Source organism: Lactuca sativa, chromosome 2, assembly GCF_002870075.4.
Source record: "Lactuca sativa cultivar Salinas chromosome 2, Lsat_Salinas_v11, whole genome shotgun sequence".
NCBI classification, from domain to species: domain Eukaryota; kingdom Viridiplantae; phylum Streptophyta; class Magnoliopsida; order Asterales; family Asteraceae; genus Lactuca; species Lactuca sativa.
Genome location: NC_056624.2, coordinates 72,485,484 through 72,557,572, shown reverse-complemented (window position 1 = coordinate 72,557,572; position 72,089 = coordinate 72,485,484). Strand labels below are relative to the sequence as shown.

The 72,089-nt window shown below is 39.2% G+C and overlaps 1 protein-coding gene, 1 long non-coding RNA gene and 1 other non-coding gene across 3 annotated transcripts; 1 reads left to right on the top strand and 2 right to left on the bottom strand.

Annotated features, from left to right (window-relative positions):
- Positions 1-32,407: 32,407 nt before the first annotated feature.
- Positions 32,408-32,526, bottom strand: LOC111887148 (5S ribosomal RNA). Its single transcript, XR_002848687.1, has one exon. It is a non-coding gene; the product is annotated as a 5S ribosomal RNA (ribosomal RNA).
- Positions 32,527-59,886: 27,360 nt separating this feature from the next.
- Positions 59,887-61,101, top strand: LOC111887140 (uncharacterized). Its single transcript, XR_006188728.2, has 2 exons — positions 59,887-60,093; positions 60,942-61,101. It is a non-coding gene; the product is annotated as an uncharacterized LOC111887140 (long non-coding RNA).
- Positions 61,102-63,387: 2,286 nt separating this feature from the next.
- LOC111887144 (putative UPF0481 protein At3g02645) lies at positions 63,388-65,918 on the bottom strand. The gene is made up of 2 exons (XM_023883306.3): positions 65,815-65,918; positions 63,388-64,803 (listed from the first exon to the last, which is right to left on the bottom strand). The coding sequence occupies exon 2, from the start codon at positions 64,778-64,780 to the stop codon at positions 63,440-63,442; it is 1,341 nt and encodes a 446-aa protein (XP_023739074.1). The 5' UTR covers positions 64,781-64,803; positions 65,815-65,918; the 3' UTR covers positions 63,388-63,439.
- Between the last annotated feature and the right edge of the window lie 6,171 nt (positions 65,919-72,089).

Genomic DNA, 72,089 nt, shown 5'->3' with positions numbered 1-72,089 from the left:
TTTGGTTAATGAGTCTAGTTTGTTCATAAATTTTTCCATGATTTTTAGTGACCTCCAACTTAAGTGAAAACATCCATAAACACAGACTGGTCCGGTTTGGTTCTTGAAATGATAGGCAGTTTTTCAAAAATCACCATAAATTGTAGAAAAATCGTATGGAGATGTGCAAGTAGTCATTTTAAAGCTAAGAACTTGAAATACTTTCACCTTGTACAGTTTTGAAAACAAAAATGTTTTAGTTGACCAAAACAGTCCGTGAATGGAGTCCAACTTTTCTGATGTAAGTTGTTAGAAATATTTAGTTGTGTTCTTGATGATTTGACATGTATTCTCCCCCTTAAAACATAAGAAAATATGAAAATGTAGGGGTATGAACTCACCTTATGTGATTTCAGTAGATGGTTGTTGAAAAATGGAAGTGATCAACCTAAGAACACTTAAAGATGCCTTGAAGATTTTTGAGAATCTAACATCGAAGTGATGGAGTTTGTGTAAGCAGTCAATGATTTGAGTAGAATGAAGTACAATAATCACAAGGAGGATGATTTATACTTACCAAGAGTGTGATAAAGCTTGATAATCAGCCTTGAATCTCGAATTTGAGGGAGGAAGTTTGAGAGGAAAAGTGGAGTTGGATCCTTAGTGAAATGAGAGCAAATGAGAGAAGTGATGAGAGAAGATGGGTTGTTCCAGCTCTAAGAACGTGGGGAGGGCTGTTAAATGAGTGGAAAGGACATTGAAGTGACCTAGGTAAGGTGGGAAGGTGTGGCTGGTCATAGAGTGGGTATGGGGGTGGTTGCTTGTGTCATAAGGTAAAGCAAAGTCAACACTCCACCTCAATTATTCACCCACTAGATTTTATTATTTAAATAAGGATTTTCATGAAAATATGATTAAATTATGAATATTTAGGGTTTATTATGTTAAAATACGAGTTTGAGTGAAAATCCCACGTTAAAATCATGAAAAACGAAGCTAAAATGAAGTCGCAGTCGAAAACTGGAAAGAATTGGTCTTCCAGCAAGACCTCTCGGTCCTAGCCGGAGGTTCGGTCCTCCTGAGGCTGGCCGAGAGGCGAAACGAAGCGAAACATTAAGGAGCGAAACGCCAAGAAGCGAAACAGCCAGAAACGAAGCTAGGTTCGGTCCGAGCGCAGCCGAAGCGAAATGGGCCTAGAGAGCGAAATGAACCGAAATGAACAGTAACTTCGGGTAGGGTGTGTCCGAGGTTCGGTTCCGAGAGCATCCTTCGGGTTCGGCCAAGAGGGTTCGGTTCTTTGCTGCTTTCGGTCCAAGGAGTTCGGTTCTTTTCTGCTTTCGGTCCAAGGAGTTCGGCCCTATAAAGGGTTTTTCGGTTCTTTTAGGGTATTTTACTCGTTTTAACCCCGTTTTAAGTGGTTTTTGACCACGTTAAAGGTCGGAATGACCCGAATGACTTCAAAAAGTTACGAGAACCATTGAGAGAGATTTGGGAGAGATTTCAAATAGAAAGAGATATAGTGAAAACGATTGAGAGAGGTTTCGTTTGTGCCCTTTTTGAGTGTCCGGCTTCGCAACGCAAAGTCCGTAAACCTCATTAAGCCATGTTTTAGGGTCTTACACACTCCCGATGAGTGTGTATTTGTGGTTTATCGCTTTGGTTCATTGTTTACCACATTTAAGGCTTAGGAAGAATTCAATCACATGGATTTTTCAAATGATGCTTTCTCATTAAAATAGCGGATTGTTTAGTAAATACACCACGTAAACCCTAATATGCTAGAGCTAATTGAGTCGTTCGGTTTAACTTATTGACTTTTTTTGACTTTGACTTGACCCGAATTTGACTATTGTCACATGTATCCTTTGATTGTTCCATAGGAATTGTTTCCAAACTTCACAGACCCAGCAGCTTTCAGGGACCGCAACTCCCTTAGCTCCTCCTTCCTCCCTGTCATGTGACGCGAGCAGCCACTGTCTATATACCATTCGTCGTCAAACTGCTCGTCACTGATTACCTGCAAATTCAAGTAGATTTAGGAACCCAAAGTTTCTTGGGTCCTGGTGAGTTTTTCACATATAAGGAATAACTACAGAAGCATCAACTAAATAAGTTCGTTTAATAAGAGTTGTTGGGTTGAAGATTCGTTCAAGGATTGCGTCATTGGGCTCGGCTGTTAGTCTATATGTTTTGTGCTCCGGTTTTGGGCCTGTCCAACCGTGAGCTTGTTAGGTTTATTATATAAGTATATGCTTGCATGCATATTAGGTTAACTATCTAGAAAACGCTTTAGAGAATAATGATAGCTTTGCAGATTTCTTTATCGTTCTTGTAAACCTCCAACCCTCTACAGTTGATGTTCTTAATCGAGCTCTTCTGAGGGTTTATTTTATAATCATTCGACACGTTTGATTCATTCTTGACTTGTTCTTTATTTTCGTGTTCTTGCTGTTTAAGATTTATTTACCTGTTTAAGATCTAATCGATCTTCAAGATTAAGTTTTAATCTCATCAATTGGTATCAGAGCAGGAGGCTGTGTAATCGATACACATCTTTTCTGTGAAAAGGTTTCAATTAGGGTTTTTCCGCAATCACTGATATTTATTGAGCCGTCATCTCATTATTGACGTATCTTGATATTTATTGTTTTGCCCTAATCTGATTTATTACAAGTCTGATCTTTGAACAGGTTTTTCGATCATAATGGACGAGTCGCAATCAAATCCCATCAATATTTCCAACAGCATCGGTTCAACCACGAAGATTCCAATCCTATATACCCATGATTATGAAGTCTAGGCGCATCACTTCGAAGACTACGTTATAGGATCTGAGGATAATGGATACCTCATATGGGAAGCAATCATTAATGGACCTTTTTCTCATTCTGTGACATCAAGGATTATTAAAACTCAAAAGGAGTATAATAATCTGCTGAAGGATGTCAAAGATATTGCGCAAGATGAAAAGGATAAATTCCAGTGTAATATCAAGGCGTTAAGATTGATAAGATTCGCCCTTCAGTCTGACACCTTCAGGTTGGTCAGCTCATGCACGACGGCAAAGGAAGTTTGGGATAGACTTCGCGAACTGTACTCTACAGACGAGGATCTTGAACATTCTATCCAAACCTTGCTCTTATTTGAGTTTGGAGAACTCAGGCAAGGAGCCGAAGAAACTGTGACCCAGACGTTCGATCGCTTCAATCATCTTCTCAGCAGGATGATCAAACATGACATCGAAAGGAAGCTTATCGAGCAGAAGGTTACGTTCTTAAATGGTCTAAGGTCAGAATGGAGAGCAGTGGTGTCAACAGTTAAAGCCCATGAGCAGTTTAAATCATACTCTTTGGCGAAACTGGTGGGTATTCTCAAGTCCCAGGAGAAGATTGTGCTGCAGGAAAAGAACGTTGTTTCAAGCCTAGGTTGACTGGCCCTCCTGTCAAAAAGTAAAGCTGTGATGGAGGATGAAGACCTCAACTTGGAGGAGTATGACCTCACGTCTGAGGATTATGCTATGATGGTGTCTAACCCCAAGAGGTTCATTAAGAAGAGATTCCCCAGCAACAAAAACCGAAAATGAAAGCTAATATTCATCATCAACCGAAGCAGATGAGGAATAAGAAACGCGAAAGGAACCATAGATACAGGAAGAATCTCTCTGAAAGGAAACAATTCTGGCAATCCCAGAATGCATATTTCTCACATCAAGACAAGAATCTGAAGTTTGAGAACAATCCTGTTGGAAAGCATGAGAGCCACAACAACCGAAAGCCAAGGTTCGGTTCAGAAGAGAATACCAACCGAAAGCAAAGGCTCGGTTCTGAGAATGACTCCAACCGAAAGCATAGGTTCGGTTCAGAGAACTGCTCCAACCGAAAGCAAAGGTTCGTTTCTGAAGTCAAAAGAGATCAAAACTCTAAGGTCAGTCCCACCAATGATCAAAAGCAAAAGGGTCACCTAGAGTCTCCAGCTAAGAAGTCATCTCAATCTAAGCCTACTCCTTCTCATTCCTCTAATTCTTCTAATTCTTCCAATTCATCTCCATCTTGCTCTAAAGCTCATTCTGTTCGTTCTCAAAAATCTCATTCATCAGCTGAACAAAAAGGCAAACAGAAGGTTAATGCATCCAAATCAGAGTCTAAACCGAACGTACCTAATCCTAATAAAATCAAAGTTTTTACCATTAAAAAGAAAGATGAAACAACACTTATAAAACGAACATATCTTGTTGACATCTCTCTTACTGTTCCTGTTCCTATGAAAAGCTCACATGGACCCAAGAAACTTTGGGTTCCTAAATCTGCTTAATTTTTGCAGGTTATAAGTGACGAGCAGTTCGACGAAGAATGGTACATCGATAATGGCTGCTCGCGTCACATGACAGGAAGGAAAGAAGAGCTCAGGGAATACAGGTCTCTTTCAAATGGTGGCAACGTCAAGTTTGGAAACAATTCTTTCGGCACCATAAAGGGATACGGAATGATAACTAATGGTGATTTTACTATAAGGAAGGTGGTTTATGTGGAAGGACTACAACACAACCTCATCAGTGTATCTCAGCTTGTTGGAGGTATAGGTCTCAAAGTCTCATTCGACGATGAAGGTTCTGAAATTATTGAGAAGAAGACAAAGAAAGTTATTCTCAAGTCGGAGCGTAAGGGTGAAATGTTTCCTCTAAACCTTAAACCTATCAAAGGAAACCCAGCTATATGCTTGTTATCAAAAGCTCAATCTGACGAAAGCTGGTTGTGGCACTGAAGACTCTCTCATCTCAACTTTAAAGATATCAACAAACTTGTCACTGGAGGTCATGTTCGAGGTCTTCCATTGCTCAAGTTCGACAGAGATCATTTGTGTGCTGCATGTGAAATGGGGAAGCAGAGTCGTCAAAGTCATCCATCTGTAATTAACACAAAAGTTGTTGAACCACTCGAATTACTTCATATTGATTTGTGTGGTCCATCATCAATCGAAAGCATCGGTGGTAGCAAGTATATTCTTGTTATTGTAGATGACTTTTCACGATTTACATGGGTGTTCTTTCTAAAGCTCAAATCTGAAGTGACTCATAAGCTGAAAGTGTTCATCAAGCAGATTGAAGTAAAGCTCAAGAAGGTCGTTCGCAACATCAGAAGCGACAATGGTCTAGAATTCAAGAACAGGGAATTTGAAGAATTTCTAGCAGAAAAGGGAATAAGTCACAACTTCTCAGCTCCCTACACACCTCAACAGAACGGAATTGTCGAAAGACGAAACCGATCTTTGTGTGAACCTGCCCGAACTATGCTAAGTTTCGCTTCGTTACCTCTTTATTTTTGGGCTGATGCAATTTCTGCTGCTTGTTTTACACAGAACAGGTCTTATCTCAACAAACGATTCACGCTCACACCATACGAGATTCTCAACAACAGAAAGCCCAATGTGAAATTTTTCCATGTGTTCGGCTCACGGTGTTTCATCTTTAACTCTAAAGAACACCGCAACAAGTTCGATGTCAAAGCCGACGAGGGAATCTTTCTGGGTTACTCTCTCACTTCCAAAGCATACAGAGTCCTAAACAAGCGTTCGAGAAAAATCGAAGAGACCTATTACGTGACTTTTGACGATAGCTATGTCAAAAAGCTACAGGCCAAAGAAGACACAGTTGGGGAAATCTTTCCTCAAACTGGCCAAGTCACAGTCTCGATCGCTAATTTATACGAGAAGTTTCTGGAGCTATTTGACGAACCAGAGAAAGCTACTCTCTCAGAAGCAGGTGCAGCAGACAACAAGGTAGACCACATGAAGCAAATTGTTGAAGAAGCTGCCAGGAGAATGAATGAAGGAGGATCGAATTCTGATGAACCTCCATCCAACGATGCTTCAGTCGAGGGGGAGCCAAGCTCACATGTCAAGGGGGAGCCAAGCTCACATATCGAGGGGGAGTCAAGCTCTACAACTGCTACCAAAAGTCCAACTGCAACCGAAAGTGCATCTCCAACCGAAAGTGCTTCTCCAACCGAAGGTGCATCAACTCCTGAAAGTCCAGCACCACAAGAAACCTCTGAACCTCAAGTTTCTTATAGCTCATCAATCGAGGGGGAGCATGGTGATATGTCACTTGACTACGAAAGCCAATCCGAGCCAGAAGAAATGATCAATGCTGAACTAGACCCAACCTTTGATCCAAACTATCCTCCTCTTACCAAATGGACCAGAGATCATCCTATCTCTCAAGTGGTTGGTGATGTCTCCGAAAAGGTTCTGACCCGATCACAACTGAAGGCAAAACAGACATCCTTATTTTCAAAGGTTGAGTTTTGTATGTTTAACTCATTCGTATCAAAAGTTGAACCGAAGACAGTTAACACTGCTCTCGATCACTCCGATTGGGTTCAAGCAATGCAAAACGAACTGAACGAATTTGAAAGGAACAAAGTCTGGCGCCTCATTCCAACTCCTCCAGATGCCTCGGTTGTTGGTCTCAAATGGGTCTTTAGGAATAAAATGGACAAGGAAGGAAATGTTATAAGGAACAAAGCTCGTCTGGTAGTAAAGGGATATTGTCAGGAGGAAGAGATAGATTATGAAGAGACTTTCGCTCCCGTAGCTAGGCTGGAATCTGTCAGAATATTTCTTGCTTACGCTGCCCACAAAAACTTTGAAGTTTTCCAAATGGATGTCAAGTGTGCATTTCTTAATGGAGAACTCGAAGAAACCATGTATGTGGAGCAACCTCCTGGGTTCGTGAACGAAAAATATCCAAATCATTGCTATATTCTGGATAAAGCTGTGTATGGCCTCAAACAAGCTCCGAGAGCCTGGTATGAAACGCTAACTAAATTCTTAAAGATGTCTAAATTCAAAAAAGGTTCGGTTGACCCAACCTTCTTTCGCAAAAAGGAAGGTAACCACCTTATAATAGTTCAAATTTATGTCGATGACATCATCTTTGGCTCTACGAATCCCAGCCTAACAGCTGAATTCAGAAAGCTGATGGAGACTAAATTTGAAATGAGCTCAATGGGTCCTATTAACTTTTTCCTTGGTTTAAATATTAGACAGGGACCCGAAGGCATCTTTATCAATCAGGAAGCTTACACGAAGACTCTCCTAGCAAAGTTTGGTATGATGGGAGACTCCAAAGTCAAAGTCCCAATGGCATTCGGCACCAAGCTAACTCCATCTCTAGACAAACCGGCTGTTGATATCACGCTCTATCGTCAAATGATAGGCTCACTAATGTATCTTACTGCTAGCAGGCCTGACATCATGTTTTCTGTGTGTTATTGTGCTCGATTTCAGGCAAACCCACGCGAACCTCACATGCTTGCAGTGAAGAACATTTTATGCTATCTCAAGCGAACCACCTCCTTAGGTCTATGGTATCCTTCCAACTCAGGCTTCTTCGTTCAAGCCTATTCAGATGCTGACCTTGGAGGATGTGGACTCGACAGAAAAAGCACAACTGGTGGCTGTCAATTCCTTGACGGGAAGTTGGTTAGCTGGCAATCCAAGAAACAAACGTGCGTGTCGTTGTCTACTGCCGAAGCAGAATACATAGCCGCTGCATCCTGCACCTCTCAAGTGATTTGGATCCAGAGTCAACTTCGAGACTATGGACTCAATATGAAGAAGATCCCGTTATATTGTGACTCTGAAAGTGCAATTAGGATCTGTCATAACCCAGTGCAACATTCTAAAACCAAACACATAGCACTGAGGTATCACTTCATCAAAGATCACGTGGAAGATGGAAACGTCGAAGTACACTTCGTAAGAACCACTGATCAACTGGCTGACGTCTTTACCAAAGCTCTTCCTGAAGCATCGTTCAACAGAATACTGCAAGGGCTAGGTATGATGGAATCAGAGTCAGTACCTCACACTACCTCTCAACCTCAAACGTAAGAAGCGAAATTGACCGAACGTTCAGGTTCGGTTAAATCATCTGACTCGCTCATCACCACAAAGGTAGTTTTCTTGGTTGTATATTTCTTGTACAAAGTTGTTTATCTTAGTGTTAAAAGTATTTTCTGATTGCATGTCTAAATTCCTTGGTCTTCTAAAATTTTCCAAAACCGAAATCTACCGAAGGTTCGGGTTCGGTTTCTCAAAATTTTCCAAAACCGAAACCTACCGAAGGTTCGGGTTCGGTTTTTCAAAATTTTCTTGAACCGAAACCAACCGAACGCTCGGGTTCGGTTTTTCAAAATTTTCTTGAACCGAAACTAACCGAACGCTCGGGTTCGCTTTTTCAAAATTTTATTGAACCGAAACCAATTGAACGCTCGGGTTCGGTTTTTCAAAATTTTCTTCAACCGAAACCAACCGAACGCTCGGGTTCGGTTTTTCAAAATTTTCTTCAACCGAAACCAACCGAACGCTCGGGTTCGGTTTTTCAAAGTTTTTTTTTACTCTTTCCAAATCTTATTTTCTTTGCTTATTTTTTATCTTTTATTTTTTTTATTTTTTTTTATTATTTATTTCAAAAACTCCAAAAATATTTTTCTCTTTTAATTTTATCTGTGCTAGTTCGTTTATGGGGATATAATTGTTGGATTACTTAAGTGTCCCTAGAAGCATGCTGCTGTATGTGTCCCAAGCCTCATAAGATTTTGAATAATAGCCTTCATGAACTGGTATAAACAAACCTTGTCATCCCAATAAGGCTACCACATTTATTCTAATCATGAGCTACCTCACTCTCTTCTCACATGAGTTAAGAGTTTTCTGCTTGGTCCTTCTTTTTGCAGCTGAGGTACTTTATTTTCTTATACCATCTCCATTACATTTCTCCATTACATTCGTTTCATCAACGTAACCCTTGAGACTCTCAGAAATTACCACTGAGGTTTATGGTTACACAACAGCTGTGTTTATGATATTAGTTTCGTGCCACTACGAGCTGAGTGAAACCCAAAATTCAACACCAACTCTGAATTAACGGTGAACAATTAATTTGCTCAAGTTTTCACCAAAGAATTGACGGATGTACCTTCATAAAATCTCAAAATTTATTTTGTGTGATTCCTATGAAATTGTTAAACACCATAACATTTCTTCCCTTGGGATCCAGTTTTTATTTTTTTTGAGATTTTCTATTTTCCAAGCCAATTTAAAATTAATTCCTACCTACTTGTTCAACAGACTACACCGGTCTCACAAGTACTTTGATCACTTTCTTTCTTATTTCAAGATTAGAATTGTTGTATCAAACTGAAAGCCACCCTGAAGTAGCCTAATTAAAAGAAGCCTTTCAACATTTATTAATAAGTGTTTGATCGTAATTCAACGGGAATCCACATTAACACTTTAAGGTCTCTCTTGATCTTGAAGGAAGCGATTCATGCCCGGGATCATTTGTTTCGTGTCATTAATGACATCACACTCATTCCTAAAAAGAGTTGCTTTATTTCTTTTCCTTTTTACACTCTTCGCACGAAAATCTTTGATTTTCCAAAATTCCGTTACTAATTATTACAGGCTGTATTATTACTTTAGTGGTTCATTATCAAGCTGTGGTAAAAAATCATCCACGTGGGCAATTTATTCAAGAGATGCTATTCAAAAGATAAGACGAAGGGTTGCTGACTCAGGCGGGAAATAAAAGGATTGAATTTCAACCGGTGGTAAAAAGGGGCGCGTGTGAATTTGAAACGCCCACTCTTTTACTGACATAATGGACGCGTGTGCGAATTTCAAGTGATTCCTCTCTGGCACTTAAAGGCGCGTGAGGATTTGAAACGGTTTGTTCTGAAACGGCGCTTGTTGGGCGGTGTGATCCTAGGAATCTGACACTCTCTCTCCTACGTGATCATCACATGCCTTAACTGTCACACATCTGTCATTCCGGGAAAACCTTTTCGTATTTCCATAGAAGATTTGAACAGATTTTTCTCTCTCCTTACAATCACTATAAAAGGCAGTCTCCACTCCCATTTACCTCTTTACTGCATCCGGATTTCCAAGAGAGCAAAAATTTCCCTAAAGCTTTCCTGTTCATCTTCTTCTTCCTACCTTCAACAATGGCAGAATCATCCTCAGTCCATGCTACCTCACACATCCTTCCTATTCGTCCACAACAATGCTTGGTGATCGATCTAAACCCTCTGGCGTACGACTCTTATATGTCGCCGATCATCGAGTGCCTGAAGTACTCCCAAATCGCTCCTGCTCTCTCCAAGATTGAGTCTGTGCCTATGGAGATTCTCTCGCAGGTGTATGCGACTGCCTATTACGACAAAGCAGTTGAGCGTGTCTTCTTCGAGGTTGCTGATCACAAGACCTCCATTTCTTGACAACGATTTGGTACTTTGCTAGGTTTGGCTTCTGACCCATCGAGAATTAATCCGGAGACGATTCCGGTGGGCCATCTTTACAACATGTTTTACAATATGGGGTACACGGAGGCGCTCACCTCCGTCGCAAAGTTCAAGAAATCCTGCTTGCCGCCGCAGTTGAACGACATGTTCACAGTCCTCTTCAAGGGCTTATCTGAACGGAGCTCAGGATCCGATGGTTCAAGTCGAATGTTCCTGTCGATTATGTATGCAATTTACAATGGAGTCAACCTAGACTTTGGGTTGGTTCTCTGGCAACAGCTCATCCAGAGCCTTTCTTCTTCATCACGACATTCTGAGGTGTCGTTTGCCTGGTTCTGGATTCTTATCACCAAATGGGCGATGGATAAGTTGGATATTCCCACTGCTGATGGTGCATCGATGTCTTCGGTCGGTACTTTTCATACCACGAAGATCATCGTCTCTGATGCATCTAAGTTTTCCTTCATTGGCTCTATTCCGGAGACAATGTATGGCAATGTTCCCTCTGACAGCAGGCTCATCCGGACGATTAAGGAGTTCAAACCGACTGGACCTAGGCAACTTACACCGGAAATTCTAAAGTCCATCCATGATGCTGACAAACCGGTTAACAGGGGCAAAAAGGCGGAAAAAGGGAAGCAAGTGACCAAAGCTCCTAAAGGTCCTTCTCCCAGGAAGAGGAAACAAACAAAACCTGCCCAGTCACCGCAACCGAAGAGAAGGAAGACTCAACCGAAGCGAAAGCTTGTCATCCCTTCCTCTTCGAGTGACTCAGAAGGCGAGAGTTCGGATTCGGACGGCTCTCAACGAGGCGAAACCCCTCCAAGAGGCAACACCCCACCCCGATCTCCTACCCCAGACATGGAAATCCGTAATTCACCCATTCCTTCACCCACTCAAACAATCCCTACTTCCATTCCCACCATAAACCCCACTACTACTATCCCTCCAACATCTTTCCCTATACCACCACCCATTTTCACAACTGCAACCGAAACACCACCTGTAACCGAAACCCCACCCGTAACCGAACCACCTCAAGCCGAAACCCAGCATATAACCGAACCTACCCACACTCAACCACCACCCGAAACTACCACAACCCACACTCAACCTGAACCTACAAAAACCACCACACCCCCAGCTTCACCACCCCCACCATCTCCAAATCATGCCTCTGATGGAGATAATCCGTTTCTTGGCGGTGAAAACATGACCTTCGATTCGGTCTACTTTAGTCCGTTTCAGGTTCAAAGCGATGAAGAGGACAATGCTCCAGTGACAAAGAAGCATTTTAAGGAGCTAAACAAGAAGGTTGACTTACTTCTTGCGTCATCCACCAATTCTCAGTCCTCTCTATCTGAAGCCGCACTTCAGAAAATTGTTGATGCCTTCACCAGGGCTTAGCATGATTCGGTAGCTTCAGCCACAGCCGCCATAGACGCCTCTACAAAAGCCTGTGAGGCTGCGACCGCAAAAGTCGATAAACTATTCTCAGATGCCTCTTCCCTGTTGAAGTCCTTACAGGAGAGCGCTGATGCCACCAAGACAACTTTGGAACCAATAGTTCAGCAATTGGAAAAGTTCGTCTCAACGGAGTTACAGTCATTCGCTAACCTTTGCCAATCAATCAGCGATGACAACTCGGCCCTTCATGCCTCCATTGATGAGCGCCTCGCTAAGCTTCAAGAGGATCTCGCAGCTGAAAACTCATTAATGGACGTTCTGGCAAGCAAAACCACCACCCTCAAGGTCAAGAGCACTCAGCTTTCAAACTCACAGCAACAGCTTGAAGCTCTTCGATCCGAACGGGAGGTCATAAAAACATGTGTTTCGGATGTACACGCTGCCTTATCTAACATCCTAGAAGCACACGATCCGATTCTCAATCATTCGGTGAGGTGAACCCTTGCTGAAAAACTTTCTCCTGCCATGGACCTTCTCAGCAAAATCGAAGGCTTACCTAGTTTCATGTCCAATCCGAAACAAGGGGGAGAAGAGAAGAAGTCTGGATCGAAACCACCTCCTTCCTCCAAAGCTACTCACACAACCGAACCACCTCCGACTGGTCAAACTTCGGGTTCGGGTGTGAAGGATAAAAGGAAGAACATAGCTGAGGAAGAAGATGAAGATGAAGATAAAGAAACCATTGCGGACATGTTGAAACGTAAAAACAGTCGCAATGTTGATGATGATGTCAATCGTGTGGCGCGAGAGGCTGAAGAAGCCGAACGCAAGAAGATAGAAGCCCACGATCTCCTTGAGAACAGGAAGAGTCTCTTCCCTGCCTGGACTCGGGAGTGAATGATTAAGGAGGCCATAGATACTCCTAGCATCCTATGGCTCGAGCCGGTGATCTCCTTCGACTGCTATAATTCTGTCGATTCGCAGTTCGACATGCCGTTGACTCGAAAGGCGTTTATCTTCCACGCCTTCTCCGATATTTTTGAAGTCCCTCATCCGAACCCTGAGGTTGATAGGGAGCTGATCGATTTCTATCTGAAGGCTGCTCGTCCTCAGTATCAAACATGGAGCGCCCAGAAGATAGTGAACGTTCGGGTATTGAAGCCTTATACCGAAGGAAGATTCATCAATGTTCGGTTCAAGGTGATTCGAGGGTCTGCAAGAACTGAACATCTTATATCCCTGGCAGATCTACCGAACCTAAATCCTCATGATTGGATCGTCTTGCATAACATCCTCTTGACGAATGAAGCTGAATATAGTCCGATTATAGACCATCTCAAAAGGATGTTAGTCTGTTACATCATGGAGGTAGCCCTAATGGATCAGGAGGTAGCCACTGTCTTCAAGAAGAAACCGAAGATAGCTCTTGTGGGATCGGCCAGTGATCTCAATCAAATGAAAATGGGCAAGATCAACCCGAGACGCAATTCGGTCATGTTCACTAGAGCAGAAGGACAGAAATGTCTCTTTGCTTTAGCTGACAAACATCTTTACACCACTACTTGTCTCGAGCATGTGTTGTCGATCATTCGAAGGTGTAAAGAGAATGTAGCAGATGATGTCAAGTACTTCAACGATATGATCCAATGGTACATCAGGTTTAGACAGACGATACTGGCTCTTATCTCTCGTCTGTTTCAGACTGTGAAGAAGAAGGTACCTGCTGCTACTGGCCCAAGTAACAAGTGAAGATCTCGCTCCAATTGACGCAAAGGGGGAGATTGTTGGGTTGAAGATTCGTTCAAGGATTGCGTCATTGGGCTCGGCTGTTAGTCCATATGTTTTGTGCTCCGGTTTTGGGCCTGTCCAACCGTGAGCTTGTTAGGTTTATTATATAAGTATATGCTTGCATGCATATTAGGTTAACTATCTAGAAAACGCTTTAGAGAATAACGATAGCTTTGCAGATTTCTTTATCGTTCTTGTAAACCTCCAACCCTCTACAGTTGATGTTCTTAATCGAGCTCTTCTGAGGGTTTATTTTATAATCATTCGACACGTTTGATTCATTCTTGACTTGTTCTTTATTTTCGTGTTCTTGCTGTTTAAGATTTATTTACCTGTTTAAGATCTAATCGATCTTCAAGATTAAGTTTTAATCTCATCAAGAGTGGTTTGATCTTTTCTTTTAATGGTATACACCTTGATTTTTGTTTTATCTTCGTTTGATTGCTAGGTTTAGTGGAGGATTTCTTATTTTCCTTCTCAGAGTTTGATACCAGCTTTCCTTTTCCTTTGATGTCCTTTAAAGAATTTGTTTCATCTTGGGACTTGGAGGATCCATAACTAGGATTGGGACCGAATATGGGTTTAGGACTGAATCTGGATCGAGGACCGAATCTGGGTTTAGGACCGAAACTAGGTCTAGGACCGAAACTGGGTCGAGGACCGAAAGTGGGTTCAGGACCGAGACTTGACTTTCGGTTTTGGGATTTGGAATAATAGGAATTTGGACTGAAATTTTCCTTCAATTTTGTCCTTTCCCTTTTCATGGATTCTTTCCTGGGAGGCTCATAGTTGGGATTTTGAGAATTCCAATGCCTTTTCCGTTCATTCAGATTCGTGGCATATCTCTGATTTCTCAAGTGTTTCTGTTCAGCTAGCTCCTTTTGAGATTTGTGGACATTGAAACTGACCTTTGGTTTCTCTTTCTAAGTTACAGTTGTCTAACCTTCCATTTTAGATTCTGTACTCTTCTTAGTTTGAACTTTCGGTGCTTTCTCTCTCTTGAGTAGAACTTTCGGTTCTTCCCTCTTGATTGGAACATCAGGTTCAACCATTGGTTCCTCAGGAACATCTTTGGTTCTACTTGTGCTTGGAATGTCGAAACTGGAGGGTTTGTTGATGGGTTCTGGTATGTATCTACCTTTGACTCTCCATGTGGTTTTCTCAGATAGTCCTACAGTCTCGTCTGCATTGTCAATAGGAGCAAACCAGAAATAGTCTTCGCATCCCTCAGCATTATCTTCGTCAACTATGGTTCTTATCTGCCATTTGGCTTTGAGTGACTCCAGTCACAGCATAAACCTGATTTGGCACGGTCTGAACTTTTTGATAGACCAAGGCCTTTTCCTTGAGTTTTGGTTTTTGTTCTTTTGACAGATGAGCAAACTCAACCGAGTTTTCTGATATAAGAGGTTTTTCATTCTCGGTTTCATTTTTCATAAACTTAGTGTTAGATTAATGTCTAAGTCCATAACTATAATTGGTAAGACTTGACCCGACCCGGCATGGTCCATTTGGGTTGCATGGCATCATGCATTTGGATAGACTATAATGAGAGAAATAAGACACTTATGGTTATTAATATATTATAAGTTCTAGTATATTAATAATAAGAATAATGAGATTATATAATTAGTATTGATCAAGAATTAATCTAGGATTAATTAAGTGATCAAAAGAAGACTAATTAAATATATGGGTTGATTGTGTAAATCATCCATACTTGTATAGTGGACTAATGCTCCATGGATAATCAAGTTGGGCTAAAACCCATAGGATGGTCCATGGATGCTCCATGGTGTATTTGAACACATGGATCCAAGGAAATGGAAAGTCATGACAATTAGGGTTTACCCTAATTGTAACACTATATAAAGATCTTATTCTTGACAAAATTGGCCGCTAGTATCATTCTAGAGAGGGCTAGTCGATTTCATGAAGTGTAGATTTCTCTCAAGTTATTCCAAGTGTATTTGGTGTTGTGTGAACCATTTGAGGTGTCACACTTGGGGCACTAGGCACTCAAGCTTCATGAAGACTTTCTACATCAAAGAGGTATGTATTCTATCTTGTTACATTCATTGTTTTGTATGCTAGATTAGGATAATACCTTGGAAGTTCTTATTTGTATGTATGATAGAGAAAACATAGATCCAAGGTATTTAGGGTTGCATGTACACTTAGGAGTGTTAGAATGCTCATAACCCAACAGTGGTATTAGAGCCTAGGCTTGTTTTCTTGTTATACTTGCAAAACTGCTTAAAAAATCGAAATTGTTGTTGTCTGATCATCAAACTCGGCGAGTCCATCAGGAGACTCGGCGAGTCCATGCCTAAAAAGTGATCAAATCGATCCAACTCGCCGAGTTGGTTCATGCACTCGACGAGTTGGACCCCCAGACAACATATTTTCGAGGTTTTTGGCTGGAATTGGACTAGGAACATTACCCTAAGTTGTTTTTGAACTTATAAACTTGTTTTTTGAAGTGGTAATGTTCATGCTAATCCAATTACAAAGATAATTGTCAATAGATTCATGTTTTGTATTAGTTTAAGGTTTAGACTAATTACATGAAAAAGTTTGATTTGAATTATCTTGTTCTTATGAGTTGCTTAGATTAATAGAAAAGTTGAGTGAAATAGTTGTTTTCAATCCAAATTAATCTAAGAGTTGATTCTAAAATGTGTTTTTGTAACTTGTCCTCAAGTTATTTGAAAAGTCACATTTAAGTTTCATAAAACTCATAAAAGTTGGCAATGGTTACAAAAGATGAAGAGTCTTGTCCTTAAGTTATGGAGGTTCAAGAGTCACTTCATTAATAAATAAATAAATAAAGTGTAACCTTAATTAATTCCATAAGTTATAAAATAAAGAAAAGTTAATTCTTTTATTATTTTAAAGTCTTCCATAACTTGTCCTCAAGTTATGGAACTTGAAGAGTTTTTGGATTAAAACTACTTTAAACACATAAGTTATGGAATTAATTAGTTTTGAATAGTTTCAAAACTTGCCCTCAATTTTTGGAATTTGAAAATTTTTCACTTATGAATACTTTAATTCCAAGTTAGCCCTTAGAATTTTAAAGAGTTAAAATTCAATCTTTATACTTTATAATATTATAAGTTAATAATATATATATGTATAAGAGTAAAGTCAGTCTTACCGCTAGTACGCCTCATTCACGAAGTCGGTCTATAAGGTGGGTATAAGGTTGTTGCCTATAAAATGGCAACTTAATGGGTGTCCACTCTCACCCACCGCTTGCTTGACTGGTGGAGGGTCGTTAGCCGAACGGGTTTGATAGGACTATAATTCTCCCTTCATTAAAAGTATTAATGATAAATACTAAGTAACTAAACTCTTATAAATACCCAATCTTAGTTACTTAGGAAAATGTGAATAAGGTGCTAATCCATGAAATTACACTTTGCACTTTGTTTAAGTCGGTTAGTGGAGCGTGTGTGGTTAACCGGCACACTAACTCGTATTTAACAAGGTAGGCAAAGGGTAACTTAATGTTTATCATAGTATCGATGGAGCGTGTGTGGTTAACGGGCACATCGATTGAGGGGTAAACACTTAAGGGTACCAAGTAATTTTCATGGTTACTTCATACCTTGTTTTGTGATCCTCGGCATCCCAGTCACAAAACCTGAAGGGCACACTCGAGATTGAAACATGCCATTGAACAGTTCAATGAATCTCAAAGATCTAGGAGTTTCAAAACCAATTAAAACCTAATAATTCATTTCGTTTATCTTGGTGGAAATTGGTGAATCGTCATTCACCTACCTTCAAATATTTTATAGCTTGGATTACGACATCCCTCTTCTAAGTTATAAAATAGTTTGTTGGGTCCTAGCCTTAATATTTCATATTGGGTGTCATATTAAGGACTTTAAATCAACTATCTTGAATATCTCCCAAAACATGTCTGGTTTAGACATTTATGATCTTCCCAAATCTCTTGAAACAAGCTTTCCTAAATGAAGATGATGTCCCTTGGAAATCATACTTCTTTCACCTCCTCCAGTTATTCTCCCTAACCCACAAGTTCTTGAAAAGTTTAAGGTCACTCAAGCCCTATTGGCAAGGCAAGGTCTAGGTGTGGTCACATCTTGGAGATGTAGTCACATATTGACAAGTCGGGAGAGTTAGGTGTCAAAGTCTTGAGAAAGTTGGTGGTTCAATCACTTTCTAAGTCACATAGTGAGTTCCTTTGGGACACCTATGAAACAGACTATGACAAGACCCTTAATGATCTTATCTATTTGCTAAGATCAACTTCCTAAAACTTAATGGACATTGACAATAGTGACACAGGAAATCCAGAAGAGCATTCTCTTCCCAATGGAAAGGGATCGGCCATAGTCAACTCGGTTGACCAAATGGTAAAGAGAAAAGCTAAGTCTGTGATAGTCCCGTGTACCTTTATCAAAGGGTCCATATGTTTATATTGCCAAAGGAAGGGGCATTAGTTGCGAAGCTGCCAAATTTACCTAAGGATGTTAAAGTCAATAAGTTTGACTCTACTTCAAGTAAAGTCCACTATCTAACTCTGTTAAGTTTCTATTCTGAGATTCTTGATACATGATGTGAATGGGTCACATGGTGATGTTTTAAGAATCAAAGAAAAGTGAAGAAACTTAAAGAAAGAATATGCTAAATCTGATCGCATAGATGGATTTCTATCGCATAGTTTGAAGATCGGATTCTTGAGCTACTTCTTAAGAGTTATGAGATATTGCTTAGGAATAGATAACAACAAGTTTTCATATGGATTGTAAGGATAAGTTTTTTCCGCAAAGTTTTAAAATAAAAGAAAGTTTTTGATTTTATTTATTTTAAAAATATCCTTACAATGGCATTTGAGGAAAAATTGTTGCTTATAAAGATTCCATTAAGAGCAAAAGTGGAAATATGAAATTGATTCATTCATTTGTGGTAATGTCTAAACTTACCAAATAAGGAAAGATTCTCATCACCCAAGTCTCAATTGGACCAGAACTTGGAATCATGCAAGTTGTATAGGATGATGAATGAGAACCTTCAAGTATTGGAAAATTAAGACTAATTACTTGCTCACATGGATGTGTGAGTCAAGTGAAGGACTAAGGGATCGAGTACACATTCTTGTGCACTGGTCAAGTCCACCACAAAAGATTGATAAAACTATTCGTCACAGTTTACAAAAGTTCAGTAAATATGATTATACTTACAAGCTTAAGTGTAACTCTGAGACATTGGAAAAGGTTCCAATGTATGACAGAGCGAATAAGAAGAATCAAATTAGGCAGAAGGATAGAAGTTTCTCAAATCTGAAAAGATGGGAGAGTACTTTAGTATCAGTTTTGTGATCATCTTAATGATTAAGAAACCATAGCACAATTAGTTCTCTAAGGAAATCTTAGTGCATTCTTATGACTAAGAAGAGGAACTTGAATTGTTGAAATGGTTAAATCAAAAAGATGAGTCATACTACAAGTCTTAGAGTCATACTCCAAGATTGTAATTTGAGTGACATGTCTTAAAGAAGGTTTAAAACACTTTTCAAATGTAATAGTAAAAGTTTTCTACTGTTGTTCATTTGAAATTGGTAAGTTATGATGTTTTGGATAAAACAAAGACCAACTTAGGCCAATTGTGTGAAGTATTTGTCTTGATTAGAATCCACACTATCTCTTGGATATTTGACAAGGGAGTCTTATAGGTCAAGAGGACAGTGGGATTCTTAAAGGTCTTGAAAGTCTCAAGAACTAATCAAGAATAAAACCTGAAGTTCTTCTCTAACACACGACTTGAGGTTTATAACCTATCGTGTTGACATATTATGTGCCCATTCCAGTTAAAGTTGCTTTGCATATGAGTTCTTAGAGTTCTCAATTTGTTGCACAACAACTTGGAAGCAATGGCAGGCCCTTAAGCTGCCAGGTGGCAAGAAGATAAGATTGAGTTCAGTCCATATGAGATTGGATTTGTCATTACCCTTGTTCTGTGACTAAGGTTTTAACAGTTCACATGGATAAGAACACATACACCATTAAATCTAAGTGTCATAAGGTTTCTCTCCGATTCATGAAAATGATGGTGAGGAAACACTTTCACTAAGTAGATTTTAGCTAGATAGCAATTATGATGTTTGCATTCTCAAAGTCGTTAGTGGAGCGTGTGTGGTTTACCGGCACACTAACCTGGACTTGTGAGAATTGGCAAAAAGGTCTAACTATTATGATTACGGCATCCCTCTTCATAATTTTTTAGACACACAAGTGTGCTATCTAAGGGAAGGTGTATGATTTTGATAAAGTTTTATCAAAACAATCTAGTATTAGAAATCTGAACTTTGGTAAGAAAGTCAGCTGATTTCTGAGTACATGTCAAAGCTAGTGGGAGCATAAGTGTTATGCTAATAATCATCATGTTAGTGGGAGCATGATAATTATGATAAGTATTGCAAGTTAGCAATGTTAATTATAGAAAACAAAAGGTTTCAATTGGGAAAAAGTTGTTTTGCTATAATTAAGGGAGAGGAAATTATAGTTCATCTCAAATCTATAAGCTTAGATCATGAGGCTTTAATCATTTAGTCAAGGATATATATATATATATATATATATATATATATATATATATATATATATATATATATATATATATATATGAATTTCATGTTGGAATGGCTCAACATAAGGAAATTCTGTATATTGGTCCATTATTTGCGTTCTAAAATTCGATTATGATTACGACATCCCTTTTCATAATCTGAAATATGAGAACTTGGCAAATAGAAATGGAAATGTTATAGCAAAAGACTGGTTTAGTCTTTATGTGAGACATCATGAATCGTATCCCATATGCTTCGGATATAGGATCGATTACATGTGCTATATTCATCCTTTCTAAAATTTTCCAAATGCCTGGGGCATTAAGAAGGGAAAAGGTTTAGAAATGGATATGACTAAAAGGATTAAACAATTGTCGAGGACAATCTAAGGTTTACCAAAGATTGGTTGCTCAAGGACAGCTGGAAGTATAGTGATAATTCTGGAAGGACCATATTGACATAATCTGTAAGGAGGCAACTCTTGTTCAGAAGTGATAGTCACAATGGAATCTGGAAATGTTTCAAAGTTAGAATTTTTCAATCTGTGTAAGATTAAGGAAACTTAATGCAAGAAGGTTATTTCCAAGGAGTTGATCTCCTTTGGAGTATTCTGTAATGTTTGTTGTCAAGTCTTTATGACTTTGTGCATAATCATTACAAGAGGATCAATGCATATAAGTTTAGAATCTGACAGATTTCAGTAAATGGCATGAATTTGGAATTCTTGCATTTGTAGTAAGGATTTGGGAGTGTGAAAAGAGAATCATTGAAGTTATGTTCAATTGATCTAGTTCACAAAGTAAAGATCATAGACAAACATAGTATTCATACTTGGTGTATGGCATGACTAGTGTTTAGAAAACATAGTGTACATGCTTGGAGCATGGGAAAACTATTGTTTTAGATTCAAGAATAAAGTTGATAGCTGAAACAGTATATAATGAATAATGTGTAATCATATGGTGATAAATAAAAGATGTTTTATTTATATTCATAAGTTCTGAGACCATATTGGATTCAATTATTATTGTGTTTCACTTTTCATGTTTTGACTTCCCGAATAAACTAGGTTATTCTTCCGGAATGACTAAGTTATTCAAACCATCCACAGTCGGTCATATGTTGGAAGTAGATATGAATTAAGACTGTCATGGGTTGGCTTGTAGAGGTCTAAGGTGTTGGAAAAAGGGCTACAACACTCATGAGTGCTCATAAGTTCTGAGTATTGGATTCAACCCGCGCTCATTGGAATCACTTCATGGATTTTATCACGAGTGATCATGAGACGATAATATCTTATATTCTTCAAACCTAGAGATATGAGTTGTTACTATGAGTTGGTTGTACATTGATTGCACGAAAACGCATTTGGTAACTCGGTGCTATAAAACGTGCATTTGTGTATGATTCAACAAGTAGTAGAACAAGCCATATGAGTCGAAGTTTATCCATTCCTTTTACCTTCGGGATAAAAGTGATATATGTGGGCCCCTCGATGATTTGATGATGACAAATGGAAGTGCTCGGCCGGGCCAGGACTGATTTGATTTGTTCAATTAGTCAGTCGTCATAAATCAGAAATCGGGAAACAACAAATGGACAGAGAGAATGATTATAATCCATGTCTCAGTCCATATGATATCTAGAATGGAGGAATATATGATCCTTTATCTAATGGACAAGTCATTGACAAAGGTCAGAGTTCATCTACAAGGTCAGAGTTCGACAGAAGCTTTTGAGAGCTACGATTGCCAGTCGGTTCCTGAAGTCATACGCAATAATAGTTTTAGACTTATCCAAGTAGGAGACTGTTGGATTAATGTCTAAGTCCATAACTATAATTGGTAAGACTTGACCCGACCTGGCATGGTCCATTTGGGTTGCATGGCATCATGCATTTGGATAGACTATAATGAGAGAAATAAGGCACTTATGGTTATTAATATATTATAAGTTCTAGTATATTAATAATAAGAATAATGAGATTATATAATTAGTATTGATCAAGAATTAATCTAGGATTAATTAAGTGATCAAAAGAAGACTAATTAAATATATGGGTTGATTGTGTAAATCATCCATACTTGTATAGTGGACTAATGCTCCATGGATAATCAAGTTGGGCTAAAACCCATAGGATGGTCCATGGATGCTCCATGGTGTATTTGAACCCATGGATCCAAGGAAATGGAAAGTCATGACAATTAGGGTTTACCCTAATTGTAACACTATATAAAGATCTTATTCTTGACAAAATTAGCCGCTAGTATCATTCTAGAGAGGGCTAGTCGATTTCATGAAGTGTAGATTTCTCTCAAGTTATTCCAAGTGTATTTGGTGTTGTGTGAACCATTTGAGGTGTCACACTTGGGGCACTAGGCACTCAAGCTTCATGAAGACTTTCTACATCAAAGAGGTATGTATTCTATCTTGTTACATTCATTGTTTTGTATGCTAGATTAGGATAATACCATGGAAGTTCTTATTTGTATGTATAATAGAGAAAACATAGATCCAAGGTATTTAGGGTTGCATGTACACTTAGGAGTGTTAGAATGCTCATAACCCAACACTTAGAGCAATCAACTTCATCCTCTATTGAGATTTCACTCATCTCACTTTCCGCATCAAATTCAGACGAATTATCTAAGTTTATTTTATTATCTTTAACAATTTTGGCATTTAACAGATCGAATGTTTGTATAGTTTCAGTTTTAATCTTTAGTCTATCATTTTCATCTAAGATATCTTTTAACATACTTTTATGTTCTTTAGAATCGATGAAGGTTTCTATCTTATCCAAACCTAGCCTATACGACATTGATGTTTCTTCAGAGGACACTTCTGATGCACATTCTGCTATAACTTCATCTTCCTTAAATTCAAGAAAGGGAAAAATCATTTTATGAATTTTCTTTCCAATTTCACAACTTAAATGTAATTGAGCAATATTAGTATAAAGACGCTTAGCAATTAAACAGAAAACATTTCTTTGTTTTAATAACTTTAAATTGTCTCTTTGCAAATAAATATTTTCATCCCTATCTCTAACTAACTCCGCTTCCTTCAGCTCAATCCAGATTCTCCTTTCCTCACTTTTTGAAGACACCCTGCCGAGTTGGTCAGTTAGGTTAGAATTCGTTAAGCGGGTTTGCATGAGGCTACTACTTAGGTTGGAAAATTTAAAGTTTAATTCATTTAATTCATCTTGGTAATCAGTTTTTGAAATTTTAAGAGACTCAATAATAGAATGTACCTTTTTGATCAATCGATCACAGTCGTTGATCTTCTCACTCACCGGCTTGGCCGCAAAACACTTGTTTTCTGTCAGGTTCGGTTTCGTATCTGCACTTTCGGTTGATGGACCAGCGGTGACGATAAAGCACTTTCCCCCTGAACCTTCATTCTTTGCCACATACGCCTTTCCATGAGTGGGTCTTCTAACCTCTTCGTCTTCAGAGTCGGTTGACCAGACTTCTACGCCACCAAACTCATCTTCCCCAGCATTCTCCTGTACGATTAAGGCATTCATCGAGTTGTTGGACGCCTTTTTCTTCTTGACTTCTTCTAATTTGCGCATATAATACGCCACATCATCTTCACCCTCTCTTTTCTCAGCCATCTTTCTCAACATGCAATCTTTAGCAAAATGGTTCTTGCCGTGACAATAGTTGCAATCGTATCCAGAGTCTCCTGAAAGCTTGCTCTCCTTTTTCTTTTCATCCTTTTGATGGGAGACTTTCGGTTCATCCTTCATCTTCTCAGAACTATAACTTCCCTGCCAGTTTCGATTCTTGCTGACGGGAAATTTTCTCCTTGCAAATTTCTTTGGATTTGTGATCATCAAGGCATACTCCTCACTTGTAAGGTCACACTCTGACATGTCTGACTCTTCTTCTTCTTCAACAGTACTTTTTCCTTTAGAAACAAGAGCCAACGATCTCACACCAGAGACCACTTTCTCTTCCTTGGTTACAACACTTTCATGGGACTTTAGTATCCCTACTAGTTTCGCCAGCGAGTACGATTTTAACTGTTCATGCGCCTTCACAGTGGAAACCACAGCCATCCATTCTGGTCTCAGCACGTTCATGAACGTTACTTTCTGCTCGATCAGCTTTCTCTCTATCCCATGCTTGATCATCTTACTTAAGAGATGATTGAACCGATCAAAGGTCTGTACAAGCTTCTCTTCAGGTTTCTGTTCGAAAACTTCAAATTCTGACAGTAACATAGTTTGAATGGAGTGTTCCAGATCTTCATTAGTTGAGTAAAGTTCCTTCAACCTATCCTAGTGTAACGCCCGTAGATCAGGGCTAGTCTATTTAGAGACAATAAGAGTCAAAAATGACTTTTTGATAGAAGATTATTTAGGATGAATAATCCTAACTAAGTTGTAGTATATGTTACAAGGTTTCCGTGCATATAAAGAACGCCAAAATCCGAGTTATAACAAAGAAGTTATGACCTGTCGAAGTTTCGCGACAGAACCGGCACGACACGGCGTGACGTAAAAAGTGAATTTACGTTAGAGCGATATTTAGCCTTAGCAATCTAAACGAGAATCGAAGATCTCGTTTTTGGTATCGAAGCGATAAAAAGTTAGGCGAGAACGGACGTCAAACGAAGAAGTTATGAATTTACAACGAAGTTTTCTGTCGCGGCCTATTAAAAATAAATAATAAAAATAAAAGTCAAAATTAGCCGACGGAGTCTAAATGAAAGTTGTAGAACATAGTCTCACCTTCGCATGGATATAAAGAACGTCGAAAACGGAGTTCGTATGAAGAAGATATGAATTTCCGAAGTTTATTAATCATTTTGTATTTAAATTTAAAAGGAAATTCGGAAGCATTATCCGAAGGAGTCACCGGTCTGATCCGAGGTACGCCCCGCGTACTCCGAAGTGTCGACATTCGCAGCAAGTGGCTTCGGATGACGAACGCCATGACGCATTCGGACCAGTACGCCCCGCGTACTCCGAGGCTCCAGCCTCCTATAAATAGGATGCGAAGGCAGCCGACCCTATTGCCAATTTCTTCTCTTCTCTCTCCCGTTTTGCATCGTTTTGAGTGCCAGAAATACCCCAAAGCCCCGGTATTATTCTCTAGCCCCGAGGCAAGTCCCGAGATCCCAAAGATCCCGAGAAGTGCGGTTCCCGAGCCGAAGCTCTGCCCGCGAGAAGTTCGATTTTTGTGGAGATCTTCCAGATCTGCGGTGGATTACTACTTCTGCAAGTCGTAGTGCTGTCCGATCATCTTCTGATCAGGTGAGTGTATACTACCTTTCATAAACACGATAATAATACAAGTGTGGTTTGAGTGTATTAAGTATATTGTTGTTTATATGTGTGGGAGTGTAGTTACCTTCTTCTAACACATAAATATGAAGTATTTGCTATGAAATACGTGCTATGTGTTTATATGTTATTTGTCTATTTGAGATGGGCATGGAAATTGGAGTTTTATGCAGGTGTTAAATGATTTAAACTGTGTAAGTATTTATATCTACGAAAATGTTGGTTAGAACATGGGTAGATGGGATAGTTGGTGACTATGGAGTTAGCGCCTATTGTATAAACCTTGGTGACTATGGAGTTAGCGCCTATTATTAGGTAAACCTTGGTGACTATGGAGTTAGCGCCTTTTGTATAAACCTTGGTGACTATGGAGTTAGCGCCTATTGTATAAACCTTGGCAACGATGTGACTTCGTGCCTATTTGATGAACCTTGGCGACTATGGAGTTAGCGCTTGTTAAGTAAACCTTGGCGACTATGGAGTTAGCGCTTGTTAAGTGAACCTTGGTGACTATGGAGTTAGCGCCGCTTGAGTGAACCCCGACGACTATGGAGTTAGCGTCTGATAACTATGGATTTAGTACTCGATAGATAAACTTTGGTAGCAATGGATTTCGTGCCGATTCCTTAGGAATAAGTGAATGAAGGATAGTTGGTTCTTAGGGTGAAACCTTAAGAAGATAATGGGGATGGGTATTTGGGTTGATTGTTTGATAATTGAATATAATAAATGTATTATTGTGGGTTGAAAACCCTATATGCTCACCAGGTTCCCAAGCCTGACCCACTCAGTTTTCTTTTCATTACAGGTAATGACACAAGAATATAAGTCGGCGGACTTGACGAGAGATTTTGGATTATAGATCAGTAGTTGAATAACTATTGTAAGGTCTATTTTATATTGTTTATGCTTTTGGTCTGTAACGAACATGACATCCCGAGGTTTTATTATTTAATGAAAATACACTCTCTTTGAAAAACGTTTTGATAAATTTTATCATATTTTATTTTGGGAACAAATTCCGCAACTCTTTTAATCAAAAGATTACTCTAATTTTATAAAAACAAAGCATAAACAAATCGGTCTTTTTTGGCCGTGAAATTGGGGATGTCACACCTAGATCTCTTTAGCGGTTGTGGATGAACCTACTAGCCGAAAGGTGTCAGATTGTAGGGCGAATCTTATCATTCGCATGGCTTTAACGTTACACAAGATCTTGTCCTTCTCATCCTGTGGCATCTTCTCAACATCTGTCACCAACTTGTTGTAATCCTTTTGCATCTTAATAGTTGTGTTTGTTCCCGAATGTACAAATGGTCCAAGAGTGATAGCTTCCCAGATGAGATAGCCATTGTCTTCAGATCCAACCACATAATCTTCAAAGTTATGAGCCCATACTTCGTAGTCTTTAGTATAGAGTATGGGTACTCTAGTTGTTGATCCGATGCTGTTTGAGATGTTAATGGGGTTTGTATGTGAATCATCGTGAGACATGGTGAGCTGCTAGAATCAAACATGTAAACTTGAGATTAGGGTTTTATCAAAAACAAAGTTGTCGTCGATATGAAGACGACGGCTTCTATTTATATGATAAAAGCGGAAACCCTAAAGTATTATGAATACAGAAGGAATGTGCATAGATCACGCAGTCTCCTGCTCTGATACCAATTGTTAGAACAATGTTCTTTTAGGATCGTATGATTCTAAGCAGGATATTAAATAAGAATGTAATAAAGAACACAAGTATGGCGCTGAATATGTCGAATGATTAATGCAATAACACCTCAGAAGAGCACGATAAAGAACTTTAATTTGTAGAGGTATTTAAAGTTACAAGAATCAACGTAAAAATTAACTTATAATATATGCATACATGCATGCATATATATACTAAAACCCTAACAGCTAATCTAGAGAACAATGAAACTAATCTAGATAGACACGGATGGACAGGCCCAATCCGGATACAAAATATATGTATGGCCCAAGACGTAACACAAATGGACTCAATAGCCATGATGTGGTGAAAGGACCACCACAATGTGGAACCAAAACATGAAGCACGTGTTTCACTTGGTCAACAAGATATGGACATTTGTTGCCCATGACGTGGTGATGACAACAACGTAATCCCTAGAATTTTGGGGTTTTGTGTACTATTTAAGGAAAGTGATGGCTAGTGTATCCTTTACTCACAACCTCCATCACCTTCAAAGAATCCTTGATCAAACCCTAGCCCCCTTGCTAGTTTTGAGCCCATCTTTGGTGTTTTGTGATCTTGGAAGGAAGCAGAAGGAGTCCCTAGTGCAAGAATCCAGCAAACAAGCCACCTCCATCCTTTTTATGCACCTTTTGTTTGTAAGTCCTTATATATTCATCTTAGTGATTCCTTTCTTATAAATATAACATTCTTAGAATGTTTTGGTCTATATATGAAGTTTGGATGATGAGATGAGATAAAGTTTGCAACATTATGGCTCACCAAATTCCCTTGAGCCTAATATCTTTTAGATCTAGAAGTTGGATAATATTTGTGAGCTTTACATGAATTCTAGGTCATTTTCTTTCTATTTGAGATAGTTTGAGTAAAGGACATGCATGGGTCATGCATATCCATAAAGTTAGGATTTTTATGAATCTTGGAGTCCCTAGAAGCTCTCTGTAAAGTTTAAGAAAAAAAGGTTTACCAAATTAAGACCTTAATCAATTAAGAGGTTTCAGTCGGAAACCACATCATGACGTGAGGCTTTCCACGACATGGTGAAGAGGGATTCTGCAACTATTTTGCTGAGATTCTACCATAGCATGGCGGCATGTCTACAATGACATGGAAGTGGAATTGGTCGCGATGTGTTGAATAGCCACGACGTAGCCAAGGGTAGGCCATGATGTGGTGGCATTCTGAAGTTGAGTTTGATCTTTGACTGTTGACTTTAGTAATATTGCTAGTTTTAGAAGGTAGACTAAGGGTTTACCATGTGTGATTAATTAGGTGGTGCGTAACATCCGCTTTTTGACTGTGTGACCCTGTTAGTTGTCAACTACGCTTGTGAGGTGAGTCTTCTAATTATACTATGTTGGTTGTTAGACCATCTTTGTGCCTTTAGCATAAAGACCATGAGAGGACCTTGCAGCTTGTATTAAAGACTGTGGGAGAACCATGGAACTTGTATGAAATACAATTGGTGGACCATGGCAGTCGTACGAAAGACTATATAAGAACCATAAGAACGAAGACTACAGGAGGACTGTATTAGTAAAGGACTATAAGATTGTTGGATGACCACAACATTCACATGTTCTGTATTATATTTATGATATGTGGTATTTTGGGGAACTCACTAATATATGTGCATACCATTTCATGTTTAAATGTCTTAGTTATTTATGGTTCCAAAGGGGAGAGTCCGACTTGATCGTGTTGCAACCCCTTGAGTTTTCATTTCATAATATCTTTTATGATTACTATGATGTTTTTGAGAATAAATTGCACTTTGATCGTGTTTTTAACTAATGAATGAATGATTTGTGTTGTTTAAAATTGAAAGTTTTGCTTAGTATTTTTGGGACGTTACAAGTTGCTATCAAAGCCTTGGTTTTAGGGATTCAGGCACACTTTCTAGTGTGTCTGAACTCAATCTGAGGATTTGTAAAATCTTTTAAAAGGGAAACTGATTTTCTAAAAGGGTTTTATAAAGAAAAGGGGGTTTTGATAACTAAAAATCATATCCTTTTGCACTAGGATATTCACGGCGTGGTAACTTGCCGAACAGTAAAATCGTAGACATCCGTCGATGAGCATTTTCCCTACTGTAGCTAACAGCCTTGGGTGTGGAATGGTAAGTCCCGAAACATTTGTAATAGATTCTATGTAATAGTATCTATTAAACGTATTAATGTAAACATGATCATGTAAGCGTATCTATGTAAACGTATTCATGTTCACGCATCTATGTAAATGTACTTATGTAAATGTATCTATGTAATCGTATCTCTTGTAATTGTATGCCTTGTAATTGTATGTCTTGTAATTGTATGTAATGTATAAGTATTCTTGTAATTGTATCTCTTCATATAGTATGTAATGTATTAGTATACACTCATGAATGAACTCACTCTTATGTAATGCTTTGTACTTGTGATAGTAAGTAGTATCTCCTAACTATACATATTATGGTTACTGGTAATGTACGTGTATAACCGAAAGTATATCTTTGCTACCCAAAGGTACTGAACTGACTGATGGAACTTTTATGTCTATATATTTATACAAGAAGTTTTGTAAAACCTTTGAAAAGTTTAATAACTAAGAATTGATGACTTGATGTCAGTTTATAAAACGATTTGAAAGTAGTTTGTTTGGTAAGATAGTTTTAAGTATAAGGAAAACCTTGGTTTGAAACCCATTTGTAACAGAGTTTGAAAGGAAACAAACATTATGTAAGGCAGTTTGATAAGGAGTTTAACATGTAACAACGTTTGAGAAAATCATCTGAAGTAATCTGTTTGGTAAAACAGCTAAACGTATAGTAAATCCATTTGTATGCTAGTTATTAATCACATGTGATTGATATAATAACTAGCATGATTCAACTTGTATTTCCCCCCCCCCCCCCATAAAGCATTTATAAACATTTGAAAACATTCAAAAGGTTAATTAAGGGGTATGAACTCACCTGCAGTGAGTGGATCATATGGAAGTGTCGGACAAGTGCTTGGTGTCAAGTGAAGACTTAAACACACACAATGATCCTAATAACATATGAAGACATATGTATACATACAATTATTGATTATAACACTAATTAGACATGTATAAACATCCTAATGTGAGGAAAACACTTTGGTCAAAGTGTTAGGAGGCCATTGGGTTGCAACAAAGGAGTGCAAGGCATTGTAAGTGAGTTTATGGTCCATAGACCATACTTTTTGGAGTTTACGGCCCAGGGGAGTTTACTCCTGGCCCTAAACTCTCAAATGGGTCACCATATGAGGCTTAAAGGTAAGGTGTTTTATGTAGTTAAGTGTTCCAAGGCTTAAACAAGAGGCTAAGTGAGTTTAAGGTCCAAAAATGGCCCTTACATGTGTTTACGGCCTGGGGACCACTTCCCCATGAGTTTACGGCCGTAAAATCATGGTATGAAGTACCATTTCGTTTCTTGAAGTCCCTAGTTCAATGGTGTAAGGTTCTATACTAAGTTCCAAGGCTTAGTAAGGTGTTAGGGTGCATTTTTCCCCACTTAAAGGGGTTTACGGCCCAAGAACATGTCTTGGCCGTAAACTCCTTTGATCACATGATTCTTTGTGATTTCTAAGCCCTAAACATATTAAACCTAGTGTACAACGAGTTATAACAAGATTACTTACGATCTAGGAGCTTGAATGGCCGGTTTTGGCCAAGAACACTAGTGTGTGTTCTTGGTGAAACTTGAAGATCTACACAAATGGAATGATTTCATGGATGAAATCATGTAATATCACTAGTTTATGTAAGATATGAGATATCAACTAGTTAGGAAAAGGACTTACGAGTTTTGAAGATCGGGGACAAAAATCAGGATGATACTTGAGAGGATTTCAGCCAAGGGAAGTGGAAGAATGAAACAAATGGCCAGAACTTAACCATATAAGGCAAGTTTACGACCCACATGGAGTTTACGGTCGTAAACTCCATGGTGGTGGCCTTGAACTCCTAGTTAAGGTGTTCCAGGTCTGTTCTTTGTGCTATTTCTCCAGCAGATAAGCCCCGACACTTATCCCTTAAGTGTATAAGGCTCAGAAGGCTCAAACAAACTCCAAATTGTGCTAAATAATAGCAGGAATGAGTTTGACTTTCAATGAAGTGTTTGACGGTACAGGAGAAAACATTTCCGGGTTGTCACATCATCCCCCCCTTAGAGGGAATTTCGTCCCGTAATTAGAATTTAGGTAAGAAAGTAGGTATGAATAATCGAGCCAAGAAGTGGGGATACTTCTTAATCGATTCATTTTCGAGCTCCCAAGTGAATTCAGGTTCCCGGTTAGCATTCCAGCGAACCTTCACTAGTGGGAAGCGGCTTTGTTTCGTTCGCCTGACCTCTTGGTCCATGGATACTACGGTTCTTTCATGAAGGTGAGGTTCTTGTTGATCTCGATCTCGTCGAGTGGGATTACAAGAGTCCTGACGGAAAGGTACGTTTTCAAGTTCGAGATGTGGAGGTAAAATGTACGTTACTGAGTTTGCGGGATAAGTTGGACTTGTGAGTTACGGGTCCGATTCTAACAAGAATCTCGGAGGTCCTAACTATCTTGGATTTAGCTTCCCACGCTTTTCGAAGCGTATTAAGCCTTCCCAGAGTGAGACTTCCAAAAGAATTTGGCCTCCTGCTTGGAATTCCAACAGTTTCCTCTTCTAGTTTCTCTTCCCAGTCAAGGGCCACTCCCTTCTGGGTCAAAGTCGTAAGAGGTTCTATAATTCACGAGGAGTTCTAAATGAACTTTTGACCATAGGTCAGTGAAACCTAGAATTTGGCAAATTCTCGTAGGTGTCTCCGGTGCTATTAAATTCTCAATGGTTTTGATTTTTGGAAGGGTCCTCAAGAATTCCCACATCACTGATAGTGTGTCTTAGGAATTCGACTCTTCAAATCTAAAACTCGTATTTAGAGAACTTCACGTAAGGCTTCTCTGATCGTAATGTTTCCATGGTTTGTTGTAGATGCTTTTTATGATTTCCTTCTTACTACGAGAGTAGATAAGTAAGTCATTTACAAGGACAATGACGAACTGATCCAAGTAAGAATTGTGTACCTTATTCATTAAGTTCATGAATACTATTGCATATTGGTCCGAGGGGTATCACTACGGGCTTGTAGCGTATGCGTCGAGTTTGGAAGATTGTCCTCGGGACATCCTTCGCTAACACTCGTAACTGGTGATATTCGGATCTTAGGTTCATTTCTAAAAGGTACATCATTCCTTGCGGTTGGTCAACCAATTCCTCCATGCAAGGCAGAAGGTAATGATTTCTAATGAAAATCCTATCGAGGTTTGCGCCACGAGGACTTCCCAGAGGGTCACCCATCCTAGTACTACTCTCGCCCAAGCACGCTTAACTGCGGAGTTGTGAAGGGATCCGGTGCATTAGTGCTGGTATGATCGCACCCTTAAGTCTATCTTCTTGAAGAATAAGACCGGAGCTCTCCAAGGTGAGCAACTTGGTCTTCTCATTCTATTGCCGAGTAGTCATTAAGCTGTCGGGACGGTTCTTGTATCTTTATGGGTGTTAGGCTGTAGGTCGACTTGGTTACCGGAGTAGTATTGGGTTCTAAGTTTGTTCGTATGGCGATGCGATTACTCGTAGTCTTGAGCAGTCTCCGTCCTGAAGTTCATATTAGAAGCCATACATGGTTCATCAAACACAGCCTCGTGTATACGAGTCGTATATAATTAGGATTGAAAATGTAGTTGAATAAATGATTCTTCTTTAAGGTCACATCCCAACGAGGAAAAGAAGTTAAAGTGAAATCATCAATTCTAAACCTGTAGAACCTTGATTATATACCACCCTTGTGTATACATTCCCCAGTGATAGATCAACCGTACGGGTCTTTGGATTGAACTTGACGTACTGTAGGAGTGGTACTTCGGAGAGGTTTGTTGAGGTTTCTTCAGAAAGGATAAGAAACATGAGGTACTCTATGCATGAGTACTTTGGTGTTCTGAAATGACGGCTTCGCTAGAAAGGCGATTTCGGAGAAAGAGATGTGCGCACGAAATTGGTATTGTGCGGATCGAATTTACTCAAGTTGTATGATAATATCGGACTTACATGGAAGTAAATATGCTAGATTTGATCATAAAGGCATTACAGACAAAACACAACAGTGCAACTTTTAATAGAGTTACGGTACTTGAGATTTACTACAAGACTATTGCTGCGAACAAGGTATACTACAAAAGGCAAGTATACGTAGCACGAGGGTCCCCTTAACTGACAGGATCTCGCAAAAGATAATACTCGAGTTGCACTAGTTTTAAACATGTTTAAAATCATACATAATACTGACGATTGGAATTGAACCTATACTATAGTAGGGTCCTTCGTTGCCTTTTTTCCTTTTTGAGGTCAAACTCCTCCTGATCCACCGTCGTTCTTCTCTATTGGGCAGTCCCTCTTTAAGTGTCCCATTACGCTAAATAGATGGCATATACGAGAGATTTCGACATTGGTGGTTGAAGTAATGTGTTGGATCTGACTCCTACAACAACTGGTAGTATGTCCGTTCTTATTGCAGTTATAGCAGTGTAACAGACGACAACTACCTAGATGATGGAAGCTGCAATTATTGCATTTTGGTAGTTTTCCGGCATACTGTCTGGCTGGGTTAGGGGCATTTGGAATACCAGAAGGGATGGTAGTAGGAGGTACAGATGTCGTGGTTGCGAAGGTTGCCATAGGTTGTTGCCTTTTGCTCGCCCCTTGGGGTGATTTGCCTTTAGCTTTAGCCCAGAACCTTCGTTTGTTATTCATGGGCTTGAAATTCGGAGTGTCGTGGTAGTTCGTTACTTGTTGATGTTCTTGATTGTTACTTGGAATGGAATTATTGTTAACAATCCTGCTAACATTTGCGTTGTTAGCATTAAGGTGAGTCAGAACAGCTGTTACGGCAGCTGAGCCTGCAGCTTGAAAGGTAGCTGCATCAATCTGAAGAGTCGGTGTTTGGTTGATGGGTTAATCATTTTTCTTCGGAGACATGATTCCATTACACGGAAAGAAAATGAATTTGTGAGCGAGTATGGTTGACATAGATGTAGTTCGATAATTCATGTAAAGGATAGAAATATGTTCTCGTGGGTTCGACCTACATCCCTATGATGCAGTCCTAGTAAAGAGTAGAAGTAAGTTCATAGTGATGGGTTTTTTCCATAAGAACATCCTATGTGCTCATGCAAACCCTAATGCTCGGATCTAGGTTTCTCTATTGTACATGCAATTCATCCAAGACTATAAACCCTAGATCTAGTATATAATAACCAATATAACATATGAATTAGGGTTTAGATCATACCTTGATTGTTATGTAGCAATAAAAATCCCAAATCCTTCTTGTAATGACTTTAGAAAGCTTAGAGTCACAAATGTCACTCCTCTAATGGTTCACAAACACCAAGAGCAAGAGGATGAAGAGGAGAAGAGAAGGAGGCTGCCCAAAACATGTGGAAACCCTAACCAATTCGTTCACCCCGTTTTTGAGCCTTAAGGGTCCTTTAAATAGAGAGGCTATTATGGTTATCTAACAAGGAAACCCTAATTTGGATGCTTAAGCCCTAAGCAACCCATGGACTCCTTCCTTAACAAGCCTTGGACGATTTCTAATGGGTTTCCCCATAGAATTCGTTTAACCTTATAATATAAGGCAATCCATAGCCCAATTGCAATTATCTTATAATTACAATTCCAGTCCCTTATGTTTAATTAATTTCTTTTAGCCACAAATTTAATTATCAATTAATTCTTGACTAATATTAATTAAACAATATGATTTCTCCTTTAATATATTATTCTCATAATATATTAATAAATCATATTTAATCATTTCTCTCCATAATTCATCCTATCAAGTTGCTTTGGTGAAGGCAACCCAAAAGGACCATGCACCATCGGGTCAAGTACATACCAAAATAGTTTCGGGTTGTCACATATACACATAAAGTCCGTTAAAAATTCATAACTTTGTCATTTGACGTCTATTTTTGTTAGTCTTAATATCGTTGAGCTCCTATTAACAAGATCTAATGAAGCCAGATTTGGACGTTCTCTATATGCACACTCTTGATTTAACGTATACTACGACTTTTTTTTTATAGCTAAGGATAAAAAGGATTTTATGGGAAACTTACTTTTTACAATACACAGCAACGTGCCGATTTTGTCGCAAAACTTCGACAGGTCATAACTTCTTCGTTATAAGTCAGATTTCAGCCTTCCTTATATCCCTGAAATCCTTGTTACAACTACTTCAAATTTCTTTAAAGGTATTCGGTTTATCTATTATTTTATTTTTGATTCATATTTTTATTATTATTTTATTATATCATTATAAGCACATATAATGCACATAAATCACATAATACTCAAATAATTCTTCTTTATTACATTAAAATAGGTTACAATTGTTGACCCTAACTATTACATCATCATACTAATTCTTAGACAGAAACACGGGAGTTACAATTCTCTCCTCCTTAGGATGATTTCGTCTCGGAATCATGCATCAGCAAACAGATGTGGATAGCGACTCATCATGTCACTCTCTATTTCCCAGGTGAGGTTTGGCCTATTCGAATGTTTGCATCGCACAAGCACTAAGTTGACCATCTTGTGTCGTAATTTCTTCGTCTTATGGTCAACAATTGCCTCAGGCTCTTCCAGTAGCCTCTTATTTTCATCCATCCTTAACTCCTAAATTGGACTATATCGGGAACTTCACCTATGAAGTTCCTCAAATAACACACATGGAAGGTGTTATGAATATCATCTAGTTCTTCTGGAAATTCCAGCTTGTAATCTTGGTTCCTAATCCTCAAAAGAACCTTGAATGGTCCAATAAACCTTGGACTCAACTTTCCTCTCTTTCTGAATCTTATAAGTCCCTTCCATGGTGAGACTTTAAGCAGTACCGAATCTCCAATTTCAAATGTCATTAGTCGTTGCTTTTTGTCAGCATAGCTCTTTTGTCGATTATGAGCTGCTAACATTATTTCTCTAATAACTTTTAGCTTTTTAGTACTATGATGGACTATTTCGGGGCCCTTAAACTGCTTTTCTCCAACCTCAAGCCAACAAGACGACGTACAACACTTTTGACCATACAAAGCTTGATAAGGTGCCATCTTAATGCTCGAATGGTAAGTATTATTGTAGGAAATCTTTACCAGGGGTAAATGCTCATCCTAGTTACCTTGGAATTCTAGGATACATGCTCTTAGCATATCCTCTAGTGTTTGAATCCTTCTTTCACTCTGACCATCAGTCTACTTATGGTAGGTTATACTTAAGCAAAACTGCATACCTATTTCCTCTTGTAGACTCTTCCAGAATCTTGATGTGAAACGAATGTCACGATCAGATACAATCGTTAATGGAACATTGTAACGACACAAAATTCAAGACCAAAAATTTCTTTTAATAAAACATTACTTTAAGCAAATTCATCATTCCGAAACATAATCAGAGTATTAATTTTCAAAACACATGTTCATTATCATAGTAAACATTCCCATGCAGTCTATTCTATAGTGTGTGCCATGCGATCACCTCGAGCTCTTCCCTCCGCTAATGGAAGTACCTAAAACCAAAACTGCAAACCATAAGCACGAAGCTTGGTGAGTTCCCCAACCTACCACATACCATGCACAACCACATACTGCAGATACTGGGCTACGCCCGCTATCTTGGGCCTCGCCCCCTGCCTCGGGCCTCGCCCGCTATAACGGCCCCGCCGCTCCAGGCCCCACCTGGCTTCGAGCCCCGCTCGGATACAGATCTGTTTCACTTAAGCCTCGCCTGTCATAAGGCCTCGCCCACCAACAAATAATAACACATAAACATATCACAACACATAAGCTAAAGTCACACGACTAATCCTGTCCTAAGGCCTCGCCTATTCTGGGCCTCGCCCTTGTCCTGCTACTGATGAGTCATGGAACCCCATCCACACTCCTACTGGTAGTGAGATACGGGCCCAGCCCACTCTCACTCCTTCCTTAACTTGGGCCTCGCCCCTGTTCTGCTACTAATGAGATATGGAACCCCATCCACACTCTGCTATTGGTGAGATACGGGACCTCGCCCACACTCACCTCCCTACCAGGCACATACATGTATTGCACAGACAACAAGTATAAACTATCATATAAACAAATCCTTGGGCACCCGCCTGCTATTAATGGACCTCGTCCTGAATATCACACTAGCATACTGTGCCTAGGGCTAACCCCCGGGTCTTCTACTCATAACTACATGGGCCGGCATTATGGCCTTAGAACCATTCTCACAAAGGGAAACTCACCTGCACTGGCTGAACATGTTGATGATCTAACTAGCTGCTGCCCGACAACTCACTGAACTCCTGCTCCCCTTACTCGCCGAACTACCAATATCAAAGCAACACTGAGCCTAACTGACCCCCGAAAAACAACCAAGTCAACTCTGGTCAAAGTCAACCTTCCAGGTCAACCCTACTCGCCGAGTCACCCTACTGACTCGCCAAGTTCATATGTTCAGAGTCCTTCTATTCGCTTCTCGACTCGCCGAGTCAATCCATGACTCGCCGAGTCTACCGATTTCTGAGACCTGACTTGTCCAACTCACCGAGTCTCCACTCGACTCACTGACTCGAGTCTCAACTCGAAGGGTTTGGGGTTTCGCAACCTGACTCGCCGAGTCCAAGAACACACTCGCCGAGTACAAGTCAATCTTCATCTGACTCGACGAGCTGTTCATCCCACTCGTCAAGTTTCTCCTACTCTTCATGCTACTCGCCGAGTCCACTCAAAGGACGCGCCGAGTCCATTCAGATCTTCTTACATGCAGAGGACTTTTGAGTCATGCATGGACTCCAAACTGTAGATCTACCCTTCCCAAGCCTATTCCTCACGTAAATTTGCAAACTTTACGTGTAGAGAAGGAGATCTAGTCAAAATACACCATAAACTAGGGTTTAAGGCAAAGAGGCTCCATAATCAACTCAAGGGCTAATACTTTATGCTTCTCAAGACCATAATATGCTTAGATCTGAAGTAGCAACTTCAGATCTGGCTTCTAACACAAAAGAGGTAACTAATCATGGCTAGAAAACCCCTAAAACTCACAACCATACTAGATCTAAAGGAGAGAACGACTTAATACCTTCAATAACTCGGAAAGCTTCCCCAAATATTTAGATCTAAGTCCAATCCTTGAAGCTTCAATGATTCCCCTTCTTCTTCTTCCTTCAAATCACCCAAAAATGGCTTGGAAGCTTGAATGAGCAACAATGGGGCTTAGGGTTCGATGTTCTGGGTGAAAGAGGCAGTAAAGGAACCCTCGGGGAGAGAATGAGACGTTTAAATAGGCTCCAAGTCCCGAATTTAGGGTTTTCCTCGCACAGAACAGACTCGCCGAGCCCCCTTGGCCGACTCGCCGAGTCGGTCACTTACTCCTCGACCCGGATCCCGCTCGGACTTGCCGAGTTTCTCCTTGGACTCGCCGAGTCGCCCTTTAAAATTAGGGTTTTCTTTCCTTTCTTGGCCTTCCAGACTTTGGGTGTTACAACTCTCCCCCACTTAAACTAAACTTCGTCCTCGAAGTTTGCTATGATCCACCGCCTGCGATCTGCCTCCAAAACCCCACCAATTATTCTAACACCAGCTGCCTACCTTCGTTGGCCTTCCGCTCAGTCCTTCAGACTAACATCAATCATTGCGGATAATAATCTCGGGTCAACCCTGACCCTGAACATTCTGGAAACCCAATTTACTCAACCGACAATCCTTCTTGTACTCTCCGAGTACAGCAACTGAACCCATAGGGTTCACCCCTTCTTTCCTTGCGCGATTTCCTTGCCTTCCCAAGGCAATGCTCCATAACCATCTAATTCCTCTGCCACCGTGAAGACCCTGTCTTCACCAAATCTATTACTCCAGCTACTCCCAGTACGGGTCCTTATTGCTAGTATCCACTGGGCATTCCTTCTACTATCATTTGGTATCGAGCACCCCACGATCAACTAAATGAATTCCACCATACGTTGCATACCCGCACTGCTACCGACTGGAAATTCTGCTATTCCTTATCTAGATTCTGGATGAACTAAGGCCACCCTGGTCCCTACCAACTTATCAATATCTGGATTACCGGCTCCCACCGATTGCTGACCCAACACAACTACTAGTCGCTCCCAGCGACTTTCGAAGAGACTTCGACCACCTAAAATTTTCTCAATCTATCCTGCCATGTAAGCACTACAATTCCCAGGGATCCCCGATCCCCTATCCAGACACTAAGATCCCTACCAGGTCCCACCTGTTGTAACGACCCGTGTCCGATATGGTAATTCCTTGGTATTTATTTTGTAGTTTTGCAAGAGGGACTCGGCGAGTTCATAGCCTGACTCGCCGAGTAGGGTCGCAACTTCGAGCACGTGTGAGCCGGGGACTCGGCGAGTCCATATCCCTGACTCAGCGAGTCCATCCGACTGGGTGAAACCCTAAATCCCCGGGTTGCCCACTATTTAAGTCACCTTATAGCCCCATTCTCGCCTCCCTCACCCTGAGAACACTGTGAGAAAGAACCCTAATCCACCCTTGTGTGAGCTAAGTGTTTTGTGCCATTTTGTGAAGGTTTGAAGAAGGAGAAGAAGCAAGGAACAAGGAGAAGAGGTGTAGTGCAAAGATCCAAGGGCAAATCTGAGTTATTTGAGGTATTTTCGGACTTTCCCTCTTGTTATATGCTTTAAACCTCCATTAGAGCCCTCCTAGGATCTAGTTGATGCTTGTTCCAAGCCTTATGTTTGCATGAATGCCTTAATAAGTCGAGATATCTATAGATCTGAATGATTGGGTGTTGTAGAGCCCAGATCTACTGCCTTTTTGGAGTTACTTTGCATATTAACCATAGATCTACCCACTTTGTGCATCTTTTAGCCTTATTTCCCTTATTCATGAGGTTGTACACGTAAAGTTGGAAACTTTACATGGTAAATCAGCTTATTGGACTCAGATCTATCAATTGTATGTGTTGGATTCAAACAAAATCGAGTAAAAATCAGTTGCATGGCGGCAACTCGGCGAGTCGGGAAGAACGACTCGGCGAGTTGGGTCGCGAGTCCCCGATTCCTTCATTTTTATCAGTGTCGAGTGGATCCAGTGAGTTAGAGAGTGGACTCAGCGAGTTGAGAGTAGACTCAGTGATGGAGGGACTCGGCGAGTTGTTCATACAACTCGGCGAGTCCAAGGCAATCTTCTTAAGCTCAAGAACAACTCGTCGAGTTGTTCATAGGGACTCGGCGAGTCGGATGAAGATTGTCTGAGTTCTTGGATCGGGAGAGTACTCGTCCAGTCGATGCCATAATCGACGAGTAGCAGCGAGTTGAGTCGAGGAGTGAGGATAGGGACTCGGCGAGTTGGCGGCCCAACTCGGCGAGTCAGGTCAACTATGGGTTGACTTTGACCGAGAGTTGACTTTGTCTGAGAGTTGACCTTGACCTGGGGGTAAAAGAGTCATTTTACCCAGTGCAGTGTTTAGTATTTGATTTAGTATGTTTATGGACTTGTAGCCGGGGAGATACCGGAGCAGCAGCAGTTAGCCCTCAGAGCTATTCACTCAGCAGCCAGTTCACGAGGTGAGTCTCCCTTCAGTAGGAACGGGTCTACGGCCACAATGTCGGCCCGTGTAATTATCAGTAGTTCCGGTCTTTAGTTGATGTAGTAGCTAGCTGGCTTGACGTCTTTGTGATTCAAGCATATTTGTGTTATGTGTTCCGGACTTCGGTCCGATGCAGTTAGTTCTGGATTTCGGTCCGATGCAGTCAGTTCCGGACTTCGGTCCGATGCAGTGAGTTCCGGACTTCGGTCCGATGCAGTTAGTTCCGGACTCCGGTCCGATGCAGTTAGTTCCGGACTCTGGTCCGATGCAGGGGACAAGGTCCCGGTCAGTTCCGGACTTCGGTCCGATGCAGCTAGTTCCAGACCTCGGTCTGATGCAGTGGGCAAGGCCCAGTATGTGATTTATATGTATTGTATGGTATGTGGTAGTTTGGGGGAGCTCACTAAGCTTCGTGCTTACAGTTTCAGTTTTGGTTTCAGGTACTTCCGCTTGTAGAGAGAGGAGCTCGGGATGATGGCATCGCACACACCACAGCTTCAGCTTTTATCCTGGGAGTTGATTGGTTCTTGATTTTTATATAACATGGATATGATACAGTTTTCCGCATAGTGTTTTTTTATTATTATTTTGAGATACATCATGTATGGTTTATGATATGACACTCAGATTATGGTTTTTGGTTATGTTGAAAAACGAAATTTTTGGGTCGTATTTTTGGGACGTTACAAGTTGGTATCAGAGCCCTGGTTTGAGGGATTCGGATACACTTCCGGGTGTATCTGAACTCAAACTAAGGGGGAAATAAAAAGATTTTTTTTTAAAAGGAAAATGTTTTCTAAAAGAATTTTGAAAGTACTTAGAAAGAAAGAGATTTTTAAACAAGATAAGAGTGTGGTGCATGCGATCAGCCGAGCTCAAGTAAGTACTCCCAAATTACCCATACAAGTTATTTGTTCAGTTTCAGTTTCAGTAGAACAGCATGCTAGTATAAGACTAAGGATCTAGGAGGATGCCTTATGTGCCTGCTTTATGTGTTACATCTTTATGAGTATTGCATGCTAGTATTGAGTAGACAGTAGTAGGATAGCCTGTTTAGGTTATGCCTGATAGTATGAGCTTAGCACTGTATGCTAGATCAGTTTCTCGTTTTGAGAATAGTTTTGCCTGAGTATGTTTCCTTATTCCGAATGCTGCTTGCTTCGTGCTTTGGGGGAGTTCTGAGTGATGGAAGTTAGCCATTAGGTGAACACGTTACACCACATGTGATCAGGGTTGAATAATCCCAGAGTGTTGGAACTGGCCCTATTGCGCAGCTCTTGTTTGAGTCCAACCGTTATAGGGACGGGTCTTTTACTTGAAGGATTATCTGATCTTCGTCACATGTGATGGTGTTCAGGTGATGGTTAATTAGCATTATAAGGAGACCTGCAGCAGCTGAGGACTAGTTGAGTTGAGTTTGAGGTTTCCCTGGGGCAAGCCTAGGATGAGAGTAGCAGAGATCAGTAGTAGTAGAAGTGACTTGGTGGAGTCAGGGCAGTTCTTGAAGAAAGTACGGATAGATGTGGAAGGTAGTATGGGCCCGTACTACTGGAAGCAGAGGATCCGTACTCTAATCAAGAAAGGCTGAGACAAGACCAGGAAGCTAGTTGTAGTATCAATGATCCCTCAAGATATTTCTGTTTTCTGATGTAGTTGTGATGTGTTTCAGAATGGTGGTTCTGCGTTCGAGACCAGCAGCCGGCAGCGGAGGTGCCGGGGAGGGATCAGGTTCAGGTTCGGGGGATGAGCGCATGGATGAGCAGACCCGAGAGTTCCTTTCTTCGGAGATTACGCGCATCATTATAGAGCAGACTCCTGTGGTCTTCGGTTCGATCAAGGAGGGGATTCTAGAGCTGATGGATGAGAGATTGGGCACCTTCCGTGCCGAGGTGGCGGCCATGATGGGGACGCGCACCCTTACTTTCAGGGAGTTCAGGGCATGTGGAGCTCCGGACTATCATGGGGCGCGAGACCCCATAGCGAGCACCAGATGGTTGGCGGATGTGGCCAACGCTTTCCGTACTAGCAGATGTCCCGAGGGGGACAAGGTCAGATTGGCGTCCTGTCTTCTGAAGGACAGGGCACGGGATTGGTGGGAGGAGGTTGGACATGCCATTGGGGATGATGCAGCATTGGACGCCATGACCTGGGCTGATTTCTCTACCAGGTTCAGGGCGGAGTTTGCACCGGTCATTGAGGTGCAACAGCTAGCTAGGGAGTTTCAGGACCTCACCCAGACTACAGAGACAGTGGCGGAGATCACCGCCAAGTTCAGGGAGAGGGCTCTTCTCCTTCCTCAGTATGTAGCTGATGAGGAAATGAAGAAGGCCCGTTATCATGAGATGTTGCAGAGCGATATCCGCCAGTTTGTGAGCCGGTCCAGCAGTAAAACGCTGGAAGATATGATTGCTAGGGCTCGGGAGAGGGAGATTGATCTTGAGATGGAGAAGAAAAGGAAACCGGAGGCGGTTTCGGGTTCAGGCGGTTCGGGCAAAAAGCCCAAGGTTTCGGATCACAGATCTAGGAGTCAGCAGAGCCACGGTCGATGTGGCAAGTGTGGGAGATTGCACGAGGGAGCGTGCAAGGCAGGGAGTTCCGGCTGCTACAAGTGCGGTCGAATTGGGCATTTGAGTAGGGATTGTACGGCCCCTGCTACTGCCGTCGCAGCATCAGATCTTATTTGCTTTCAGTGCAATTAGAGGGGACATAAAAAGTCCCAGTGTCCGAGTTTAGCTGCAGCGGGGAAGGTGGCTGCACCTGCCCCTGCTACCTTGAGGATTACAAATGGCCGGCAGGGCCGAGCTGATGCGCCAGTGGCGAAGAGTAGGGCGTTTCAGATGACAGCAGAGGAGGCGCGAGCGACTCCTGATGTGGTGACGGGGTCGTTCTCGGTGAACGGCATCTCTGCTATGGTATTATTCGATTCGGGGGCTACCCGATCATTCGTATCACTTGCGCTCAGCAAGAGATTCAGTAGAGCTCCAGGGGAGCTGGATTGTCCATTAGAGGTTGAGATAGCGGATGATAGGACCGTGAGGGTCGGCAGAGTGCATAGAGGGTGTTCTCTTCAGTTATTTGATGAGCAGTTTTCAGTGGATCTGGTACCTATTCCCCTGCGAGGGAATAAGGTTATTGTGGGTATGGATTGGCTAAGCCCCAATGGGGCGGTGATTGATTGTGAGCTTCAGCTAGTGAGGGTTCGCACTCCCAGTGGGGGAGAGTTGGTGATTCAAGGCGAGAGGCCACAGCGAGGACCGACCTTTTGTTCCGCCGCAAGGGCGAGGCGCTATGTTCAGCAGGGTTGCACCGGTTTTGTAGCTTACGTTTTGGATGCCCGGGAGAAGGGCAAGTCGACAGTTGATGATGTTCCTATTGTTCGAGACTACCCGGACGTGTTTCCTGAGGATTTGTCGGGGATACCTCCTGAGAGACAGGTTGAGTTCAGGATCGACCTCATCCCTGGTGCGGCTCCGATAGCCAAGGCACCGTATCGATTAGCTCCCCCTGAGATGCAGGAGTTGTCTACGCAGCTGCAGGAGCTGTTAGACAAGGGTTTCATTCGGTCGAGCAGTTCGCCTTGGGGAGCGCCGATCCTGTTTGTGAGGAAGAAGGATGGGTCGCATCGTATGTGTATTGATTATCGGGAGTTGAATAAGGTAACGGTGAAGAACCGTTACCCACTCCCGAGGATAGATGATTTGTTTAATCAGCTTCAGGGAGCGTCTAGGTTCTCCAAGATCGATCTACGCTCCGGATATCATCAGATGCGGGTTAGAGATGAGGATGTACAGAAGACTGCTTTCAGGACCAGGTATGGTCATTACGAGTTTATGGTGATGCCATTTGGGCTCACCAATGCTCCAGCCGCGTTCATGGATCTCATGAACCGCGTGTGTAGGCCGATGCTGGATTGGTCAGTGATAGTGTTCATAGATGACATCTTGGTATATTCCAAGACGCAGGAGCAGCACGAGGAGCACCTGCGGGAGGTGCTGGAGGTTTTGAGGAGGGAGAGACTTTTTGCAAAGTTCTCCAAATGTGAGTTCTGGTTGCGCGAGGTGCAGTTCCTTGGTCACCTCGTCAACCAGAAGGGTATTCTGGTAGATCCGGCCAAGATAGAGGCCGTGATGCAGTGGGAGGTCCCGAAGTCTCCATCTGAGATTCGGAGCTTCCTAGGGTTGGCAGGGTATTATCGGAGATTTATTCAGGATTTCTCCAAGATAGCAGTGTCGCTCACCCGACTGACCAAGAAGTCAGTGGTATTTCGTTGGGGTCCGGAGCAGCAGACAGCATTCGAGACCCTCAGGCAGAGATTGTGCGAGGCTCCGATCCTTACCTTGCCAGAGGGAGTAGAGGACTTTGTAGTCTATTGTGATGCCTCGATCACAAGTTTGGGAGCAGTTCTGATGCAGCGAGGCCATGTGATAGCTTATGCCTCGAGACAGTTGAAGCCTCACGAGGCTAATTATCCTACCCATGATTTGGAGCTGGGGGCAGTTGTGTTTGCCCTCAAGATTTGGAGGCATTACCTTTATGGGGTCCGTTGTACTATATACACGGATCACAAGAGTTTGAGGTATCTTATGGATCAGCCGAGTCTGAATATGAGGCAGAGGAGGTGATTGGATGTGCTAAAGGATTACGACTGTGAGATCCTATACCATCCAGGGAAGGCCAATGTGGTGGCCGATGCCCTAAGCCGCAAGGTGTCGGCGGCCCCTATCAGGGATCTATGTTTGAGGATGACAGTGATCACTCCGTTGTTGGAGCGGATCAAGGAGGCTCAGGTAGAGGGTCTCAAGGAGGAGAGACAGAAGTGTGAGAGGATCGTGGGCCGAGTAGCTCCATTTGATTACGACAGTCGGGGTTTGTTGACGCTTCACGGGAGAGTGTGGGTACCGTACTGGGGTGGAGTATGGCAAGTGTTGATGGATGAGGCTCATAAGTCTCGGTTTTCTATCCACCCAGGGGCGACGAAGATGTACCGAGATCTTCGACCCGATTATTGGTGGCCCTGCATGAAGCGGGACGTCGCCTGGTACGTCGAGAGATGCCTGACCTGCCGGAAGGTCAAGGCGGAGCACCAAAGGCCTCACGGCAGGATGCAGCCGTTAGACATTCCCGTGTGGAAATGGGAGGACATTACCATGGATTTTGTCACCAAGCTTCCCCGGACCGCACGTGGAGTGGATTCGATATGGGTAGTAGTGGATCGGTTGACGAAGAGTGCCCATTTTATCCCGATCCAGGAGAGTATATCGGCGGAGAAGTTAGCCGATATCTATGTGCGTGAGATTGTGGCACGTCATGGAGTGCCGGTATCGGTGGTGTCAGACCGAGATGTCCGTTTCACATCCAGATTTTGGAAGCGGTTCCACGACGAGATGGGTACTCGTCTCCTTTTCAGCACCGCTTTCCACCCTCAGACAGACGGGCAGAGCGAGAGGACGATTCAGACTCTCGAGGATATGCTTAGGGCATGTGTCCTAGATTTCGGTGGCAGTTGGGATACGTATCTTCCGTTAGCGGAATTCTCGTATAACAACAGTTATCATGCGAGTATTGATCGACCTCCCTTTGAGATGCTGTATGGGAGGAAGTGTAGGACCCCGATTTGTTGGGGCGAGGTCGGTCAGCGAGTCATTGGGAGCACAGAGGTGGTGCTCAAGACGACCGAGTTGATCCAGCAGGTCCGTAGTAGACTGCAGACTGCTCAAAGTCGGCAGAAGAGCTACGCCGATAGGAGGCGTTCGGACTTGGAGTTCCAGGTGGGGGATATGGTCCTTCTGAAAGTCTCACCTTGGAAGGGTGTCATCAGGTTCCGGAAGAGGGGCAAGCTGGGCCCCAGATTTATTGGTCCTTTCAGGGTTTTGGCCCGGGTGGGTCGGGTTGCTTATCGGTTAGATCTTCCTGAGGAGCTTAGCCAGATCCACAACACTTTCCATGTGTCTCAGTTGAGAAAGTGTCTGGTGGATGAGTCAGCAGTCGTTCCCCTAGAGGATATTCAGGTTGATAGCAGCCTGAATTATATTGAGAGACCGGTCGCAATTCTCGACCGGAAGACCAATACCTTGAGGAACAAGGAAATTCAGTTGGTAAAGGTGCAGTGGCAGCACCAGAAGGGGTCTGAGTGGACGTGGGAGGCTGAGGAGGAGATGAGGGAGCACTACCCAGAGTTATTTGCAGATTCAGCCGTAGCAGACTTCGAGGACGAAGTCTGAGATAAGTGGGGGAGAATTGTAACGACCCGTGTCCGGTATGGTAATTCCTTGGTATTTATTTTGTAGTTTTGCAAGAGGGACTCGGCGAGTTCATAGCCTGACTCGCCGAGTAGGGTCGCAACTTCGAGCACGTGTGAGCCGGGGACTCGGCGAGTCCATATCCCTGACTCGGCGAGTCCATCCGACTGGGTGAAACCCTAAATCCCCGGGTTGCCCACTATTTAAGTCACCTTATAGCCCCATTCTCGCCTCCCTCACCCTGAGAACACTGTGAGAAAGAACCCTAATCCACCCTTGTGTGAGCTAAGTGTTTTGTGCCATTTTGTGAAGGTTTGAAGAAGGAGAAGAAGCAAGGAGCAAGGAGAAGAGGTGTAGTGCAAAGATCCAAGGGCAAATCTGAGTTATTTGAGGTATTTTCGGACTTTCCCTCTTGTTATATGCTTTAAACCTCCATTAGAGCCCTCCTAGGATCTAGTTGATGCTTGTTCCAAGCCTTATGTTTGCATGAATGCCTTAATAAGTCGAGATATCTATAGATCTGAATGATTGGGTGTTGTAGAGCCCAGATCTACTGCCTTTTTGGAGTTACTTTGCATATTAACCATAGATCTACCCACTTTGTGCATCTTTTAGCCTTATTTCCCTTATTCATGAGGTTGTACACGTAAAGTTGGAAACTTTACGTGGTAAATCAGCTTATTGGACTCAGATCTATCAATTGTATGTGTTGGATTCAAACAAAATCGAGTAAAAATCAGTTGCATGGCGGCAACTCGGCGAGTCGGGAAGAACGACTCGGCGAGTTGGGTCGCGAGTCCCCGATTCCTTCATTTTTATCAGTGTCGAGTGGATCCAGTGAGTTAGAGAGTGGACTCAGCGAGTTGAGAGTAGACTCAGTGATGGAGGGACTCGGCGAGTTGTTCATACAACTCGGCGAGTCCAAGGCAATCTTCTTAAGCTCAAGAACAACTCGTCGAGTTGTTCATAGGGACTCGGCGAGTCGGATGAAGATTGTCTGAGTTCTTGGATCGGGAGAGTACTCGTTGAGTCGATGCCATAATCGACGAGTAGCAGCGAGTTGAGTCGAGGAGTGAGGATAGGGACTCGGCGAGTTGGCGGCCCAACTCGGCGAGTCAGGTCAACTATGGGTTGACTTTGACCGAGAGTTGACTTTGTCTGAGAGTTGACCTTGACCTGGGGGTAAAAGAGTCATTTTACCCAGTGCAGTGTTTAGTATTTGATTTAGTATGTTTATGGACTTGTAGCCGGGGAGATACCGGAGCAGCAGCAGTTAGCCCTCAGAGCTATTCACTCAGCAGCCAGTTCACGAGGTGAGTCTCCCTTCAGTAGGAACGGGTCTACGGCCACAATGTCGGCCCGTGTAATTATCAGTAGTTCCGGTCTTTAGTTGATGTAGTAGCTAGCTGGCTTGACGTATTTGTGATTCAAGCATATTTGTGTTATGTGTTCCGGACTTCGGTCCGATGCAGTTAGTTCTGGATTTCGGTCCGATGCAGTCAGTTCCGGACTTCGGTCCGATGCAGTGAGTTCTGGACTTCGGTCCGATGCAGTTAGTTCCGGACTCCGGTCCGATGCAGTTAGTTCCGGACTCTGGTCCGATGCAGGGGACAAGGTCCCGGTCAGTTCCGGACTTCGGTCCGATGCAGCTAGTTCCATACCTCGGTCTGATGCAGTGGGCAAGGCCCAGTATGTGATTTATATGTATTGTATGGTATGTGGTAGTTTGGGGGAGCTCACTAAGCTTCGTGCTTACAGTTTCAGTTTTGGTTTCAGGTACTTCCGCTTGTAGAGAGAGGAGCTCGGGATGATGGCATCGCACACACCACAGCTTCAGCTTTTATCCTGGGAGTTGATTGGTTCTTGATTTTTATATAACATGGATATGATACAGTTTTCCGCATAGTGTTTTTTTATTATTATTTTGAGATACATCATGTATGGTTTATGATATGACACTCAGATTATGGTTTTTGGTTATGTTGAAAAACGAAATTTTTGGGTCGTATTTTTGGGACGTTACACCTGTGCTGCTAAAACTCACGGGCCTCGCCCACGGGTCTCACTCGCCCTTATCCTTCTAGTCTCATTTGCCTCACTACTCTCGCACGGGCCTCGCCCACTAGTCTCACCCAACCATACTACTGAGCAACCCTGCTCTCAGGTCTCACCTACGGGCCTCGCCCGCGGGTCTCACCCAACTATATCCTAGCGCGGCCTCTCACAAGGTCTCACCTCTCAAGGGTTATACAGGCAAACTCCTTACCATTCTCATCCGTTACTCATTCTGATACCTATCTGAATGCTAGGAGATAAGGGCCTCACCCCAACTCCGCCAACGAAGCCACTATGGAATGCTACGGCTTACCCGCAATCTTACATCACCTTCTATCGCCGTCTGCTAGTGAATGCTACGGCTGCCCCGTAGTCTGACAACAATTCCCACCACTGACTGCTAGTGAATGCTACGAAAGCCCCATAGTCTTACATTACTTTCCACCACTAACTGCTAGTGAATGCTACGGCTGCCCCGTACTCTTACATCACTTTCCACCACTAACTGCTGCTGAAGAAAGTTGAGGCTCTCCCGCCGCTCTTCCATGCTCTACATGTTGCTTCTGCCACTGTCTACTAACACGAAAGCATCCCATGCTATCTGACCTTAAGATGTTCATTCCGACTCACACGAGTCCTACAGGCGATCCTTCAACCTGAATCCGAACCACATTCTCACCATCACCATTTACACACACGGACTGATGGGGAGTTTCTCAAACTCCCAACCCTGAACTACTCAATCCATCAAATGCTGAACTACCTCTTTTCCTTCTCAGAAATCACGTACTCGTTCTGGATTTGCGTGCTCTTACCCTTGTACATTCGGAGGATTCTCCCCCACTTCGATCCTGCTTACACCTCGCTGCTCAATGAATAGAAATCCCAATCGTTGCTACCATTCCATAATCAATCTGCTGAGGAATCCCAAGCTTACCATAGCTAGGGATCTAACCAGTCCATTTCTAAAACTTATACGGCTCCGAACTAGCGAGACATACCGAGTCTCTCCAAGGCATGCTGCAGTTACTGCACCCTAAGTAACCTTCTTCGATAGAACCCATCCCTTAACTACTAACCAAATATCCAAGGTATGCAGATGGCATATAACTCGACCACAATCAAACCACTCAAAAATAAAATACTCATACTGATAATGATGCAGAACCATAACAATATAATCATGCACAAAAAAAAGAACTGAAAACGGAAATCGCATACCTGCAACATCCGGTGCTGCACCGCTACCACTCCTGCACGCGCCCCCGTACGCCCCTGCCACACTTCCCGCACCAGCTGCGGTCCTGGTAATCCCTCGATCTCGAATCCGATCCCTTGGGCCTTTTGCCCGAACTCGCGGCTACCTGAACCTCATCCGGATTCCTCTTCCGGATCTGCTCGAAATCAATTTCCCTCTCCCTGGCCCAAGAAATCATATCTTCCAGCGTCTTACAACCGGACCTGCTTATGAACTCCCTGATGTCATCCCTCAGCATCTCGTGATATCGGGCCTTCTTCATCTCCTCATCCGCGACATACTGCGGAACAAGAAGGGCCCTCTCCCTGAACTTGGCGGTGATCTCCACCACAGTCTCAGTGGTCTACGTCAAATCCTGAAACTCCCAAGCCAACTGCTGCACCTCAATAATTGGCGAAAACTCCGCCCTGAACCTAGCTGAGAAATCGCTCCAAGTCATCACGTCCAACGCGGCATCATCACCCAAAGCATGACCAATCTCTTCCCACCAATCCCTCGCTCTGTCCTTCAGGAGACAGGAAGCGAGTCTGACCTTGTCCTCCTCAGGACACCGGCTCGTATGGAACGTGTTGGCAACATCAGCCAACCATCTGCTGCTAGCGATGGGGTCCCTAGCCCCATGATAATCTGGTGCCCCGCAAGCCCTGAACTCCCGAAATGTCAAGGTACGCGCTCCCATCAATGCCATCATCTTAGTACGGAAGGCTCCCAGCCTCTCATCCAAAATCTCCAATATACCCTCCTTGATCGTGCCAAAGATCACAGGAGTCTGAGCTAGAATACTGTGCATAACCTCAGCTAATATCAACTCTCTCATCCGCTCCTCGAGCTGCTCGGCCCCTGAACTCGAGCCCGATCCCTCTCCGGCGCCTGATCCGCCCGCTGGTCTCTCTCGCAACGTCACCATACTGAAACATATAACATAACCACTATCAGAATACTCCTCACTGCTGCGAGACCAAACATACGCACTACCAGGTTCCCGGTCTTGTCTCAGCCTTTCCCTAATCGAGTACGGATCCTCTGCTTTCAGTAGTACGGGCCCATACTACCTTCCACATCTATCCGCACTTTCCTCAAGAACTGCTTCAACTCCACCAGGTCCCTTTTCTACTACTACTGCTCCCAGCACTACCTCATCCTAGGCTTACCCTAGGGAAACCTCTGACTCAAATCAATCATGTCCTCAGCTGCTGAAGGTCCCCTTGTGATGCCAATTAGCCACCACCTGGATACCATCACATGTGACGAGGCTCAGATAATCCCTCAAGTAAATGACTCGTCCCTACAACGGTTGGACTCAAACAAGAGCTGCGCAATAGGACCAAATCCAACACTCTGAGATTATTCAACCCTGATCACATGTGACGTGTCGTATCCACCTAATGGCTAACTCCCATCACTCAGAATCCCACAATGCACAATGCAAGCAGCATTCAGACAAAGGGAAAAATCTAACCATAACATACTCAAGCAATCATAATATCATACCAAGAATCTGAACTAGCATGCAACACAAACTCATAAACTCAGGCATAACCTAAACAGGCTATCCTACAATTGTCTTGTCACAACTAGAAATTTTGTGTCTTGTAATCACAACACTCAAGTAAAATGTTGAATCAACAACTTAAGAGCATGTAAGATGCTTACTTCATGGCAACAAAATTTCAATCAAGTACACCATACAAGCATTTCAAATAGTCAACAAGTAATTGGAAACCCTAGAAGTTCTTGTGTAGGTCCATTTTGGACTAGGACTTCCTTATTGGGCCCAATGGGCCAATAAGCTTCCAACTTGACTATCTTGGGCTTAGAACCTTTAAATGGGCTCTAATTGGACCCACTTTCATTTATTTCAACATTTTGGGCCATGTTGGGCCTAGAATGAAATAAATTAAATATTATGAACTATTATGGACCATAATTAACCTAATCTAGCCTAATAAAGCATAAAAATCACACTCATATCTTATAGGACCAACAATCATTCAACCTAACTCTTATATGGGCTTAGGAGCAATAAAGCCCAAAAATCTCTTTTTCCTCTCCCAAATCTCGGCCCAAGCCCAATCCATAGGGAAGAGTTCACTTTCATAGCCACCTCATTTTTACATGTTGGTTTTCCATGCATCTTATCTCATACTTCCATGCACATATCACTTCAAGATCTATTTCTTTCTCTCCCTTCTTGTTTCGGCCGAGAGCACACACACACACACACCTTACAAAAACACTCTCAAAGTTACTCAAGAATCTCCATCCAAGATCTCAAAAATTTGGTTAGAAGTTTAAGGATCTTCATAAAGTGATTCATCATCTAAGCTCCTAAACTCGAGATCTTAAAGGAAAGGTTGCTAGGGCCGAAAATCACCTCATTTCTTTCCATCTCTTCTCCAAAAACCGAAACCACACCCAAAGGTGAGCTTCATACCCCCTATTTTTTGGTTTTATAAGTTTTTTGGGGGGGAGAATACAAGCAAATGTGTAGATCTATGTGTATATGTATGCCTTGTGTGATTTCTATGTTTATATTTGTGTTTTTGTGTGAATATGATGTTGGATCTAGTCACAAAGCCCTTAAAACCGAGATTTACTTTGGGTTATATGATACTAGCATAAATTATATTACTACATGCAAATCATTTCTAGAAAAATAACCAAGTTGGTTAATATTAACTTCTTTGGGCTAAAAACTCATTTTTGGACTCAAAATGTTAAAAATATAAAGTTAAAGGGCCCAAAATGACAAGATACAAATTCTGATGGTTGAAATGTGTCAAAACAGTTTCAATAATGTATTTTCTGGAAATATATTCTTTTGAGGGATTAAAATGTAAAATTTTAAGCATAATGGGCCAAAAATGAAATTTTCGGCCCAATAAAGCCCAATATGCGAGATTTTCAATTTTGAGGGGCTGAAACTGTATTTTTCTGTAAAACAGGGGACTACTAGTGCTCCAAGTCCATTTCAAGGGTTAAAATTACTTTTCATATTTAAAAAGGACCAAAGATGCAAAAAATTTCTATTTTGGCCCAAAAGTGTAAAAGTTGCAAAAAAAATGAGGTTTCAGCCGAGAAAACTACATTTTGAGGGACTAAAACTGTTTTCAAATAAATATGAGCTGAAAAATATCATTTCCAACAAGTTTTGATACTAAAATGTCAAGAAAAATGGTTTAAGGACTAAATCGGAAATTATTTTATTCAAAGGGTTAAAAATGTAAACTTATAAAAGAAAGGGGTTGCAAACAGAAAAACTTCAATGTTCTAAACAATAAATCCGTTGTGATAAAAATACTGATACCGTGACTACCGACAAAGCATAATACACAACCAACACCAAAAATCGTTGCCAAACGAATTGATTCGGTCTCGAATCAATAACGAATCTGAAACTACTAACACGACGATATTCAATACACACGCGGAAATTTCGGGAAGTCAACACATACGTGGGAATACACAGACGTCGATACACCATCTTCGGGTCGGGCCAAGGGCCCTTCGCATTCACTATAGCCTTGAACGACTAATGGAATTATTGAGGTCTTCGTGCCCTCTTTTCTCCTCGGTTGTGGGGCTACGAGAAGTCAGGGTGGTTGGATTAAGTGAATAGTACGGACGACGCCTAAGGGATCGTTAGTATAGTTGTAAACTAGTCTTTTTTGTTAACGCGTGTTTATAACAATTCACAATACACATTTAATTCAATGTCCCCTGGAATCAATGACTTCACATGCCGCAATGGTACAACAACTATACGGAAAGCGTAATTCAAAGTATTAGGAAAACATCGGGTTTTCCTAGGGTTATTCAATACATACAACTACGAGATGCACACCAAGTATAACAAATTCTTTTTACATTTATAGAAACAAACAAGCATACTTACGGATCTTCACACTTTTTTTACGATACTCTTTTCAGAAAATATCGGATTTTCTGGTGGTTTTCAAAACAATACAAAACATTATTTTTCACACACTGCTTATGAACTCACCAACATTTCATATGTTGACGTTTTTCAAAATACTTGTATTCTCAGGTGACAGGTAAACCGAGGGAAAAATGTACTCAGTGATGACTTGCTGTTGTTTAACTATTATCGAACAATTTACTTTTGGGGAATGTAATGTTTAAAACAATGTACTAAATGTAAACACTACCAGTTGTACTATCTCAATGCATGGTGATGAATGATGTTATGTTTCATGTATATTCAATGTAATGGTATTCAATTGAGTCACAACAGCCCTCAGACGTTTCCGCCGTCTGGTTCGAGGGTGTGACATGTCTAACCAGTACTATCATGCAGCTCAAAAGCGCATATAACAGGCACATAAGGCATCCTCCCTAGATCCTTAGTCCTAGTCTAGCATGCTGTTCTATTAACTGATAATCAAAACATAGACTTGTATGGGTATTTTGGGGTACTTACTTGAGCTCGGTTGATTGCATGCACCACATCTCTTTTCTTTATTCAAAGTTCTTTTCTTTTTGAATTCTTTTTGCTTTTCTAAAACTGTTTTCTTTCTCCAAAACTCTCTTTTACAAAATTGTCTTTTCATTTTGAAAACTTCTATACCAATTCCTCAGTTTGAGTTTAGACACCCCCGAGAGCATGTCCGAATCCCTCAAACCAAGGCTCTGATACCAACTTGTAACGACCCAAAATTCAAGACCAAAAAATTCTTTTAATAAAACATTACTTTAAGCAAAGTCATCATTCCAAAACATAATCAGAGTATTAATTTTCAAAACACATGTTCATTATTAGAGTAAACATTCCCAGGCAGTCTAATCTATGGTGTGTGCCATGCGATCACCCTAAGCTCTTCCCTCCGCTAATGGAAGTACCTGAAACCAAAACTGAAAACCGTAAGCATGAAGCTTAGTGAGTTCCCCACCCTACCCCATACCATGAACAACCACATACTGCACATACTGGGCCACGCCCGCTATCTTGGGCCTCACCCCCTGCCTCGGGCCTCGCCCGCTATAACGGCCCCGCCGCTCCAGGCCCTGCCTGGCTTCGAGCACCGCTTAGATACAGATCTATTTCACTTAGGCCTCGCTTGTCACAGGGCCTCGCCCGCCAACAAATAATTACACATAAACATATCACAACACATAAGCTAAACTCACACGACTGATCCTGTCCTAAGGCCTCGCCTATCCTGGGCCTCGCCCTTATCCTGCTACTGATGAGTCATGGAACCCCGTCCACACTCCTACTGGTAGTGAGATACTGGCCCAGCTCACTCTCACTCCTTCCCTAACTTGGGTCTCGCCCCTATTTTGCTACTAATGAGATATGGAACCCCATCCACACTCTGCTGTTGGTGAGATACGGGACCTCACCCACACTCACCTCCCTACCAGGCACATACATGTATCACACAGACAATAAGTATAAACAATCATATAAACAAATCCTTGGGCACCAGCCCGCTATTAATGGACCTCGTCCTGAATATCACACTAGCATACTGTGCCTAGGGCTAACCCCCGGGTCTTCTACTCATAACTACATGGACCGGCATTGTGGCCTTAGACCCATTCACACAAAGGGAAACTCACCTGCACTGGCTGAACATGCTGATGATCTCACTAGCTGCTGCCCGACAACTCACTGAACTCCTGCTCCCCTTGCTCCCCGAACTACCAATATCTAAGCAACACTGAGCCTAACTGACCCCCGAAAGACAACCAAGTCAACTCTGGTCAAAGTCAACCTTCCAGTTCGACCCTACTCGCCGAGTCACCCTACTGACTCGCCGAGTTCATATGTTCAGAGTCCTTCTATTCGCTTCTCGACTCGCTGAGTCAATCCATGACTCGCCGAGTCTACCGATTTCTGAGACCTGACTTGTCCAACTCACCGAGTCTCCACTCGACTCACTGACTCGAGTCTCAACTCGAAGGGTTTGGGGTTTCGCAACCTAACTCGCCGAGTCCAAGAACAAACTCGCCGAGTACAAGGCAATCTTCATCTGACTCGACGAGCTGTTCATCTCACTCGTCGAGTTTCTCCTGCTCTTCATGCTACTCGCCGAGTCCACTCAAAGGACTCATCGAGTCCATTCAGATCTCCTTACATGCAGTAACTGCTAGTGAATGCTACAGCTACCCCGTAGTCTTACATCACTTTCCACCACTGACTGCTGCTGAAGAAAGCTGAGGCTCTCCCGCCGCTCTTCCATGCTCTACATGCTGCTTCTGCCACTGTCTACTAACACGAAAGCATCCCATGCTATCTGACCTCAAGATGTTCATTCCGACTCAAGTCCTACAGGCGATCCTTCAACCTGAATCCGAACCACATTCTCACCATCACCATTTACACACACGGACTGATGGGGAGTTTCTCAAACTCCCAACCCTGAACTACTCAATCCATCAAACGCTGAACTACCTCTTTTCCTTCTCAGAAATCACGTACTCGTTCTGGATTTGCGTGCTCTTACCCTTGTACATTCGGAGGATTCTCCCCCACTTCGATCCTGCTTACACCTCGCTGCTCAATGAATAGAAATCCCAATCGTTGCTACCATTCCATAATCAATCTGCTGAGGAATCCCAAGCTTACCATAGCTAGGGATCTAACCAGTCCATGGTGATGTCTTCCTATTTACCCATAGGTACAGGTAAAGGTTCTAAACTCCCTTATGGTTTCTGATGTTACGCTTTAACTCTTACACATGATACATACTCTGCCACATACTTTGTGTTACACCCCCAAACTGAGAAAACGATGGAAATGTCTGGGGGTGGATGACTTAATGTACATTATCATAACAATTGAATAATATATATCAAAGCATTACAAACATTATTTTGAAAATTTATAAGTTTTTACATTGTATTCGGATCATTGTTTGTTTGATTGCCAAATACATGTGACATAAATATGTGATGCGACGTTGCCACGCTCCATCTGCAAAATCCTTAAAAATATCTCTTTATTGATTTCCTGATAATACAAGTAGTTTTGAAAAAGTGTCAACAATTAAGTGGGTGAGTTCATAAGCATTTGTATGAGAAAAATCTACCAATTTTCCCTGTAAGATGAAAGATTGTTCTCCAGAAAATCCAATGTTTTCTTTTAAATGTAATGTAGTCAAGGATACCCTAAGACTAAAAATATATAAGTTTTCTTGTACTCGGAAGTAGTATAATGTAGTTTTAATATTTATAAAACCATTCGGATGTAAGTTTCCAGAAATGTAAGTTGTACTGTATTGGAAAATAATGTACTGTAGTTGTATCTGTTAAAACCCTTTAAATGTATGTTCCTGGAACTACTAGTTTTACTGTAAAATAGTCTAATGTAGTTTTATTATAAACTAAAATTTGGTTGAATGTAAGTTAGCCCCCAAAATGTATTAGTTAATAACCCATTTAAGTTATTATAACCATGCTAGCGACTAGTGGCGTGTTACGACGTTCTTCAAGCGTCAGAATGGTACGACATTTGTCACCGCAGACCTGTCGGTCTAACTGTTGCTAACAGTTTAGGTGCGGTATTGTCAGTCCCGTATAGATCTATACACAAGTGTCACGCTTTCCCTACGAGAGACTTTGGTTATTATATAGGACTTTAGCGTGTAGTCTGCTAAGTATGGTGAAGAATGTCTCACAAAATTGTATTAACCGGTTTACATATGGTGTAATGAAATCAATTTTTCTTGTAATTGTATGTATTACCCTTTCGTAGTGTTTACATAGCGTAAAAATAATAATACTTTTAAATAATTATTTCATTGTCCCCCAAAAAAGGATAAAATAGTGTGAATGCCCCATAAACTATACGAATTATAGTTTATACAAATTGTTTCGTTAAAAAGATGAATCCTTTGTATGTACCATATATATATATATATATATATATATATATATATATATATATATATATATATATATATATATATATATATATCTCGTAGTGTATTTGTACTTTGTTTTTCGTAGCGTTGCGTTTTTAGTCAAAACCTTGTATGTATATGTTCCACAAATTTGGGAATAAAACTATTTCATAATTTAGCATCTTTGTATAAACGGTAAGAAAAGTATGTGATTAAATACATATAATCACATGTAATTAAATACACGAGAACAAATATTGAATTGAAAACATAAAATGATTATTGTCCATGTAAATCATATTTGATTAGATACATAAATCTAATCACATGTGATTAAATAATGAAAACAAATATTGAATCGAGAAAGCAAAAATGAATATTTTCCTCATAAAGCATATGTGATTGGATACATATAATCACATGTGATTATATGTATCTTATATGGACAATATTTGTTTTCATGTTTTCGATTCAATAGTTTTTCTCATGTATTTAATCACATATAATTAATACGGACAAGGAGAAACTTTTGAATCTAGTGTACAAAATGAATCTTGGGTTATGGGTGGTGGGTACTGGGTAATGGTAGGTGGTGGGTGGTGGTAGTGGCGGGTTTATTCAAATGTGATTATATGTATTTAGTCACATATGATTTATGTGGAAAATATTAATTTTAATGTCAATTGAATAATTTTTTAATGTATTTAATCACATATATATATATATATATATATATATATATATATATATATATATAAAGTGGACAAAGAACAACAATAGAATTGAGAACGCAAAAATGAATCATATGTGATTAAATACATATTATCACATGTGATTAAATGCATATAATCACATGTGATTAAATGCATATAATCACATGTGATTAAATACATGAGAACTACTATGAAATCGAGATAATGAAAACTAATATTGTCCATATAAATCATATGAGATAGATACATATAATGCCATGTGATTATGTATTCAATAATTTTTTTCATGTATTTAAGCACATGTGGTTATATGTATCTAATTGCATTTAATTAATTTGGAAAATATTTGTTTTCGTTTTTAATTTAATAGTTGTTCTCGTGTATATAATCACATCTGATTATATGTATTTAATCACATTTGATTATATGTATTTACTCACATATAATTTATGTGGACGAAATTCTTTTTCACATTTTCGATTTAATAGTAGTTTTCGTAATTTGATCGCTTATGTATTAAATAGACATACAAACGTATATAATCAAATAAAGAAAAACTGAAACTAAAAATAGTTATATATATTAACTAATTCAATTTATATAGTAATTAAATTTATAATAATATATATAGGTATATTAAATAATTCAATGTATCTATTACATAACTCAATTTACAAATATGAGTATATATAGTCTCATTCAATTTAGAAATATGAGTATATATAGTCTAGTTGATGCTAAGGTATACTACCACAAATGCAAGAAAGACATTAAAGTAAAATAATGATAAAATATAAAATATTAAGAAATGAATGGTTTGGAGATAGCCACGATTAAAGTAAAATAAACGCTAAAATATAAAATATTAGGAAATGAATGGTAAGGAGATAGCCACGACATATTAATTAAATCAAATCATTTAAAAAAAAATATTAAATCAAATACTTTCTCAAAGGATAAGAGACTATAACTCCAATCTATTACCTGTAACATCGCTGGTATATCTTAAGAAAGATAACAAGATACACCACTTTAGCTTCAAAATCGAAATCGCCCCCAAAAACCACAATCATCTTCAAAGGAACCAAAATCAACTTTCGATCTGCAGCTATCGCCGCCTCATTTTCAACTCATGGACCAAATTTGGAGTCGCCGGAAAAATAGACGATTGTGAGGAAAATAACGGAAAAGGTAACAATTGGGAGTAGTTCAAAGGATAGGTATAGAGTTCGTAATAGAGCAATTATTCAATTAATATTGTAGAATGAAAGGTATTTAATGTGTGGTAATTCTGATAGCAATGCATCAAGTATTAAGTTTGTGTTTCTTCCTTATGAGATATTACCCGGCTCCTCCAATTCTTACAATACCTTGTGGTATTAGTCCCATTTTATTGCTCGATTCTCAAATCACGGTCCTAAATTCTTAGGTAATCTAAAGCAATTCTCCTTTTTAACCTTATCAGATTCTGAAACTAGCCCTAATTGGTAGAGGACTCAACATTCTCGAGCTTGCCCTAATGTTTCCGCACATGACGCCCTGTTAAAGGAAGCCTACCCAACATGGAGCTTAATTGTAATTGTCATTGATAACAATAACTTACACACTAGAAAAACGGTGGGGATATGATGATAGATGAACCCAACGGAAAAAATCATCCATAATATTAGACGTCATGTTTATTGATATTGTGTTTGTTGGATTTAAGGTTTCATGTAGATTTATCATGGTTTTATAACGCCCTATTTTATTGTCTATTGGCTGCATAACGACCTGTTTCTTCTTTCCATTCTAATGCTCCATTTGATTGTAGTAGATACTTTTATTGTTCAAACCTCGCTTCACCAGATTTATGCAATGGATGCCAGTGAGATACCATTGCATGTATGCTCTTTGTTTATGTATACATTATACATAACACTAAATACATGTTGTTTATAACATAGCAGTGGGATTGAAGTTTTATTAATTCCTATTAAACTTATCTGTGGACCGATACTTTTGTGATGTTCATAATCTTTCTTTGGACTGATTTATAGGTGATTCGTCAAGCAACCTTGAGAAAGAGTGATACATGTTTTTGTTTTCTCCGTTAGAAAAGAGCCAAGAAGAGCTCCTGATTAGGGATTGATGCATGTGTTGGAGGTTACTTATCCATATCTACAAATTGTGTTAAATGAGATGAAAATTGTTTATGTAGCTGTTGTTTTTTGTCCATATTCTATTTCCTTTGCTTTTGTTGTTGAATAATTGGGTGGGTAAATTTATTTTTATAAGAAAGAAAATATTTCTCATATGTAATGCTAAAAGAACATAACATCAAGTTACTTGCAAAATTTAAGGATAAAAATGTTTATGAAATCCCTCTGGATCCATTTTAGTTTAATGGTCGTATACATAATAATAAAATCAAAACATGAACAATTGCAAACAATAACTTTCATTTTAATTTGACAAACTTAATCGCGGGTTCACATAAATCATCGTTTATCTTTTTACAATTAAAATGATCACAACTAAAATAGTTGACGTGATCATAAACTAAAAATAAATTATCTAATAAAATTGAATCCATGAAAAAAATTAATGTACATATTATATGCAATATCAATTGAAATTATTTTAAATTGAAAACATTAACATTATATCCATATATAAGATGTTATAAGGTAATTAAAAATTAGGTAGATGGAGTTTACCTTTTTTTTCAAAAGTATTTTATGGTTAATCACTAAAATTTTTTTATTTTTTTTCAAATAAAATCACATAATTTTTTTAATTATATTAAAAATTAAATAACAACATATGTTTTTTTAATTATATTAAAAATTAAATAACGACATAGGTTTATTTTTTTAACAAAATAATAATATACCTTTAACTATGTTTTTTTCCTCTAAATTTACAAACGAAAAAAGTGTTTTTTTCAAATATCTTATCATGAAATTGAAGCTAATGAATTAAAACTAATCAATGTTCGCCAAATAAAACAAATCAGTGAAACAAACTATTAACACTTGTCGCTTGACGCGGATAAACGACTAGTATATATATATATATATATATATATATATATATATATATATATATATATATATATATATATATATATATATATATATATATAATGTGATTACCATTAGAATTCGAGATTTTTACAAAAATGTAGTGTTTTAATATAATATTTACCAGTGTTCTAAAAGGCGTTATGAAAAACTTCATAATGTTGCTGTTAGGCGTGACGCGTGGCAAGGCGTGATATGGCGTGCCATGGCGTGTTATGGCGCGTGTTTTTTCGTTTGAGACACGTTTTTTTGTTCTTTTTTATACATTTTCGAATCAGACATATAAGTATTGTGTTTTTTATTAACTTTATGTTATTAGTTGTTGATATAACACTTCTAAAAACTAGGTATATTTGATATAAATTTATATTTATGCGGTAATATAATTATAAATTAATACAAAATTGACGCCTTACATCACGTCTTGAAAAATATCATGGCTCGCCATAACTCGTTAAGCTTGAGGCTTGGTCTTGCCGCCACGCCACGCCTCACGCCTTTTAGAACCTTGATATTTAACAACTAATGGTACTTTAGAATTTATTTACTGTATTGTATTAGTTTTAAAGATAGAAAGGAAAAGAAACCAATAGTCCACAAAACCAGTCGCACTTTTTATCCCATCTTTCCTTTGAGGTCTCAAATGATCTTCTCCCTCGTTGTTAACGTTTCCGTATCTTTGATGACTGTAGCTCCTTCTATGCATGCAGAAGCCAAGCTGTGGTGATGAGTTTGTGAGATAACAGTAATTTCTTGCTTGGAATCGTCCTTCTTCAAATAACTTTTACAGTCTCGTCTCTTCACACTTCACAGTATGTGTAACGCCTTCTTGTATCAAAGAAAATAGTGAATCGCATCACATTACACATCAGAGCTAGGCAACCCGCGACTGGCAACCATTTAGTATTATTGGTCGTAGGGTAATATGTTTTTTTTTTTTCTTTTTCGTAAAGCTCCTGCATCTATTGTTTTTGGTAATGGTCTTATTGGGTCTTTCACAGTTTCACTTGATTATATGCCAAACTAGTTTTAATTTGGTTACCTTATTGTTTCTTAATAAGTAATATAATAGAATTAATAAGTAAATATATTATAAAATACACTAATGGGTAACTATTTTTTAAAAGCAAAACTCTTTTGAAACGTTACCTTATTAAAGTATTGTCTTAACAAATCACTGATATAATTGATACCGGAACTCATCATAAACAATTTCCCATACCAAAGGAACTTTTTCAAATATAGAAACAAAAACTCAAAAAGAAATGTGAAAGTCTACTTCAAACCTAGCTACTTCGATTCTAAAATAACAACAATATATTGAAACCGACAAATATTAAACTTATAGTTCTTGAATATGTGGGACTTGCAAACAGAGACAAAAAAAGAAAAAAAAAACAACAAATACTGAAGTAAAACATGAACACCGAAAGATGAAAACATAATAAGAATGTAACGTTAATTACTTACAATTATGGGTTTGGGTGATTGATTGTATACACGGTCTGAACAAGGGTAAGAACAAACAAAACGATTGCAGCAAAGAGAGCAATTATAGACCATGGACTGCCGAAATATTTACGCTTCAACGCTGCAGCGGCATTGGGCCAGCAACTCTTGTAATAGGTATCCAGATCTTCCCACTCTTGATGGTAATAAAAACCAGATAAGGACACATATTGGCATATGCTGTTTATCATATTTGCAGCGTTCTCGTTGGCGCCACAATAGTTGACTAGGACCCTTGATTTTACCAACCTTGCAACATCCTCTGGAGTATCTACTAGCATATCCATGGCCCACATATATGACGTAACGCACTCTGGAATTGTACTCGACTGCTCGTATAGTATGAGGTTCCTTAAAATCAACTCAGTGGAATCACCAACATATAGTTTTGGCATTAACAGAGTAGGCTTATACCAAAACCATGGGAAGCATGAGAATCTTGGTAATTCCAGTTTCATGGCCAATGGCCAATTCACATCTTTATTAGCCCTGAAGTTCACCCCTGCCCTATCCAGTTCAATGGCCGAGTGTCTTTCTTGTTTCAAGATCGAGCCTCCATTTTGAAGAAAATTTGGTGATACTGGGAGATGCATAGGCACTAAACAGTTGTGCAGAAGACCAAGGATATGATCAGGAGATCCAGATAGGTTGATGTTGTCTGTAACATTATATTCTTGAAAAGGATTATAACCTTTGAGAAGTATTTCGAGATGGTCAGCGAGAGAGGGGTTTGGTTTAAAAAGAGGAATAGTAGATTCAAAGATGTCTTCAAGAACAAAAAACGGGATTTGGTTTTCTATAAGCAGAATATCATTAAATATTAATGGCATAGTCAACCGGTTTCCCATATATCTGCCGGCTTTTCCTGAAACAAGATGAGTAAAATAAAGGATAAAACATCCATCTATTACCATTATTCTAGCAAGTTCCTCATCCCCGTAGTAGGTCGCTGACTCTTCATAGCATTTCTTGATATCGTCTATTTTCATACTCACCTTTCGCAGACAATCTTCTAACGTTTCCTTTGGTTCGGAACCACACAGAGCTAATAAATTATGTAAATAAGTCGATTTTTGAACTTCAAACTTTTGCAAATTTGTATCTTTTCTGTGAAGAGGTCCAATAGAGACCAGCCTAGGCGTAAAAGATATTGGGCTGATATCTCGGTACAGTTTAGGAACCATGAAAATCGATGGTAGACGTTGTTCGTTAAGAACCTTTCCTTTTCTTTTAAAATCTAATAGAATTTTGACGTTACGTCCAACGCTGCCTCTTGCTCCAAACTCCACATCGTTATTTGACATTAAAATTATTAGCTTAATTCCCTCTATAACAAATCAGTTAGACGAAAGATTAGAAAACATACAGAGTATATATGATCCAAGAAACCGTGTTAATTAAAATAGATACAATCGTACAATATATACTTAAAAGTAATTAAAGTTTCATTTTGTAGATTGATTCTATATCACCTACAGTTCAATTTCTTATATATATATATATATATATATATATATATATATATATATATATATATATATATATATATATATATATATATATATTGGATGAAGGTAAAACTAATTATATTGGTGAGCTTCGAAATTATCCAGTTGTTTATCAAAACATTCTTCAATATGTTTAAATATAATTACTTTATGAAAATAAATTTTAAAAATATAAATTTAATTTCTTATTCAGTTAACTAATCCATATCGAACATAAATATCGGTTAATTGAATCGAATAACTGATTAACCCAACCAAAAAGTAATAATTATTATGAACTAAATTGGTTGACATAGAAACTTAATATTGTTATTTTGTGTGTGTAGTGTGTCATTTTCTATAGCATCTTTTTAGTGGCTTGACATAACTTCTCTAGTTCCAATAAAAGATATGAAAAATATGACATTGATATAAAGTTAACTTTGTTTCTTTGTAACACTTTTCATTTGTTTTGATATGGTTAAACTAGGAAGACACTATTACCCGATCATAGAGTACGTGATTAGTGGAGATAAAATAAATAATCAACACATAAATATAAAATTTTACTAAATAGACGGTTATTCAAAGCCAACCGGGTTAGACAAAACCAACTTTTACTAGCTAACTCTCTCTCTCTCTCTCTCTCTCTCTCTCTCTCTCTCTATATATATATATATATATATATATATATATATATATATATATATATATATATATATATATATATATATATATATATATATATATATATATATATTGTACACAAATTGGAATTGTATAGTGCAAACAAATTGAGATGTCATAAACTATAGCCAATATGTAATTAAATACGTCATAGAAGAAATTACCTGATTTCTTTCTATATTCTTTATAAGAAAAATAGTTTTAGTTTTACAGGGTAAAGAGCAAGAGTATTGAACTATTTAAGGACCTTGAGTGTGCGAGTGATAAGGTATATATAAGAGTATTGTGTGATTGTAAATTTGGGTTGACGCATACAAAGTCTTTCTAAATATCTTATGTATGACATGAAATTGGTATGATTTTAAATTTGAGTTGATCCAAACAAAGTCTTTCTGAATATCTTATGTACCATTGAAAATTTGTGTGATTTTAAATTTGGGATGACCCACACTCTTTCTAAATATAATACAATGAAACACACCATTAAATATATAACATTATATCATGTATTATATATACTAGATTATAACCCGCGTTAAACGCGGGTAAAGCCATAAAAAACATACAAATATCTACAAATATTTCATAATAATTATAAATTATTTTATGACTATTCGTAATTATTGAAATGTGTACAAGATTGTTTACAATCGGAATGTGTGGTCCTTAAATATTTTTGGGATATAATAATAATAATAATAATAATAATAATAATAATAATAATAATAATATTATTATTAATAATATTGTTATTATTATTATTATTATTATTATTATTATTATTATTATATACTAACTTAATATAATAAAAAAAGATAGAAAAAGTAGACTATAAATTTCTTAAGATTGGAACAATAAAAACATACAAATATCAAAATCTCGCATGAATATGATTAAAAATTACACATCACAAGGGACTATTAAATCCCATATTTGAGTGTGTCGCATAACTTAATAAAGCTAAATATAACAAAATTGGTTAAGATGTTTAACTTGATATATCTTTTTTTTTTCTAATTATTATAGTTAAATCCTAAAACAATAATCTATTTTTAGCTAAATATAAAAAATTATTTCTAAAATGTCTGTTTTTAACCAATTAAATTGATACAAATTTTTATTTATATTTGAAAGAAATATTTATGTTAATTTTTGTTTTGGAAAAAATGGACTTTACAAAAAGAACATTAAAAAATGATATCATTATGATTTCCAATGGGTTTTTAACATTTGACTCAACACATAGAAATTTTTTAGATAGTAAAGCTTTTTGTTGGTATTTTTTGAATTTTTTTATAATTGGTCATTTGATAATGGCAACCTTGCTACCAATAAGCTCATTGGCAATTTCTTGCATGAACATTAACATCCAACATGAAATCATAAAGCAAAACAAATAGTTATGTTGAGTTTTTTAAACATCAAAATCAAAGTTAAATCATAAAATAAGGTGCATACATAATAACATTCCTTTTTTGTGTGGCTTTAAATTTATAAGCTAGATTTACGCTATTAAAATAAGAGTAATTGAGAGCGATACCCTATTTGTATTTAATTACTTTTCATCACCTACATATAAGTTAAACAACTGCAAACCTTATCAAAAATCATTCATTTTAAGAGTTAAGACCCAAATATAAAAATATAAAAATTAACCCATCAATAAAAGTAGTAATTCATCTGCTCAGAGAATCCTTGTAAAAATCTTTGCCATTCTATCTTGAAAACAAAATTTTGCTGACATTTGAATAATTTTCACATTATATATATCTTCCACAACCAAATATACACTTGAATATGATCTTGATATTTTTGCCCTTAAGGGATTATATACAAATCTAGCTTTCAAAGACACGTCTGAAACAAATACATACATTTCTACATATCTCGCATGAATACAATCAACAGCCCACATAAACTTTACACTGTCGCAACCTTTATGTGTTTTAAGGTTCTTTGGTGAATAACCTTCCTTGCTAGTCTGGTATAAAAGAAAAATGATATAAGGATCTCATGCCACGGTTTAACAAAGATAAATAATTACAAAAAAAAAAAGTAAATACCTGAAAGCATTAAAAGGATACTTATAATAGCATTTTGTATCAGAGCGACCTTAAAGAAGTTGTAAGCCCTTTACCCTTAAATATTTAGTACTAGTTTATAATCCGTGGGAATCATGGTTATAAAATTAACTAAACTTTTATAATAAAAACTCAAAATTATTAATCATTTATTTTTAATAAATTATTAATTAAAAGATATTTTTATTAGTTATGTGAAATTATAATCGTTGATTCAAATATATATATGTAAAATTAATTTTTAATATATTAGACATTTTTTTATTTGTGAATTAATGAAAACAATAATTTAAAACTTAAAATTTAAAATAGAGAATAAATATATTGACAAATAGTATCACATTAATGAGAAGGTCTAATAAATTTAAAATGAAGAAATAATAGATTGACAAGTGGTAACACATTAATTAAAAGGTCTAATATGGTGACACATGGCAAAAAAACTACTCTTTTATTAGTATAGAAAAATTTACACTTTCTATACTTTAACAGAAGCATAAATCACTCGAGATTAATATGTTTTACATCTAAAAAGCCTGTTAAACAAAAATACTGAAAGTTTTCCCTTTTTATACTGTGATAGAAACACAAAAATTACAAAAAGATGTAAATGTTTTCCTATTATCATAAAAAAATGGAAATTTTCATCTTTTACGATAAACAATGTAATCAAACTCTTGTATTTGTTTTTGTATCAACCATGTAGTACTAAAGGGTAACAAAGTAATTTGGTCGTGATAAAACAATGACCAGCAAGTAAGAAAAAACTTACAAAAAAAATGATTGTAACACCAAAATCTGTATATCAAATTAAAGGGTATCAACTTTTAAAGGACTCTAGGAAATTGATTACCATTTCGTCGATACTTCTTATTAACTCAAAATTTCCATAATGGCTTCTTGAGGAAAGAGTCCGAATCAATACTCCATGTTACTACATAAAAATTAGAATAAAACTTTTTAGAAATTTAAAAAAATCACGAGTGGAAAGAATCTTGCCCATAGGATGATTATTTATCCGTCAAGAATCCTCTAGTCATATCCTGGTTTCCAATACCTTTATCAAAAATAGAGTGACATGAATCATTCGACCAAATAGACTCATGTTGAAATTAATTGTCAAAATAAAACTTTTTATAAATTAAAAAAAATCACGAGAGGAAAGAATCTTGCCCATAGGATGAATGTTTATACATCAAGAATCATTTAGTCATATCCTTGCTCCAATGTCTTTATAAAAAACAGAGTGACATGAATCATTGAATTAAACTTATCAAACATTTCAAAAATATCCCCACAAATAGGGAAAAAAAATCATAAGTGGCTCCCTACAATAAACAAAGTAATTAAAACATTATATTCAAATTTTCATTCGTAAAATTCTAAAATCATTTTATTCAAAAGTATAATTAACAAATGAAAGTAAAACGTATAATAAGAAATTTTTCTCTCGTTGAACAACAAGAAGTGTGGCCAATTCATCCATGCTAACAACCCCATCTCCATTTTAGGAACCATGAAAATTGATGGTAGACGTTGATTCTCAAGATCCCGTACTTTTCTTTTAAAATCAAATAGAATTTTGACGTTACGTCCAACACTGCATTTGCTCAAAACTCCACATCGTTATCTGACATTAAAATTATTAGCTTAATTCCCTCTATAACAAATCAGTTAGACGAAAGTTTAGAGGGCAATAGATTATATGTGATCCAAGAGTTAGAAGTCAATTCAATATAGACATGTTTTATAAAGGAATGTTGATTATATAACTTACTAATATTGTGGTTGTCTAGAGTTGTCATAGTAAATAGTGCCACAACTAAGACACTGCCAATAAGTCAAGATGAAATCAGGGAAGCCCCTTTGTATGTCGGTGTAGTTTAGGAGAATCACCATGATATTTAATGATTCATGACATTCGTGGAAGGCAACATAGATTATGAGCTAAAGCGGCCAATGATCATTTTGCATCAAATATATGGGCATATTAATCAATTGGACACTAAAAATTTCCCTTCTATTGATCAATTTTGCTTAGTGTGGGGGATAAATAAACACTTATATTGATGTTTTTTCTTTAATAAAATGGAAAGAAAGAATTTTTTTTGGGTTGGAATTTCATCAAACACCTCATGGTCATCCTTACTGACGATTGACGAGCACCGGTCTAGATTTTAAATCATTCTCCTTTCTTCCTTAGCACTTGACTTGAAATTAATATTCGCTTCTTAAAAAACTAACTTTCCCATCTCCCTTCTTTACCGGTAACAAAAGATGGAAGTTTCCCTTGTGGTTCAATGTGGAAAAACTCTGACACATCTTGTTGTTTTCTGTAATTTCACTTCATCTTCTTCATTTGAATCTATAAACAGTTTGTCACTCTCTGGAACCTTCACAAAATAAATCATGATATAATGTTAGATCTTTAAAGATATTTGACAAAAACATCAATCTTTAGCACTATTTTTCAATTAAACTTGCTAAAATTGAAAATTATAAATCCAAATCTCAAGTGTAAAAGAGGTTATATACCAAGTATTACACAAACGCCACAACTATTGGCGACGCTCTGATCAAATATACAATCGTCGTTCACTAACCTATACTCATAAACTGAAATCAAGAAAAAAATGTGAAAAAAATCACAAATTTATAAGAGAATGAAATTTAAGCATCCGTAATCATGTGCCATGGCAGTGATTTCTCTTGCATCAATAGTAAGAGCATCCAACACACGCGAGGAATCAAGGATTGCATTTGCTTTTGACAAAAATAAATTCTTTAAACTACAAATATTCAGTCCATATAATTATATCCAACACTTCCAAGTGCGTTCCCTTTTGAAATGCACTCCACTGATCAATTATTTACATCACAGAATAATTGGGCCTCTTTCATGTTCAAAAAATTTTCAATCTTCATCATATAGTGAACCCTTTTCATAGTCCACTATAAAAGCTACAATTTGAAGTATCAAGAAAAAGATTTTCGAAATACAAAAAATTTAAAAATATAAAATCAAATAGTTAAGAACCTAAATGGCTCATTACAAATGTAGACCACGTAAAATTGTTTTAACATGATTGTAATTAAATAGTTATTCTTTTTTTAGATAATAGAGACAATACATTTACTTACTTGGGGATTTTAATTACATCTTTTATTCAAATTTAGTTCAATTTTAGAAGAGTGCATTCATTTGGTTGTTTTTTCTTATGGGGAGAAAATGTCTTTAGGTTTTATTTGAAGGTCAGGAAGCTGATATGCAAGTATATAAAATTGTTGACTTGAAGTATCAAGGAAGTAAATATGTTCAGTTTTATATGTTGAGGATGTCATTATGAAAACTATCTTCCATGTGATTTGGGTTTTAGTTAATTCTTGGGAATTGATGGATATTTGTCCAACTTTTTAATGGGCCATTATGTAGTTGACATTATGAACTATGAAATTTCATCAAGGGTAACATATCCCAAATCTTCATAGAAACTATGTAAATAATCTAACATTTATAGGTACTATTTTGTATTCAACACAGGGATCAACTATTGACATATTTAGACATGTAGAATTTCTCATTAAGAATTTAATGGAGATGAACATGACAGTAAACAAAAGATTGAAAGCAAATGTACAATGGATCTTGTTGGCTTGTTTTTGTTGGATTAGTGTCTAAGTCCATAACTATTTTGGTATGTACTTGACCCGATGGTGCATGGTCCTTTTGGGTTGCCTTCACCAAAGCAACTTGATAGGATGAATTATGGAGAGAAAGGATTAATTATGATTTATTAATATATTATGAGAATAATATATTAAAGGAGAAATCATATTGTTTAATTAATATTAGTCAAGAACTGATAAGAATTAAGTTTGTGGCTAAAAGACATTAATTAAACTTAAGGGACTAGAACTGTCAATTGTGTGATAGTTGAATATTGGGCTAATGGACTCTATATTAGAGGGGTGGACGAGTTCTATAGGGAAACCCATTAGAAATCGTTCTAGGCCTCTAAGGAGGGAGTCCATGGGTTGCTTAGGGCCTAAGCATCCAAATTAGGCTTTCCTTGTTAGATAACCCTAATAGTCTCACTATTTAAAGGACCCTTGAGACTAAAAAACGTGGTGAACTTGTTCCTTAGGGTTTCCACACGTTTTGGGCAACCTCCTATCTTCTTATTCTTCATCCTCTTGCTCTTGGTGTTCGTAACCATTAGAGGAGTGACATTTGTGACTCTAAGCTTTCTAAAGTCATTACAAGGAGGATTTGTGATTGTTATTGCTACATGACAATCAAGGTAAGATCTAAAACCCTTTCACATGTTAATATGATTAATTGTATGCTAGAAGTAGGG

Excerpts from the sequence above, each read along its gene's own strand:
- LOC111887144 (XM_023883306.3), bottom strand. The coding sequence starts at position 64,780 with ATGTCAAATAACGATGTGGAGTTTGGAGCAAGAGGCAGCGTTGGACGT.